Source organism: Nicotiana tabacum, chromosome 22 (genome assembly GCF_000715075.1).
Source record: "Nicotiana tabacum cultivar K326 chromosome 22, ASM71507v2, whole genome shotgun sequence".
Classification (NCBI taxonomy): domain Eukaryota; kingdom Viridiplantae; phylum Streptophyta; class Magnoliopsida; order Solanales; family Solanaceae; genus Nicotiana; species Nicotiana tabacum.
Genome location: NC_134101.1, coordinates 72,194,940 through 72,267,028, shown reverse-complemented (window position 1 = coordinate 72,267,028; position 72,089 = coordinate 72,194,940). Strand labels below are relative to the sequence as shown.

Below are 72,089 nucleotides of genomic sequence, written 5' to 3'. Positions count from 1 at the left end.
TGAATGGAAAACTATTTTTAAGACCAAATATAGGCTTTATGAGTGGTTAGTTATGCCTTTTGGCTTGACTAATGTACCTAGAACTTTCATGAGATTAATGAATCATATCTTTAAGTATTTTCATGGAAAATTTATTATTGTGTACTTTGATAATATCTTGATCTTTTCTAACACTTTAGAAGAACATGTAGAACACCTAAAACAAATTTTTGAAGTTCTTAGAAAGCAACTCTTATTTGCTAATCTTAAAAAGTATACTTTTTGTGTGAATCGTGTGATTTTCTTGGGTTTTGTGGTTAGTTATAAAGGAGTTGAGGTTGATGGAGAGAAAATTAAACCAATAAAAGAATGGCCTAAACCTAAGAGTGTAACTGAAGTTAGGAGTTTTCATAGACTTGCTAGTTTTTATAGGAGGTTTGTGAGAGACTTTAGCACCATTGCTTCTCCTTCAACTGAAGTTATTAAAAAGGATAAGATTTTTATATGGGGAAAAGAACAAGATGATGCTTTTAACTTGTTGAAAGAAAAATTATGTTCTGCACCATTATTACAATTGCCTGATTTTTCTAAATCTTTTGAAATTGAATGTGATGCTTCTGGCAAAGGAATAGATGCTGTTTTGATTAAGGCTGTCCAACGGGACGGGACGTCCCGTCCCGTCCCGCTTAATTCTAAACGGGATGGGCCCATGTTAAACGGGACACGGGATGGGACGGGATGGCTATTTCGTCACATTTGTCCCGTCCCATTTCGTCCCGTCCCGTCTCGCCTGTCCCGTCCCGCCTGTCCCTCGTCCTATTTTTTATGCATTATATACAAAAAACTTATAATCCTGCTTTTGAAGGTTTTCCTAAGACCACTGTTAGAAATGATATTTTTAAATTTCAAACCGAATATCTTCAGTATATTCGTTGTGTATTGTTTCACTTAGATTGTAAAGTGCCTATCACATTTGATATAGGTCATAGTCCTAATGGTTGTGATTATTTAACTATTACATGTCATTGGGTTGATCATCACTAGAACATACAAAAACGTATTATTGGTTATAAATTTGTTGATTCAAGATACAATGGAGCATATATTGCAACTACTGTTCTATAAATTATTTATTTTTATGGACTCATTGATAAAGTTTTAACTATCACCTTAGATAATGTTGTTGCTAAGTGCTAACACAACTACAACAACTAGCTTAATGAAATTATTGCAAAATTAATCCAACTTATGCACCGACCATTAATGAAATGATTGTAAAATTTAAAAAGTATTTTTTCCCTATTCCCCAAATTTATTTAATTTTTACTATACTTAACCCATCTTTAAAATTAAGAGGTGCAAATGGACTTGTTCGTAAATTTAACATTTCAACAAAATGAACAACCATCTCTCGAAGACTGTCAAGCTAACATATATTCTTATGTTAGATCAATGTTTGATAAATATAAATCTATGAAAACACCAAGTGGTGAAACTAGGGAAGAAGAAGAATACAATGAGATACTTAGCACCGGGAGCTATGACGGCATGGAACTCATGGAACATCAATCAACATTACCAATTCAAGAACAATGTCCGAGAGAAATTATAGATAAGTTACAACTTACAACGAAGTTATATATGAGCTTACAAATATTAGTATGATAATTTGTAATTGGCTACTAAGAGGCCTAGTTCAAATAGAACCCTTCCTAGAAGGTGTTTGCGTAGAGCCGTAGATTAGGTGCTCTTCAAAAGAATTATATTTGTATGTGAGATTTGAAAGTTCTATTAATAAAATAAAAGGCTCTAAGCATTGAATTGTTTTTATGAATTGTCTTACACTCTTACTTAGTTACTTAGTGGCTTAAAATTATATTAAATAAATTATAACTCTATTATAAATTTATAATTACTAGAATATTTCATTACAAGTCTTTTGTTTTAATATTTTATAATTCTCTACTAAGTTTCCTAATTTCCGTTTAATTTTTAAGTTTATTAGATAACTCAAAAAACTAGTTGTTGCAAACTTTAAAATCTTAGTAATTGTCAAAAGAATAACGGTTTCCAAAATCAATTCTTAAATAATTTTTTTTTTAAAACGACACTTAAGGCCCGCGAACCCGTCCCGTCCCATCCCGTCCCGTCTTGTCTCGTTTGTTAGCGGGACGGGATGGGCCTACCGTCCGTCCCGTCCTATCCCGTCCTGTCCCGTCCCGTTTGTTAGCGGGACGGGATGGGACTACCGTTTTATTCCGTTTGTCCCGTCCTGTTTCGTCCCGTTCCGCCACCGTCCCGGCTAAATGTCGTCCCGTCCCGTCCTATCCCATCCCGTTGGACAGCCATAGTTTTGATACAAGATTCTAAACCTATTGCCTACTTTAGTGAGAATATGAGTGGAGCCACATTGAACTATTCCACTTCTGACAAAGAGTTGTATGCTTTGGTAAGGGATTTAGCCACATGGCAACATTACTTGTGGCCAAGAGAGTTTGTCATTAAAACTGACCATGAATCCTTGAAATACTTGAAGAGTCAAGGTAAGCATAGTATAAGGCATGCTAAGTGGGTTGAAATCATTGAAATTTTTCCTTATGTAATTTCTTACAAACAAGGGAAAGAGAATGTTGTTGCGGATGCACTTTCAAGAAGGTATGTCTTAGTTTCTACCTGACTTCTAAATTGATAGGTTTTTGATCAAATCAAGGGACTTTATGCTAATGATGTTGATTTTGGCAAGATTTTTGCAGATTGTAAGTTGGGTCCTTTTGAGAGGTTTAACCTCCAAAATGGGTTTCTCTTTAAGGAAAATAAGTTGTGCATCCCTAATTGCTCTTTACGTGAAGTATTTGTAAGGGAAGCACATTGTGGAGGGCTTATGGGTCATTTTGGAGCCCCAAAGACACTAGACATACTTGCTGAAAATTTCTTTTGGCCTGGAATGAGAAAAGATGTTGAAAGAATGTGTGCACAGTATTTGAAATGTAAACAAGCTAAATCTAAAGTGTTAACACATGGTCATTACATGCCATTACCTGTTCCTACTTCACCTTGGATTGATATTTCTATGGATTTTATGTTAGGTTTTCCTAGAACAAGGTATGGTAAGGATAGTATATATGTTGTGGTAGATAGGTTTTTCAAAATGGCTCGTTTTATTCCTTATTTAAAGACTAATGCTTCACATGTTGATGATCCTTTTGTAAAAAAAGTTGTCAAATTGCATGGTATACCTAGAACTAGTGTTAGTGATAGTGATGCTAAGTTTTTGAGCCACTTTTGGCATGTATTTTGGGGAAAGTTAGGTACTAAATTATTGTTTTCTACTTCTTGTCACCCACATACTGATGGACAAACTGAAGTACTTAATAGAACCTTAGGAAACATGTTGAGGGTTGTTTTGAAAGGTAAACTAACTTCTTGGGAAGCTCACTTACCTATGATTGAATTTACTTACAATAGAACAATCCATTCTTCTACAGGTATGTCTCCTTTTGAGGTTGTTTATGATTTTAATCCCTTCATTCTCCTTGATTGATTACCATTACCTACTAATGATGTTGTTAATCTTGATAGTATGATAAAAGGTTGAGATGATCAAAAAAATTTATGAACAAACAAGGCTTGCAATTGAGAAGAAAAATGAGCAAACTGCCTTGAGAAAGAATAAGGGTCGAACAAAAGTTATTTTTAAACCTGGAGATTTAGTTTGGGTTCACTTTAGAAAGGAGAGATTTTCCTCCAATAGGAAGTCAAAGTTGTATCCTAGAGGAGATGGCCCATTTCAAGTCCTTGAGAGGATTGGAGACAATGCTTACAAGTTGGACCTTCTTGGTGAGTTCCAAGTAAGTGTTACATTCAATGTTGCTGACTTGTGTTTGTTTGATGCAGGATCGAATTCGGGGATGAATTCTTTTCAAGAAGAGGAGAATGATAGCATCAAGGACAAGGATAGAGTTTTGGAAGCTCCAAGGCCATTTACAAGATCTCAAGCTAAAGAGTTGCAGACTAAGGTTGTTGGACTTCAATGGCAAATAAATAAGCTTTTAATTGTAGCGGAAGAGCTCAAGCCCAAAGTAGATGAATTATCCAAGTTTTACAATTATTTGGTGATCCAAATTAAAGTTCAAGAGGAGAAAGATTGGGCCACCAAATCAGCCCTTGAAGTCCACCAAAAGGGCTCCAAATGAGCTTAAAAGAGGTCCAAAAGGGGGTGTTTCAAAAGGAGCTCAATTGGAACCCAAACCAATGGCCCAAACTAGTAGTTTTAAGGTCCAAATCTGCCCCAAAGGGATTTGGCCACGCCCCACCTAATTTTAATGACTATTCTTACTCTTTAGCAACCACCTACCTAATTGTAATGACTTTTTATGCTTTAGCAATCACCCTACCTAATTTTAAGGACTTTTTATGCCTTAGTACTCCTATAAATAAGGAGTTCTTCTCATTCATTGAGACACTTCATTATTGATCAAGTATATAGGAGGTTTAGTGTATTAGCCCTCTTTCTTTAATTAGGTATTAATCCAGTTTATATTGTAACTATTTTTTATTATCCTCTATTTGTAGATAATACCTTCTTAGTTATAAACACAAAAGGAGTTAATAATCTGTCTAATTTCTTGCAGTTAATAAAAAAAATATTGGTTAAATAATTTTCTTGTTAAATTTTAACAAAATTTTGAAAAATTAAAATTTGTTAAATTAAATAGATAAGAGTGTTTGGTTAAAAAAAGATAAATTATTCAAATAATTAGGAGGAAATAGTTTATGTACTATTAAAATGCCAAAATTTGTAAAATATAGTACACTCACTTTTAAATGACTTGATTTTAACATCATGCTATAAACAAAGGAGACCAAAAAGGAAAAGAATTAACAAAAATTCGACCAAATTTTGTTCGCCATGTTCGATGCCGCTTATACTATCGATTTGCGTCATTTTAAATTGAACCCACTTGTGTAAAATCATGGGTCCGTCACTGAGTGTTATGCTGTAGTAAAAAGAAAATAGTGCTCCACCATGAATATTTCGAGTTTGTATGATAACCTTCTTGTATATTTCGAGTTCATATGATATCCTTGTTGATTGTTTTTAAAAAAAATTATGGAGCAACAAGAAGATTAAAAATATTTGTTGAAAATGTCTCTCATAAATTTTATTAACCTAGAGGCCTTTAAATAGCCAACTTAAAAACATAATTTGCAGAAAATGTGCAGGATAAATGTTCAACAAGGATATCATATGAACACTAAGGACGGTCTATGAAATATATATGTGTAAAATAAGAGAGGGATATGGACGGTCTAGTGAGACGCATTATTAGCGCAGACAATAGGTGCCACTTTTGTTGCCCTTGTTTGTACATGTTGTTATATTTACATTATACTTTGTATCCCACGCATAATTCATATGGCTCAATTGATCCCAAAACAAGTTTAGAATGATGTAAGTATAATAAGACTTGAAATTTGATTCCATGCGATGTTTCATAATTTCTTGATGTACTTTATTTTTCTCTTATTTTAGTTACCGTATTTTCATATGTTGTTTTGTCTGCCTTACATACAAGTACTATTCCACATATACTCATGTCCCTTTTGTCGGGGGTACTGCATCTTTTAATGGATGCAAGTATACTTCTACAAGGTGATATGGATCTTTGATAGGGATCTTATTCACTACTCAGCTTATGGTGAGCCTGCTAAAGTTCTAGTAGGTGTTTGGGTCTAGTTTATTTTATGTATTTAGGTATCTATTGTCATAGAAGCTCCAAGTACAATGTGGGTCATGTACTTAAAGATTTGAGTTTTGTCATGTATTTGTGTTCACAGTTATTTATAAAGCTATATATCCATCATGAAGAGAATTTTTGGCCATTGAGCCAAATGCAACCAATTTGAAAGTCAAGATCTAATTATGTTATGGGAAATCATGCATGAGTAATAATAAGAGGTTGACGCAATGCATTCTTACTTGACCGGGTTACTCGGTTGAGCACCAATCGTGCTCCCCGATGTCGGGGCTTGACACCAATGATAGTTAACCATATTGTTAAAATCGGGATGGTTTAGCCACATTATTTCAAAGAGAAAAATGTGGGTGGATTTATTCATAGGCTTTGTTAAATTCAAGATGATGGGACAATAATCAGAGTGCGTGCGTGTCAATTGAGCCACAGTCGCATCTGGGTATGTCTCTGCCCAGTCCGAGTTGGCAAGGAAGTGGTCTAGCCGTTCCTGGATTTGATGTCCCCTTTTTTTCCTTTTATTTAACCTTGTGAACCTGTGTCCCGTGAACCCTAGGTCAATCATATTGAGATTGTCTAGGCACTGTATAAAGGTAGCAATCCTAGTATTATTTATTAGTCTTCCACCAAACTATTCGGAAGCCGATGTTACTTCATTAAAATCCCCACAGAGAATCCATGGCATAGTATGATTTTTAGCTACAGTTTCTAGGTTATTCCATAAAAGATTTCTATTAGCTAGGTTCGTACTTGCATAAAATAAGGATAAAAGTCAACGGTGTGATGTTCCTCTAACCTGGATATTGACATGGATCTCCTGATCAGTAGTGGCGATTGGGTCGGTCTCAAGCTCTTCCTACTTCCACATTAGGGCAGCACCTCCAGAGTATCCATCTGCACTAAGCTCAAATAGGTCAGTGAAGTTAACAAACTCCATGAGGTCTTAGTGACTTTGCATGCGTGTCTCTATAAGTTAGATGATGGAAGGGTTACTCCAGACCACGAGGTCTTTGAAGCTCCGCCTGAATTCAGGGTTGTTACATCCTCTGTAGTTCCAAGGAAGTATCTTCATCTGGGACTCATTAACGATCCTCGAACTCCCTCACGGAGCTAGTGACATGCGCAAGTAGGTGGTGAGTGGGTGGTCCACCCCATTGTCCATCAGCATGTCCTCATCCGTCAGTGTTGGAATTATCAGAACAACATATTTGTGGAGGATTGAAAGTGGGTAGGAGCGTATGTTCAACGCACTCACGACGTTTGTGGACAGTTATGAAGCACATTTTTTCTCTGTTTTCGTGAAGTGCCATTGATAATGATTCCTGCATGGTGATGTTCCGAAGAAGTTGATCGAGGATGTTTGGCCCCTGTTGTTCGGGCTCGAGCACCATAGCCACTACCTCCTCTATGTTCAACAGGGATAATGGCTCTAGTGGTGTTAGTTGATCCTCGATGTCTAGATTCTCCGGCAGTACCTGTTCTAGTGACAAGAGCAACCAGTTGGCATGTGGGGATGCAATCTCCTCCTGGTTCTGTAGAGAAAGCGGGAACTCATGTTGTTGGTGTGTGTTGTGGTTCCTTAGCTGTTGGATAAGATTCATGGCAGCTATCTCTTGGGTGTAGAGTGACTGTAGTGCCATTATTTCCTGTTCGTTAGTGTATAGGCCTTGATCTATCATTTGTATTAGTTCTTATGTTGTCTCCAAGATCAGGGCCGCCTATTATTTGGTGGGAGTCATTGGTTCCTGGTTTGCATGTGTGTGGTGATTGGTTGGATCTGGTGAAAGATGGTGGAGTGTAGTCCACTACTGATTCATTAGCCCGTACATGTAATTGCTCATCTGGTTGTAGTAGATTTGGTAGTTGATGACTATTGGGACCGGGATAATCATCGTTTGGAAGTAGTAGTTTGTTATTTGTGGCTGGTGTTGGTAGTCGTCTTCCCCATGGTGGCGTTCGTAATAGTGGTTCTGATAGCGGTCGTGGTGCTGATTCCGGTGATAGTTTTGGTAGTGGCTCCGCATTTCTAGTTGTGGTGGTAATTTGTGGGGGTGAGATAGTTGGTTGGGTGTAGGAGACGTTTCAGATGGGTAGTTGTTTAGAGGGGTTATAATGGGGGCGTGACGAGAGGTCTAGTTTTTGTGCCATAGGGTTGGATTAGGGGTGATAGAGGAGGAATGAGTGGTATTGGCATGTGTAAGGGTACACGGAAGGGTATTAGTGGTCAGTGAATTAAATATGATATGAGTGATTTTGTATGTATTGGGCAAAAGAGGAAACAGATCGGTCGGATGAAGTTATTGGCCCTGTTCTTTGGGGTTAATGTTGTGTGGGGTCTGTAAAAAGGTAGTTTTTGTAGTTGTTGTATGTTCAGGTATTTTTCTATTTATAGTTCTGGTCTTAGGAAGTTTTTATTCCGTGGGTACTGTGGAGTCATTTGATGTGAACTGGAATTTTGTGTGCGTAGCTGATAAATTTGATGATGTTTTGAATTGGGTTGAATTATTTTTTAAATTTTTGTTTTTGAGTTCCCATCCGTTGTCGTTTAAGATGGAAAATATGTTTTGTTGTGTAACTGTAAATATCCCTTTGGTATTTGAAGGGTTATTTCTAGTTACCTCTTTCTTGGGGCCAAAGTCAATCCCATTTCTTGTTCCCAACATAATGTTGGTATGAGTAGTAACATCACTTCCTGTTGTAATTATTGTCTCTTTTTTGTCTTTTTTATCTTCCTTTTCTTCCTCTATTCTAATTTTCCTTTTTTTTCCTTTTCTTTTTCTTTTTCTTTTTCTTTTCCTTTTCCATTTTCTTAAAAATTTTCAGCAGGTGTTTTCCCCTTTTCTCTATGTTTTTCATCTACATCTAACTTTGAGGCTTTGTTAGTAGCGTACCTCTTGCTTTTGTATGTGACTGTTTTTCACTGACCTTGGGTTGATTGCTCTTCTAATATTTTCTGCTCCGTCTGTTGGGTAGACCTACTTTGTAAATATTGATAGTGATTGTGGCCTAAGCATCCGCAGGTTGTGTAAAGTGAGTTTGTGTCCTCATAGTATACTTCCTGTAGATATTTGCCAATCATAATATTTGTAGGTAAAGTCTTGCCCAGTGGTGCTAAAATATAGAGTCTGGCATACCTTCACCGTGTTGTGTGTGTCGTACAACTCTCAATTTTGAGAACCGTACCGATTGTGCCTCCAATTTTCTAAAGTATATTTAGATCATAGTATTCTATAGGTAATTCTTGTAGGTGTCCATATGGTGGAAAAGGTAATTTGGACATTGTTTGGATTAAATTTTGGTGTCCATTTCCTAATTGAGAGAAACTGGGATCCAATGAACCATAGTCCATTATTCAGGACTGTGGTGTACAGGTTTTCCGACGAGAATCTTATAAGGTAAAAATCATTGCCAATGTCAATGAGACTTAGGGGCTCTGTTGTGTTCCAAAGTTTTTGTATTTTTGTGCGTAGAAGGGTGTAACCCATTCATTTACCTATGAGTTTGATAATTAGTGCTTTGGTCCAAGGTTTGTAGAGTCTTTATTTTTCGGCCGAGGAGATGGGTATAAAATTCGGGTGATTTATGGGGTTATCATTCTCATCTTCAAGTGACAGATTAGTAAACGTGTCATAGTCAAACTCCATGGACTCAAAAATTTAATTTTCAATTACTCTGTCTTTGAAGCTTATCTTGGGGTCAGATTTGCTTCCTTCCATTTTTAGCTTTTGTGTATTGCGGTGGAGCAGATCTGCTTCTTCAGTTGTTAGTGATGATGACTGTATCGTGTCCATCAATGTTGTCTCGTCGATCATATGGTGGTGATTGATTTGGGTTCTTGTTGTTGTTCACATCGGAAGTTTCTCTCTCTATTGGCTAGAGAGAAGACAGAGGGAAAAAAAGGCATACTTTCTCTCTATGGATGAAAGTACAATAGAGATAACCTCGTGATTAACTAAAAATGTAACTAAACTCTCGAATCAAGGTTAATTCATTGAAAGTCATTCAACTAATGCAATTTTACAAAAGCCATTTACTTATTTTTTGTCACTTAAGTCACTAAATTTTACCATTTATCATTTAAAAAAGTTATTTGGGCTCAAACCCTACAAAATTCTTCTATACAAGAAATCTGACATGGCACCAAATTTAATTAAAAATCTAAAAATACATGTCACGTCAATTTAGAATGAAGCATAGTACACTTTAGACCCATTTTCTTTTTAAACTCGATTTGACCCATAACCCAAATGGATAGTCTACTAATTTAGTTTGTGAAAATGGTGTTTACATTCGCTTATTGTTCTTGTCTGCCCAGCTCGGTAACCCATAAATGGCTAGTGATACATTATAAACTGTCAGCACAACCCAGCATAGCCCGAGTAACCCGTGGAGTTTATGTCGAACAGAGTTACTACCCAAAAAATCATGTCCCCAACCTGGCCCCGCAAGGGAAGCACGACCCGGACTAGACATGACTTTATGTGTTCTAGTCCCCTTTTCCCTTTTATTGATTTTTGTAATTTTTCCTTTTCTATTTCTATTGCTATAGAGAATGTGCAATGAGTAACCACCATTTACCTTGTAAAATTATTATTCCAATGTCTTCTACTTCTTCTTTTCTCTATTTTACTTCATATTTTTAACTTAATTCAATAGAAATCAACTTTATTATACGTCAAAAAATAATAGTGTTTGGTTAAAAAAAAGATAAATTATTCAAATAATTAGGAGGAAATAGTTTTTGTACTATTAAAATGCCAAAATTTATAAAATATAGTGCACTCACTTTTAAATAACTTGATTTTAACATCACGCTATAAACAAAGGAGACCAAAAAGGGAAATAATTAACAAAAATTTGACCAAATTTTCTTCGCCATGTTCGATGCCGCTTATACTATCGATTTGCGTCATTTTAAATTGAACCCACTTGTATAAAATTATGGGTCCGCCACTGAGTGCTATGTTGTAGTAAAAAGAAAATAGTGCTCCACCATGAATATTTTGAGTTTGTATGATATCCTTCTTGTATATTTCGAGTTCATATGATATCCTTGTTGATTGTTTTTGAAACAATTATGGAGCAACAAGAAGATTAAAAATATTTGTTGAAAATATCTTTCATAAATTTTATTAACCTAGAGGCCTTTAAATAGCCAACTTAAAAACATTATTTGCAGAAAATTTGAAGGATAAATATTCAAATTAAAAAACCTAAACTATCTCAACAAACTTATCCAATTAAATTTAAATTTAAACAAAGACTCCTCATACGACTAAACTATTTCGAGTTCTTAGAATTCTTTCCTTGAATTTTCCTATATACTTTATTTTCTACCTTTTAGTTCTAGTTATTCAATTTCTTATTGTTATTGCTTCCGCATTTACTTCTTCAAATTTTTACTCTAGTTTGGATTTCCGATCTAGTCGTTATCACAAGGTATGTTGGTTAAACTACTCTCTTAGAATCGAATTCTGTAATGTTCCTGTACGTTTCAAGTATGGTTGGCCCAAGTTCCTAATTCCCATATTTCGAGTTGTTCCTAATAAATTCGATTAACCCGAGTAAGCAAAGTGTCGAAAGATGTATGTATTCAAAATGTGTTCTAATTACTCTTATCACATTATGTTATCCTTTAGGAATATGTCCAAGAATGATATGTGTATTAAAATGCTATGGCTTTGAGTCGTGTTTCAAATCAAAGTTATGATGCCAAATTGTGTGAGAAAAACGTGATGTGCTTAAGACTCTTAATTGTTCATATTTGTACCTAAGGTCTTGATTAGAAATACCTTATTATTGATAACCCATAAAAATGATGAAAAGTGAAAGAAGTGGGTTGGAGATGTCAAGTGTGGCTACCGTACCAATAATGAAAGTGTGGTGCCAATGAAATAAAATAATGCGAGAAAGGTTATGAAATGAGCCTCGATTCAACTGCTCCAAATTGACTTCGAAAATAGATTTTCCTAAAAGCTTATGTGCTCAAGTAATGCCCAAATGTGGTTGTTTTAACTAATATTTGCTTTCTAAGTATTTTTCAATGTGGTTTGAGCTCTTACATAATCATGAGTTGAAATTGTGTATTGCCCTTTTGGGGAAAAGTATTTCAAGAATAAATGGTGTGTTACTCGTTTATGATTTTAACTTGCGATTCGATTGCCAATCGGTTTACTCCACTTTTTGGAAAGAAATCTATTGTGTTTAAAGCCTTCATTACTAATGAACCTAAAGTTGTGATTTCTGGAATATTCTATATGTTGATATTTATGATGATGATCCATGAAAGGAAAGATATAAAAGTGTGGAATATGAAATACGGTCTTTGTGCCATGAAAGAAGAATCATATGTATGGCCAAGAGAGCCAATGAAATAATAATGTTGTAAGTAGTTGAAAGTACTAATGAAATGATATATGGTGTGAAAAGTTATGAGATGAACGTATTCGTACTTATGTTTCCAATGTTCTATAAGTTCCTACGCCCTCATGAGGAGGGGCTATGGTGTTCCTAAATGTTTTAAATGTTTTTAATGTCCTGTGATCACCCATGGCAGGTAGAAGTAAGTGATAGTATGAACATGAAATGCGGCAGTTTGCCAAAATGAGAATTATGAGGCGTTGTATGTTTCAATGGTTTCAATTATTATACGTATGCTTCTAAAATAATAAATGTAAATGACTTCGATGTTAAGTCCCCAAGAATTATGAACTTAGCTAATGACCTCAAGATAACAAGTGAGTGAATAACGAGATGAAATGGAGATGTCTTATGCTGAATGATGATGAACCTTAAGAAAAGTAATTGGGTTCATGTGCCATTGAAATTGACTTATTTATTCACCATGCATGTGCTAATGTAATGAGCTGTTTTCTCCATGATGAGCATGAACATGAAGTATTCCATTGATACGGGAAATTACGACCTTAAATGTAATGTTAATCATGTCGCTTTGAGTTTATATATGGTTATGTGCATAATTATGTGTTAGGAACCCTATGGACAGTCTATGAAACTCATAGGTATATAATATGAATGAATCATATGGGCGGTCTATGAAACGCATAGGTGTATTGTATATGTGATCCTATGGACGGGATATGAAACACATAGATGTATTGTATATGTGATCCTATGGACGGGCTATGAAATGCGTAGGTGTATTGTGTATGGAATCCTATGGACGGTCTATGAAACATATAGGTGTGTTGTGTATGGAATCCTATGGACGGTCTATGAGACGCATAGGTGTATTGTATATGGAATCCTATGGATGGTCTATGAGATGCATAGGTGTATTGTGTATGGAATCCTATGGACGGTCTATGAAACGCATAGGTATATTGTGTATGGAATCCTATGGACGGTCTATGAAATGCATAGGTGTATTGTGTATGAAATGTATAGGTGTACGGTATGAATAAACACTATGGAAGGTCTATGAGATGCATAGGTGTATAATATGATATGTGAACACTATGGACGGTCTATGAGACGTATAGTTGTATAATATAATATGTGAACACTAAGGACGGTCTATGAAATATATATGTGTAAAATAAGAGAGGGATATGGAAGGTCTAGTGATACGCATTATTAATGCAGATAAAAGGTGCCACTTTCGTTGCCCTTGTTTGCACATGTTGTTATATTTACATTATATTTTGTATCCCACATATAATTCATATGGATCAATTGGTCCCAAATGAAGTTCAGAATGGTGTAAGTATAATAAGACTTGAAATTTTATTCCATCCGATGTTTCATAGTTTCTTGATGTACTTTATTTGCCTCTTATTTGAGTTACCATATTTTCATATGTTGTTTTGTCTGCCTTACATACAAGTACTATTCCACATGTTCACATCCCTTTGGTTGGGGATACTGCTTCTTTTAATGGATGCAAGTATACTTCTACATGATGATATGGATCTTTGATAGGGATCTTCTTCACTACTCAGCTTATGGTGAGCCTGCTACAGTTCTAGTCAGTGTTTGGGTCTAGTTCATTTTATGTATTTAGGTATCTATTATCATAGAAGCTTCAAGTACACTGTGGGTCATGTACTTAAAGTTTTGAGTTTTGTCATGTATTTGTGTTCACAGTTATTTATAAAGCTATATATCCATCATGAAGAGAATTTTAGGCCATTAAGCCAAATGGAACCAATTTGAAAGTCAAGATCTAATTATGTTATGAGAAATCATGCATGAGTAATGATGAGAGGTTGATGTAACGCATGCTTGCTTGAACGGGTTACTCGGTTGAGCACCAATCGCGCTCCCCGAGGTCGGGGCGCGACACCAATGATAGTTAACTATATTGTTAAAATCGGGATAATTTAGCCACATTGTTTCAAAGCGAAAAATGTGGGTGGGTTTATTCATAGGTTTTGTTAAATTCAAGATGATGAGCCATAGTCGCATCTGGGTATGTCCCTACCCAGTCCGAGTTGGCAAGGAAGCGGTCTAGCCGTTTCAAGATTTGGTGTCCCCTTTTTTCCTTTTATTTATCCATGTGAACCTGTGTCCCGTGAACCCGAGGTCAATCATATTGAGATTGTCTAGGCACTGTAGAAAGGCAGCAGTCCTAGTATTATTTATTAGTCTTCCACCAAACTATTCGGAAGCCAATGTTACTTCATTAAAATCCCTACAGAGAAGCCATGGCATAGTATGATTTTTATCTACAGTTTCTAGGTTATTCCATAAAAGATTTCTATTAGCTAGGTTCGTACTTGCATAAAATAAGGATAAAAGTCAACGGTGTGATGTTCCTCTAACCTGGATATTGACATGGATCTCCTGATCAGTAGTGGCGATTGGGTCGGCCTCAAGCTCTTCCTGCTTCCACATTAGGGCAGCACCTCCAGAGTATCCATCTGCACTAAGCTCGAATAGGTCAGTGAAGTTAACAAACTCCATGAGGTCGTAGTGACTCTGCATGCGTGTCTCTATAAGATAGATTATGGAAGGGTTGCTCTAGACCACGAGGTCTTTGAAGCTCCGCCTGAATTCAGGGTTGTTTAAGGGTGGCAAGTGGGCCGGTCCCGGGCCTAAATGGCTAAGTGGGCCGGTCCAAATGGTCCCGGTCCCGATCCCAAATTAAACGGGCAAAATGGTCCTGGGCTAAACGGTATTTTTGTAAGGACCGGGACCATTTGGTCTCGGGCTAAACGGTCCCGGCCCGCGGGCTAAATGGGCTAAGTGGGCCCAACGGATTTTTAAAAAAAATATTAAATAGAAATTAGAGACAAAAGGATGTTAAAAATAATATCTAAGGCAATGCCTTGTAAAATTTATTATAAAATTATGATCTAAATTTTTAAGTATTTTTTAATTCAAATTTAAAATCTAAAGAAGAAAATATTATAAAGAGATATTTAAAGCAATGCCTTGTAATTTTATTATAGCATTAAAAAATATGGCAATATCTTTCTTAGTCTTCATCCCCCTATGAAATGAGCACAACAAGGTGTTAATACCACCATTGAGAAGAAAAAAAAACTAATCAAGATGTGCCAAAATACAAGTTACATAATACATATTAATTTTTGTTCATACAAGTTACATGGTATCTCTTATAAACTTTATAAATCTATCAAGGTCCGAAGGAATTTCCGTTGGTGGTGGCGGAAAAGTAGCTTGGTCATCGCCACTTCTGGGCGGAGCAACATCCTCCGCTAGTTCAGCTAGCATTTCTTCGTAAGCTTCGTCTTCATCTGGATGTGATTCAGCAAGTCCAAAATTTTTTATTTCTGACCGGATCCAATCTCTAAAAGGCACTGATTTTTCCAAGCTCTCCCTCATAGACTCTCTATAATCACCGAGTTGAAGTCTTGCTTGACTGAAAGCGCTCTCTGATGCCACTTTTGAAGCTTGAAAAGTTAAAATATCTCGGGCCATCCTTGAAAGAACCAGAAAGTGTTTTTCTTTGTCCTTCCACCATTCCAAAAGATTAAAGGAACCGTTGGGATTCACTTCCTCAATTCCCTGTGACAAATAAACTTCAAGCTCATTTAGTTGTGAAAAATCACTACTACTAAAACCTTGAGAACCCCTAAACCTCGCCCAAGCACTAAGTGCTCTTACTCCCGCAGTTCTTTTAGATGATTGAGAATCAGAAGAAGAAGGAGTTGGAACATTTGGTCTAGCATGATTTAATGCAACTTGATAAGTATTAAAAATAGTTTGAGCATTTATTCTAATTGAGGCTATTGTTTCCGGAAGTTGAGACAATTCCTCATCTTTAAGTGCTAAACCATTATAAACAGTTTCATACCAAAAATGAGGACCTCCTAATTTCATACAAGGATTTAACAAAGCAGAAACACCATAAATAGGGGGAATAGGGAAAAAATATTTTTTAAACTTTTTTCTCATAGAATCAATAGCAAGTTTATAAATTTCCCCACCCTCTGAAAAATGAGCAAACAAATTTGCAAGTTCTGCAATATAAACTAAACAGTTAGAAATAGTAGGATAATATTGCCCAGAAAATTCATTTGTAGCAATATGAAATTTTTCTAAAAATTCTACAAGTATTTTAACATTAACTCAATCCCCATTTGTAAGGTGCTCATCATCATCACTTACATGTGCATTAAATGTTGAGTTTATGGGGTTTCTATATTCATATGCAACAACCAAACTTTCATACATGTAATTCCATCTAGTTGGACAAGGTTTAGGAACCTTTCTTTCTCTTAGGCCAAATTCATCGCATCTTTTAAAATATTCTCTAAGTCTACTTCTACGGTTTGAATAAAAAAGCCAGTTAAGAGCCATTTTAACCTTTTCAATTTCAATATTTAAAATTCTCATACCATCACCCACAATTAAATAGTAAATATGACAAATACATCTAACATGAAAAATATCACTAAATGCAGTATTTAGCGTAGTGGTAAGTAAGGCTATAGTATTTGTGTTACTAGTAGCATTATCCATTGAAATTAATATTATTTTATCACTAATGCAAAAATATCTACAAATATTAGTAACTATGCTAGCAATAAACTGCCCTCTGTGACGTAAATTAATTATTCTATAAGAAATAATGCACTTTTGCATTATCCAATCCTCATCAATCCAATGACTGGTAACAGTAAGGTAATCACAGTCGTTACCACTTTTACCAATATCAGTTGTAATAGCAATACGATAATTTATATGAGTAAATAAATAGCGCAAATATTGTTCATATTAATGTTTATATTTATAAATACCGCTCTTTACGATTGTGCGAGGAAAATATTTATAAGTAGGATTAAAAAAATTCTAATATAATGCACAAAGTTAGGGTCAGAAGGAAAATTATAGGGTAAACACATAACAGTTACCATTTTTGCCAATTTTTCCCGATTCTTTTTTGGATCATAATATAAAATACTACCGGTAACTGTATTAATTCCCGGTTGAAATTGATTTGAACCGGTACTAGGGTCAACCTGACTAGGAGTAGGTAGACTTTTCCCCTCGGCCAAAGCTTTCAGACGAAGATATCTCACTCTATCTTGAGGGTGTTTCATTATGTGTCTAGCCAAAGTTCCCGTCCTCCCTCCCCGAGCGATCCAAAATATTTAAAAACTAACTTCGTGCCACAAGTTTTATACTTAGCCTTATTTTCTGGAATTAGTTGAGTAAAAAATGACCAAACGGGAGATGTTTCCGTCCGTTTGCTAGGTTGTCTAGAAAAAGTAGGGGTAGTAGCAGGTGTATCAGATGGGGCATCATTTGGATTAGTAGGGTTATCACTAGTTGGGTTAACATCAGGAGCTGGACTAGCTGGTGTATCATCATCCGGTTGAGTTTTATCAAAATCTATTTCCTCGTCATCATTTTCATCAATAGTTGGATTAGAATAAAGAGCATTCATTAATTCATGGTCTAATTGTTCACCAGCTTTAATATTATGGAAAAATTGACTTTCATAAATTATAATAAACTATTATCGCTATCAAGAATAGCAGGTGTAGGACGGATATGGAGTTTGGTTCGGGGAGCCCGGGGTAGTGAAGGAGGAACAGATTGAGCACTAGATTCGTCACTCTTGGATTTTTCCTTATTTTTACCAAAAAGTTTTTTTAAGGAAGCCAACTTAATTAAAAAAGTAATAGAAAATAAATAAAACAAATAAAATTATAATATTAAAACTTAAGAGTTGGAACGAGTTTACCGAATTGACGAACAACTTGTTAAAAATTGATTATCGTTGAAAACTTCAATTCACCAACTTCACAATTGTTTCACAAATTATAACAATAAAGTAAGCAATAGTAGCAATTATAGAAGAAAATTAGAGAGAGATTGTGATAGATTAATGATTTTGTAAGAAAAAATGAAAGAATAAGGGGGTATTTATAGTTAAAAATTGGGAAAAAGTATAATTATAAAAAGTTTGGGATTAAAACAAAGTTGGGGAGTTAAATGGCTATTTTATAAATAGTCGTTGGGACCGTTTGGCCCGCTAAGGGATCGGTCCGGTCCCCGTCCCTGGCGGGCCAAATGGTCCAGGGCCTGGCGGGCCCAAAGCATAGGACCGGCCACGAGACCGGCCCAGGCCCACTAAAATCGATCCAAACGATCCTGGCCCATTTAGCCCGTTTGGCCCGCGGTCCCGGGCCGGTCCTGGGCCTGGACCGGCTTACTTGTCAGCCTTGGGGTTGTTACATCCTCTGCAGTTCCAAAGAAGTATCTTTATCTGGGACTCATTAACGATCCTCGAACTCCCTCACGGAGCTAGTGACATGCGCAAGTAGGTGGTGAGTGGGTGGTCCACCCCATTGTCCATCAGCATGTCCTCATCCGTCAGTGTTGGAATTATCAGAACAACATATTTGTGGAGGATTGAAAGTGGGTAGGAGCGTATGTTCAACGCACTCACGACGTTTGTGGACAGTTATGAAGCACCTTTTTTCTCTGTTTTCGTGAAGTGTCATTGACAATGATTCCTGCATGGTGATGTTCCGGAGAATTTGATCAAGGATGTTTGGCCCCTGTTGTTCGAGCTCAAGCACCATAGCCACTGCCTCTTCCATGTTCAACATGGATAATGACTCTAGTGGTGTTAGTTGATCCTCGATGTCCAGATTCTCCGGCAGTACCTGTTTTGGTGACAAGAGCAACCTGTTGGCTTGTAGGGATGCAATCTCCTCCTGGTTCTGTAGAGAAAGCGGGAACTCATGTTGTTGGTGTGTGTTGTGGTTGCTTAGCTGTTGAATAAGATTCATGGCAGCTATCTACTGGGTGTAGAGTGACTGTAGTGCCATTGTTTCCTGTTCGTTAGTGTATAGGCCTTGATCTATGATCACGCCCAACTCTAATCCTAAAAAGGATAAGCGATCGCTGTAAATATAATCCGGTCTAAAAGTCCGGAGTCGAATCCCACAGAGAACTAAGGCTTAGCTATAGCTATTTAATATCACTAAGAAGACAAGTTTGAACAATTTTCTAAATTATAAAGATTGAGATTTATATTTCTAACTAATTAACTTGAAAATATTAGAAAGTGGTAAAATTATCAACTAACGAGATAAAGGGGTGGAGACTAAATTAAGGAGGTCTAGAGTTATGATTTCCCTAATTGTCGGAATCCTTCCAGCTATGTTCCCAACAATTTTGCCAATGTATTCTCTACTGATCGAGAGCACTTTAGGTGCCGTAATTCTCTCTCGAGCAACTACAATAATTTACTAGACATATTCTCTCGAACTACGCTAGTTGGCTTCATCGAATCGCTCACTATGACCACGTCAAGGCTTTGTTATTTCTAAACCTACCTTTAAACCCACTGTATTGATTTCTCGCATACATTAGGAGTGACGTTGTTCAACAACAATCTAAATATGTATCCTTTCTCAAGAAACACATAATAAATAGGCACAGTCAACCGATGGTCATTCAATTAACTGAAATAAACACATAGTTGAACAAATAGATAAATTTAAAGGCTAAATTATATTAAAACATAACAAAAATTCATCCTACAAAAGGTTCCATCAAAACCCTAGATAACAAATTAGCTACTCATAATAGCATGTAAAAACTACAATACTAAAAGTCATAACCAATCATGAAAAGTAGGAAGAAGAAGGGAAAAACTCGTGGTTGAATCTTCCTCCTTGCTTCTCGCGTATTCTTGCCTCCTTAGGTCGAATCCCCAGTCTCCTTAGCCTCCTTAGGTCTAAATTACGTCAAAAGTCTTCAAAATATCATTTTTTTTCATGTATATATACCAAGTAGGGTCGGGCCCAAATAATTATACCTTCTCCTACACGAAAAAGGACACTTTTTCAGGTCAGGACGTCCGCGGCCGCGGATTCAATCGCAGATTTTACCCAGTGTTCTGCCTCACATCCGCAACCACGGATTAGACCGCATTTTTCACCCTGTTCTGTTTAGAATTTGAAAAAACATAAAACATGAAAGTTGTATCCCTTTGAATTAGCTTTCTAACCATATATTGTGGAGCTACAATGGAGTTCTGAGAGAAAGGTTATGTGCATTTTACTAGACAGTGCGCAATATACCTACTTGATTCTTCGTTCGTTCTTAACTATCATCCGTTGATCCCCGAACACGATCCCGGGTTAATTTCTTGGGCTTTTACTCAGACTTCAAAACTCCAAATAACTTTAATTCATTCCATAACATCTACATAGCTCGAAATTACTCCTACAAGGCATAAAACACATAATTAGTACAAAATACTAGCGATTAAAGCTTAAACTCAATTAAAGTACAGTAAATTAGAGTGTAATAAGAGACTAAAATATGTAATTATAGCCTATCATTTGTATTAGTTCTTATGTTGTCTCCAAGATCAGGGCCGCCTGTTGTTGGGTGGGAGTCATCGGTTCCTGGTTTGCATGTGTATGGTGATTGGTTGGATCTTGTGGAAGATGGTGGAGTGTAGCCCACTGCTGATTCATTAGCCCGTACATGTAATTGCTCATCTGGTTGTAGTAGATTTGGTGGTTGATGACTATTGGGACCGGGATAATCATCGCTTGGAAGTAGTAGTTTGTTATTTGTGGTTGGGGTTGGTAGTCGTCTTCCCCGTGGTGGCGTTCGTAATAGTGGTTTTGATAGCAGTCGTGCTGCTAATTCTGGCGGTAGTTTTTGTAGTGTCTCCGCATTTCTAGTTGTGGTGGTAATTTATGGGGAGTGAGATAGTTGGTTGGGTGTAGGAGACGTTTCAGATGGGTAGTTGTTTAGAGGGGTTATAATGGGGGCATGACGGGAGGTCTGGTTTTTGTGCCATAGGGTTGGATTAGGGGTGATAGAGGAGGAATGAGTGGTATTGGCATGTGTAGGGGTACACGGAAGGGTAGTAGTGGTCAGTGAATTAAATGTGATGTGAGTGATTTTGTATGTATTGGGCAAAAGAGGAAACAGATCGGTCGGATGAAGTTATGGGCCCTGTTCTTTGGGGTTGATGTTGTGTGGGGTCTGTAAAAAGGTAGTTTTTGTAGTTTTTGTGTGTTCAGGTATTTTCTATTTATAGTTCTGATCTTAGGAAGCTTTTATTCCGTGGGTACTATGGAGTCATTTGATGTGAACCGGAATTTTGTATGCGTAGCTGATAAATTTAGTGATGTTTTGGACTGGGTTGAATTATTTTTTGGATTTTTATTTTGAAGTTCTCATCCGTTGTCGTTTAAGATGGAAAATCAGTTTTCTTGTATAACTGTAAATGTCTCTTTGATATTTGAAGGATTATTTTCAGTTACCTCTTTCTTGGGGCCAAAGTCAATCCCATTTCTTGTTCCCAACGTAATGTTGGTATGAGTAGTAACATCACTTATGTAATTATTGTCTCTCTTTTTTCTTTTTTTTTCTTCTTTTTCTTCCTCTATTCTAATTTCCTTTTTTTTCCTTTTTTTCCTTTTCTTTTTCTTTTTCTTTTCCTTTTCCATTTTCTTAGAAATTTTCAGTAGGTGTTTTCCCCTTTTCTCTCTGTTTTCCATCTACATCTAACTTTGAGTCTTTGTTAGTAGCGTACCTCTTGCTTTTGTATGTGACTGTTTTTCACTGACCTTGAGTTGATTGCTCTTCTAATATTTTATGCTCCGTATGTTGGGCAGACCTACTTTGTAAACATTGATAGTAATTGTGGCCTAAGCATCCGCAAGTTGTGCAAAGTGAGTTTTGTCCTCATAGTGTACTTCCTGTAGATGCTTGCCAATCATAATATTTATAGGTAAAGGCTTGCCCAGTGGTGCTAAAATATAGAGTCTGGCATATCTTCCCCGTGTTGTGTGTGTCGTACAACTGTCGATTTTGAGAACCATACCGATTGTGCCTCCAATTTTCTAAAGTATATTTAGATCATAGTATTCTATAGGTAATTCTTGTAGGCGCACCCATATGGTAGAAAAGGTAATTTGGACATTGTTGGGATTAAATTTTGGTGTCCATTTACTAATTGAGAGAAACTGGGATCCAATGAACCATGGTCCATTATTCAGGACTGTGGTGTACAGGTTTTCCGATGAGAATATTATAAGGTAAAAATCACTTCCAATGTCTATGAGACTTAGGGGCTCTGTTGTGTTCCAAAGTTTTTATATTTTTGTACGTAGAAGGGTGTAACCCATTCATTTACCTATGAGTTTGATAATTAGTGCTTGGGTCCAAGGTTTGTAAAGTCTTTATTTTTCGGCCGAGGAGATGGGTATAAAATTTGGGTGATTTATTGGGTTATCATTCTCATCTTCAAGTGACAGATTAGTAAACGTGTCACAGTCAAACTCCATGGACTCAAAAATTTGATTTTCAATTACTCTGTCTTTGAAGCTTACCTTAGGGTCAAATTTTCTTCCTTCCATTTTTGGCTTTTGTGTACTACGTTGGAGCAGATCTGCTTCTTCAGTTATTAGTGATGATGATTGTGTCGTGTCCATCAATGTTGTCTCGCCGATCATATGGTGGTGATTGATTTGGGTTCTTGTTGTTGTTCACATCGGAAGTTTCTCTCTATTTGCTAGAGAGAAGGTAGAGGAAAAAAAAGGCACACTTTCTCTCTATGGATGAAAGTACAATAGAGATACCTCGTGATTAACTGAAAATGCAACTAATCACTCAAATCAAGGTTAATTCATTGAAGGTCATTCAACTAACGCAATTTTACAAAAGCCATTTACTTATTTTTTATCACTTAAGTCACTAAATTTTACCGTTTATCATTTAAAAAAGTTATTTGGGCTCAAACCCTACAAAATTCTTCTATACAAGAAATCTGACATGGCATCAAAGTTAATTAAAAATCTAAAACTACATGTCACGTCAATTTAGAATGAAGCATAGTACACTTTAGACCCATTTTCTTTTTACACTCGATTTGACCCATAACCCAAATGGATAGTTTACTAATTTAGTTTGTGAAAATGGTGTTTACATTAGCTTATTGTTCTTGTCTGCCCAGCCCGGTAACCCATAAATGGCTAGTGATACATTAAAAATTGTCAGCACAACCCAGCATAGCCCGAGTAACCCATAGAATTTATGTCGAACAGAGTTACCATCCAAAAAATCATGTCCCCAACCTGGCCCCGCAAGGGAAGCACGACCCGGACTAGACATGAGTTCATGTGTTCGAGTCCCCTTTTCCCTTTTATTGATTTTTGTAATTTTTTCTTTTCTATTTTTATTGCTACAGAGAATGTGCAATGAGTAACCACCATTTACCTTGTAAAATTATTATTCCATTGTCTTCTACTTCTTCTTTTCTCTATTTTACTTCATATTTTTAACTTAATTCAATAGAAATCAACTTTATTTTACTTCAAAAAATTAAACCTTTCTACAAAGTGATCTTTAATTCTCTATTTCATAAATTTTGCTAAATTATGCAAGTATATCTAATGAAATTATTTATAATTTGTTAGTTTATGTTGAAATTTTTTATTTTTTTATAATTTCTGGTTTAATGTATTAGCCCTCTTTCTTTAATTAGGTATTAATCCAGTTGATATTGTAATTATTTTTTATTATCCTCTATTTGTAGATAATACCTTCTTAGTTATAAACACAAAAGGATTTAATAATCTGTCTAATTTCTTGCAGTTAATAAAAAAAATTATTGGTTAAATAATTTTCTTGTTAAATTTTAACAAAATTTTGAAACATTAAAATTTGTTAAATTAAATAGATAAGAGTATTTGGTTAAAAAAAGATAAATTATTCAAATAATTAGGAGGAAATAGTTTATGTACTATTAAAATGCCAAAATTTGTAAAATATAGTGCACTCACTTTTAAATGACTTGATTTTAACATCACGCTATAAACAAAGGAGACCAAAAAGGAAAAGAATTAACAAAAATTCGACCAAATTTTGTTCGCCATGTTCGATGCTGCTTATACTATCGATTTGCGTTATTTTAAATTGAACCCGCTTGTGTAAAATTCTTGGTTCGTCACTGAGTGCTATGCTGTAGTAAAAAGAAAATAGTGCTCCACCAAGAATATTTCGAGTTTGTATGATATCCTTCTTGTATATTTCGAGTTCGTATGATATCCTTGTTAATTTATTTTTTTTTTAAATATGGAGCAACAAGAAGATTAAAAATATTTGTTGAAAGTGTCTCTCATAAATTTTATTAACCAAGAGGCCTTTAAATAGCCAACTTAAAAATATAATTTGCAGAAAATCTGCAGGATAAATATTCAAATTAAAAAACTTAAACTATCTCAACAAACTTATCCAATTAAATTTAAATTTAATCAAAAACTCCTCCTACGACTAAACTGCATGTTATGGACAAAAAGTAATCCAGAAAAGATCACATAAGCATATTAAGTACTACCTCTATTCCGATTTATGTGAACATGTTTGACTGGGCACGGAGTTTAAGAAAAAATAAAAACTTTTGGAATTTGTGATCCTAAACAAGTCAAAAATGGGCCCAGAGTATTTGTGTGGTTATAAAAGTTTCTCATTAAGAGTACAATTGTAAGTTTAAGCTAAATTATTACCAAAATTAGAAAGGGAACATTCTTTTTGGAACAAACCAAAAAGAAAATAGGTTCACATAAAGAAGTAGTACCTTTTTTCTTTCCCCCAAATTAGGAAAAGAGTTTCCAAGATTAATCAGGGGAGACAAACTAAGCAGAAAAGATTGATGAATGTGATAGAACAAAGTAGATGAAACGAAGCTAATTGGTTTTTAACAGGGAACGCAATGCAGCACATCATTCTTTGGAGCATTCTTAGATGAAATCATAATATGGATTATGAAAGTTCTACTCACTGATACCATATATTATCTCATCAACCTCTTCTCCGATCCACATGTATATAATTAAGTATATAGAAGTCTGTATCAGATATTGTGAAAAGGCCGAGATCATGAGCATATATATGTCTTACAAATTACAAGCCATTACCTTTTTTATTTTGTCTAACATTACTCCTCAGGGATTGCATAATGTGATATGGTAATCTCATCTTCAAGCCTGGAGACATGCTTAGACTTGTTTTGTTTTCTTATCTGTAGATACTCTTTGTACAAGAAGGGTCTGTATTTTGGTCTTTCTGCAATCTCCTTTGTAAACTGGGGAAGTGGTTCAATCCACTTTTCTCCTGACAAACTGTAGAAGAATGCAAATGAATTCCTTGATCTTCCATTAGGTCTTAGCACCACCCTATGACTTGGGCTTTTGAATTTGTCGTTCGAAAGGACCAGTAAAATATAAGGTAATTACAACTCTACCAACTAGCTAATAATCAACTCTCTAACTGACTGCACTTTGAGAGATTTACCTGAAGAGCATCGCCAATATTGACAACAAGGGCACCTGGTTGTGGGGGTATTAGGATCCATTCGCCATCCTTTTGAACCTCGAGGCCTTCAACTTCATCATGTAACACAATTGTGAAGCAACTGACATCTTTATGTGAATTTGTCCCTATCCTTTCTGTCTCTGTTGCTGGCAAGTAAAATAAAGCAATGAGGAAATCCCAGTTTCTGTCATCGCGGAGGGAGGAAGCCCCAGGCACTCGCTCAGGATGCTCTCAACAACTATCCCTATCTTCAAGAATTGGCAGAATAACTCTTCCATCACCTCTCTGAAATGTGAAAGGAATTCATTATCGTAATAGCTAAAGTTTTCCACTAGCAAATCTAGTCCAAGAAAGGTAACACCAAAAGTTATTTCCCAAGGCCCCAGCAGCCCCTTCTGCAGGGCAATTAAAGGGCTAACTGCATCAACTGGATATGTATTTATTAAGATCAAATGTATTGTCTTCCATCTGGGTAAAGAAGCTTTAGATATGTAGGATAAATGACATGAAATTGTATAGCCAAACTATCTGATTAGAGATGCTTAAACAATATTAAAAATTTATCCAATTTGACAAAGCTCTCAATTCTTGAACATGGAGCTGAGATTGATCGCATGCATTACCATAACAGTCTAGATCCAACTAGTAGAAAACGTAAAGAATATCATTGACTAAACATCAAGAAGAGAAGCCTGGAGTTGGAGTTGGCCTTTTTATCCACAGGTTAAACAAGAAAAGGCTAAAATAAGTAAGGAAAGAGCAATAACCATCATTGGAGACATATGGTATTTTCTGATTAACACCATTAAATTTAAACAAAAGCAAGAAAAGGTTCTTGGATCTTCTCAGATGATGGAGTTTTCTCTTTGAGGCGACCAGATAGAAGGCACTCGTTTCAATTCCAACCCCCTCCCCCAATAAAGTTATGTTCTAGGAAATATGATTCATGCCAAGTCAAATTGGGAGAGAGTGCTTTTCCCATCTAAGATTGCACCTTGAGCTACACACCCTTAAACAAAGAGACTAATTTAGTATCTAAAGTCAATGAGTATGATTTTATTATATGTACACATTTTTAAAAGAAAATTCATATGTAGAAATAGTTCGGAGTTGAAAACATTGAATCAACTCTAGGTTAAAAATGTCATACCGAAATTGAGGAGGATTGGGAGGGAAGATGTTAAAATGGGAACCAGGTGGAAGCATGATGAGGAATTCATTGAACTCATAAGAAGGATTAGGCTTCTTGTTATAGCCTGCGGGAACAGGTGCATTAGGCAGTGGACAGCATTTGAGTTTAGCTAATTCATTTGGAGACTCAAAGAAAGCTTTTGCCAGCTTCAGAGCTTCACTGGTCAGATCAAAGGGTACCCCATGATTCACAATTTGAAAGAAGCCATACTCAACACAGGCTTTAGTAATGGAGTCTACAACTTTTAACCTTTCATCTTCACTTCCTTGTCTGAAGAATGGAATCAAATCAACAGTGGGTATATTTTTCATAGCCATTCTCAGTGTCAACTTGTTTTGGTTAAACCCTTCGGGATTACCCAGTTGGTTTGGAGGGCGGTTATTCATACGGATGACCTAGGATCGATTCCCCCCTCAATGCCTTCTAGGGTTGAATCTGTCGCACAGGGCCTGCCTAGTGCGGTTTACATCATCTGTGTAGTTTGCAGGCTATTACACAAAGGGAGGTTTACCCAGGGCGCACAAAGTCAGAGGCTGTGGCAAAGATTGTAGCGGCTGCGGATTTCTCTCTTACCAAAAAAAAATTGTTTTGGTTACAACACTACTGCTTTCACTTGTAGGATTTTGGAATCTCCATACACTGTCTTTTGGTCAATTTTCTTACCTATGTTCCCAAATAAATTATTGATAAGATTTTAGATCTTTCTTTTCTATTCTGTTCTTATGCATGCCATTGGATATTAGTTAATACGATTAATTACTTCAGCCGACCCCACACTCCAATTTGTTCATTGTCAGGACTCACAGTACCTTACCAAAATAATTCCATATTATAAGAGTCTCTGGCTTATCAGGTAATCGCACTCTCATCAGCACGTGTGACTAGTACTAAAGTGAAAATATCACAGTAAATATAGTATTAATTTGCTGTATGACTAAAATCTTAGAGAGATCAACGATAATAGTAATGAGAAAATAGGTATTACTTACATTTGTAATACTAGATGCGGATAAATTATTATCATGTCTCCGATCTTACTATGGTAGATGATGTTATGTTGATATTATCAAGTGCCAAAGATCACTTCAAATTATATGCAGACACCCTAATATAAAAATTATTGCAAGGTACTACTAACAGTGTTAGGTTGTCATCTTCACAACAATACAGAGTGTTTCTACCTGCTATGGATTTGAAATATGGTGGATATCTCAATTAAATATGCTATATTGTTACCTCAATAAGTATAATCCTAAACTTTGCCCAAAATAGCTTCCCCTATCTAACCTCTTCTTTTCATTTCTTTTTTGCATGGGAAATATGAAGTAAAAAATAAGTACTTACAAAATTAAAAAGAAAAGGTTAAAGGAGAAATGAAAGAAAAAGTTCACTGAAACTAAAAATTAGAGTCACCACTATATGTCATTCAATTTTTCTGCAATATCCGAAACCTCTTTACAGAGACCAACTCTGATGATTGAAACACTGATGAGAACTCAAATCAAACACAAGGTCTACCAACAGTTCATTCGTCTTCTTCATCTTCATCATCTTCCTCTTCTTCTTCCTCTTCAGAGCCTCCGCTGTCCTTTCCCTGGCAATTCATATCAAATCAACCAATTCATTACCCAAGATATAAAAAAGAACAATCTTCAATAAGCTGCCGACACACATAAAATGGTATGTGGTTTTATGCTAAAATCACTGGCAGCTCCCAGCAACAAGATCCCCTGGCACCATATTCACAATTTGTTTTCACCAAATATAATTAATATATATATATATAACAGAAGAACTTTATGACTGTTACTAAATATCCACTAACTAATCAAGGTTTACTATCCGAATGATACATTCATCCAGACTATATGCCAAGCCAAGCTAAGTCAAAGTATCAAGTAATTTGGTATCATTAACTTTCCAAGCTGCCGGGAGAAGTCAGATCACTGATATCATCATGCGGAGTTAGAAAGATAAAAATGACTTTGTTTAACATGATGTACATGAAACTTTTGTGTATCTTTTGTAAGCTTACAGATTACTAAGCATCATGATGTAAAAGCGAGGAATCTTCTCATGCGAAATCTGAAGTTTCTTTTTTTGACACAATTCCAACTCATATTGATAATGCTGTCACCTTTTGTACAGGATTAGGCGTGTCTAGTCCCCGTAGTTGTTTTGTGAAGGTTAGGCATTATATTCCCCCCTTCTTCATGTATTTTCGTACTGAGTATTAATATATGGTCAGCGGTCATTGCCTAACCACCACCACCACCACCACCCCTAAAAAAATCAAAAATGGGTGTTTTTGACTTAAAAAGGAAGCCAATGCTCTTTTAGACCCTTGTCAAGCTTCCACCATGCAACACAATGTTTTAAGAAACTGCAGAGAAAAGGTAAGAGAGAGGGGGACTAGCACATAATTGCGTATCTTCCCCCTCATGTTCATCGGTAGAATTGGGAATCAAAGTTTAAAACAAAAGAAGTCTTTCCTCTTTCCTGGAGTGAAAATGCCAACTCTTGGAGGAATTATATATGCTCCACTTTTACCTCCTTTCGGCTAGGAAAAGGGAAAGAACATTCACAAACCTGCTCCATCTCTCATCCTAAACAAACAGTGTAAGCTTCCAACAGGTGACCTTCTCTTCCTCGGCCCAAGGGGGAAAGGAAGAGAAGGAACAAATACTTTGTCAGAATAGATACTTTCTTGTTCTGAAAAACAAAGATATATTCAGACCAGAAGACACTTTGATCTTATGAATGGAAGAGTCCCCAACCAATACCCTCCCGGCAGGTAAAACCAAAAGTTACGGTTTCACAGTTTTCTATCTGATGCATTTGTTTTTTACAAAGTTGGTATTTTCATTTAATTAATAGCACCAGGATGGGGTTGGAACAAAAATATTTACAAGTGCAGAAGAATCCTACTCTCTTTATGATGCTTCTAGATTGCATCTTTGAGACTTTGATCAAAGACTTCCTTCAACAGACCCTTCCCTTCTCTCCCTCACATGTCTTCACGTCTTAGACAAAGTTCTGATTTGACCCCACAATTTAAGCAGCAAATAGTTTCCACGAAAGCAAAGATGAAAATATAAATTTCTAAAAATCAGAAGCACCATAAAAAACTATATTGCTTGCAGAAAGTTATTTTAGAGGTTTGGCAGTAGCTCTATGTTTTAAAGGCTTTATCATAAATAGTTGCAGCCCTTATGATTTTAGTAAATCCTATTAGTCGAGCCCCACTTAGAAACTTTTGCCGTAGTCCTCCTTCAACCTCATACCATTGTGGCCAAGGAAAGAAATAAATGTAAGCCCAAAAGGAGGACATATTAGAGCCACAGATGAATAAGTACGACTTTATATGTCAATTGATGTGCACAATGTATGAGTTATGAAAACTTAGCAAGAATGTTGCTTTACCTCATCGCCTTCAATATCTTCTTCATCAGGCTCCTGTGGTAAAGCAAATTTTGTATAATGTTATCGAGTTAAAAATGCAGGACTAAATCATGACTAATAGATCAAGGAAAACAAGGGACACAGCATGGAACTAACATGGTCAAAATAATTGAGAGGGTTAGGCCACAAGTCATCCTTGATTATTTCAGCAACCTGAAAATCAGAAAACAAAAGAATAAATTTGAAAATGAAACTCTATGCACCAAATACCTGAAGCCCCCCCCCCCCCCAAAAAAAAAAAAAGTGAGAAAATCATAATGGTCTGCCGAAGATTTAGATGTTACCTCATCATCCTGAATGTCCAGAATCTCATTTTCGTCATCATCCACATCACCTTTTTGATTGACTTCACTGAACCATGTAAAGAAACTGTATGGAATAACAAGGGAAAAGCAACTGAGCAAGGATGACCATGAATATGACATTCAGTTTTTATTTACAAGACAGCTAGAATTGAGAGTACAGAAGACAGAGCAGTGAGCATGTGTCCAGTCGGTGCACCAACTTATCAAGTGATTAAGAGGATAGTCAGACTGTTGCAGCAGAAAAACTCAGTGAGTGCAAATAGTTTCGACGCAGCTACATTAACCACTATATTTGCCATATTTACACTATTACTATTTGCAAACTCATAAACAGCTTTCTCTCGAGAGAAACACTTTGCCCAAAAAAATCATTAATATAGTTAATTAGCAATACTCTTATATAGCTTATGAATATGTAACTTTTATTTCAAAAGTTAAAGAAATGGGTGTCCTAATTCAAAACGAAATAGATGATTTGACTCTGAAATTTTGAACCCATCATTTCTTTTTGGGACGAACAGAGCAATATATTTTGCGCTTCTGTTCCCAACAGAGGTGGCTGACTTCTAACTCCTTAGTGAAGTAAGCAATTGCAGGGCTACAAGAACATAAGATTAGGTCGGCATATGTTATTTGAAAGATCACACCAGTTATAGTTGAGTTTTATTAAGAAAATGTGATAATTGACAAATTCGTATTCCTAAGGTAGAGACCATAACCTGGTTTAATGTGGTGAGCAAGTCTATTTTCTCAAGTAAGACAAACCAAGTTCCCAACATTATATCAGTTTCAAGTTGACAGACTTGATACAAACAGCTAGTAGCTTTAAAAAATCAAAACCCTTAGAAATGCTATATAAAAGTAAGCAGACCTTTCTTCAGCGTGGGACCGCTTGTTTCCTTTCTTCTTGTCAGCAACTCCATTAGGAATGCCCTTCATAAGTCAAAACATAAATAGTGAGAGGAAACGGATAAGATAAAGATGTGTAACGTCTCTCAAACAGCAAAAAGAACTTACCATGCCTTCTTTCCATTTTATTGTTGTAGCTGTAATTTTTGTAGGTCCATCTTCAAGGAAGGTATACGTCTTTGAGAGCTTTGAATTTTCAAAATAAGGATTGGGCTTAAAGTTCTGTGAGAAAGAAGAGAAGGTCATCAGCATTCTGCAGTCCCAGAAAACATAAGATGTTTAATGTACTAATTAATTTCATTGTTGAGAGAGCGAGAGAGAGTGGTGAACTCACAAACGTGATTGAATGACCCGATTTCACATCCTTTGAGTCTTCCACTTCAATAGAACTTACAAATTTGAAAATCTACATGAAAAGGGGCAGTAACATTATGAGATTCAGATCAGAAGGAAAGAATCCATTCAAACTGTACTTTGACAGTTTATTTAGATGAGATTTTGCTAATTTAAGCAGATGGTTAATATTGGAGAAAAAGTAACATAACAAGTTGTAGTGGGTTATTTCGAAGTTTAAATGAAACAAATTAGGATCAAACCTTTTGGTCCTCTTCAGTGAGAAGGTTACCAAGAACAGGATGACTCAAAAACTGCAAGCAGATGAGATAAGTTATACTGTGTGAAAAATACTTTGGAAGTCAAGCGATTGCGAGGAAAAAGGATAGGATGGGATCACTAACAGCAGTCAACCAGAAGTCAGAAATAGAGCTAATGACATCATTTCGCTTATCGTAGACAGGCTTGCGGATCTCGTTGTACTTCTGTTCTACTTCCAACACTTCGTCGCTTGCTTTTTCATTGATCTGCTAGCAAAATTGATATATCATTCAACATGTAAAACCAAGAGCTACACATGTTATCTTACAGTTAAACAACAGAAGAAAAGCTTCTAGCAATTGATCCAAGTTAATTATTGAGAAACTGTCGAAGTTGATTTGCATCTCTTCTGATTAGATTGTACCCTGAATGATTAAGCTTTTAGTGTGCATTCAGAAAAAGCTTGGACACATAGTGATATCATGTATGAAAAAATCTATAGAAGCAGACACAAGTGCGTAAGCATCTTTTACTCTTCATACAAGTGAACATGAATTTCAATTTATTGTGAAGGGGGCAGAGAAAGATATGAGGGAGGAATAGACATTTATTAAAAGAAGGAAAGAGACTTGAATATTCAATTTTGCTGGATTCCATGTATTCACATTATGATCATTAAGTAAGAAAGGAACCTAGCAGTTCCTCCAGAGAGGAGGTCCTTAGAACTGAACTATGACCATATTGGGTATAACCTAATCAGACAGAAATTTTAGAGAAGTTTTTGGAGTATGCATTTATTAAAAGAAGGAAAGAGACTTGAATATGCAATTGAACAAAGAATAAGCATTAAGTCAAACAGCTAATAGTTCCAGAACAGAGGTCCTCCGAAAAGTAGCATGCTGTAAATTCTTAACTACATTTAGTTCTTTTACAAGAAAGCTAAGGTAGTACATGACCAGAGGAGATCTCTCAAATTTTTGTTTCCATCTGAAAGAAACACAGAACATGCTGAAAGTCAAAATATGTTGACGAATTTATCTGAATATATTCACAGAAATATGCTTTGATGAGGTTTGGCAGTTGGACTTCCATAGATCCTCAATGAAGACAGGTCTCTTTATACTCTTTTCATATTTTTATTTTTTGACTTTTGAATAGGTAAAATTGGAGGCTCAGATTAACTATATATTATTCTTTTAACATTTTCAACTCGACTGAAACTTCACAACTTGTGGAAGGATAAGAAATTAAGAGGAATTAACACATCTCAAAGTTCCAATTTTCATCAAAGTTTAATGCCAGACTTTGAACATTTACTAAATTTAGAAATAAACTAATGATCTTTATATTCACAAAGAACAAGGAACCATATCATGGTCTTCCAAACTTCTCATGTCACGGTCATAGATAATCTAGACAAGTTCTAAAAAATGAATAAAGATTGAATCTTTAAAATTTTGGAGTTTTAGCCACTATCTAATTCTCTATAATAAAAATTTAATCTTTTCTTTAAGTAATTCTCTACAATTATTACCCATTTTTAACGGTTTTAAAAAAAAAAAGAATTTACCTTCTCGAGCTCGTCTTGTATCTCTTGCAATTTTTCAATGGAAAAAATGAGCTTTTCATCAATAACATTGTTGTTTTCCTCATCCACTTTCTGCTTCTTCCCTTTGTCTGCCCCCATTTTATTCTTTGCCTAAGCACACAGCAGCTGAGGAAGAGAGCTGCTGCTTCTCAGTGTCTCTAACTGCTAATTTCTAGATTCTGCTTAAACCCTAAACGGCTTTAACCTGTCTGTTTGAGACAAGACATGTTAAGGTTTTAGGGTTTTAGGAGAACCAATAAGAGATTGACACGTTTTCTTCTGTACTACTACTGTGACTTTGACACGTGTATAGATTATTAAATTACTCCTCCGACCCATTTATGTATCGTTTAAAACTTTAGAACGTCCACTAATTATAAAGTAGTATTATGATTTATTAAACTAACCTTGTTTATTTTTTATTTCATCTCAAGTTATTATTGCTCATCCTATTTGAAAGTGAGTATTATTACTTACTTTTACTCCCTAATAGCAAGGATGAACAGGAAAAAATTATTAATCGTGTCTTTTTCTAAATCGATAGTTTCTTTGAAATATCTTTTTAAATAAAACGATATTTACTTAAAAGGACAGAAGATCCACCTAAACAAAATACAGAGAGGTCCGGAGTATATAAACTGAACTACATTCACTTCTATCAGGAATCTATTAAGACGGATGAAATCTATGCACCTAAACAAAAGGTTTGATAGGGAGCTAATTCCTCTTTAGTGAGTCTTACGCAACACAAAAATTGAATTAGTTAAACAAGTTTAGTTGTGGAATGCATTAAGAAAGAATAGGAATACGTCACATCAAACTCGTATTTCCTTGCTCCACTAAGTAAAAAGCTCTTTTCACCTTCTAAATCATGCACTTCCGTTAGAGAATTTACATTTCTTTAAGCACGCATATAAATAAAGAAAAGAGAAATATAAAATAGAGTAACTTGTCACTGTTGAACATTGCCTATCAACTATGTTGATTTCAGTTTCGACATCGAGACTATCATCTATCATATCATATTTGATATAAAAAGTAATATTTATCTGTAATATTATTTTAAATATAATGAGGTTATAAAGGAAACAACCAAGATCATTTCAGGTAAGCAGAAGCATTTGGACCAAATATCTTTCCAAATGGGCTTTTGTAGCTCGTTACTTGAGTGCTATCTGTAATGAAACTACGGAAATTAAGGCCCAAACCAAATGCTTTCAATTAGGGTCCCTTTTGATGACGAAGAATTTTGAGAAAGCGACACTCTATGGCCTCGTAAATATTTTATTAGCCCATATTTTTTCCGTTGATCCGAAATGGTGTTTAGGTTCAATTTATTGACAAGTTGTAGTCATTACAGATTTTCCTCGAGAAAACTATCCTCTATAGCCCTTCAAAATTTTAATAGCCCATGTTTTTCCTCATTGACCCGAAATGTCCCTCCGGCTCAAACATATTACATCTAATAGTCCGAAATGTCTATTTTATATAATTTTTATATAGTAACAGTCTATTTTATATAGTGACAGGCTATTGTATATAAATTGCATAGTGACAGTCCATTTTGTATATATTTTGTACAATAATAGTCTATTTAGTATTTTTTTTGTATAATAACAGTTTATTATATATATTTTTTGTATAGTGATAGTTTATTGTATATAAATTGTATAGCGACAGTCTATTTTGTATATTTTTTTTATAGTGATAATCTATTTTGTATAGTGACAGTCTATTGTATATAAATTGTATAGTAACAATCTATTTAGAATATTTTTTGTATGGTGACAGTCTATTGTATTTAAATTGTACAGTGACAGTCTATTTTATATATTTTTTGTATAGTGATAATTTATTTTGTATAATAACAGTCTATTGTATATAAATTATATAGTGACAATCTATTTAGAATATTTTTTGTATAGTGAAAATATATTTTGTATAGTGAAGACTATGCATGAGATAAATAATTAAAATTAAAAACAAAAAATAAAATACTCCAAAAATAATACTAAAATTAAATCCTTCCCTCAAAATACACGTAACTTCTATTTTTGGAGTATTTTGCTTTTTAAAATTTTAATTATTTATCTCACTTACAGTAGGGGCACATATTGAACTCATACAGGAAAAGGCAAAAAGTAACATTTATGACAAAAGTTTTATTTTAATATTTTTCACAAGTATCTATAAAATATTAATATCTAAATAGCATAAAAGCCAAAAAAAAAAATAATGAATAGAATAAATTAAAATTCATCTTAGAAGCCATCTCCTATTGTGTTTCCGTGGTAATTAGGTTTATCAATTTCGGTGGCTAGCCGCTAGAATTAATTTTGGACTATAAAATATATATTGTAATTTGTGGCTACCGATTGTCATTAGTTTTTTCCGGATGACTAGAAATGATAATAGCTCATTTTCCACCTCTTGGGCCGCTACAGTCCATTAGATTTGCGTTTCTATGTTGGCAAAGCATCTTTAGCATATTACATCCTTACTTTCGGGGGAGTTAGAAATAGCCAGATTTAAAACTGATAATTGAAAAATAGTCACAGGTTCAAAAGCAATCGAATTTTAGTTATTTTTTCATGTAAATATTAAATCTGAACAAAAACACAATTAAAAATCCGAAAAAAATCCAGCACAATGTACTGGAGTTTGAATTTTTTACATATGAGATTCCAGCATATGTGCCGGAATTTCATAATGTGTTGTAGTTCCAACATAATATGCTGGAAGTTTATACGCAAAAGCTCCATAATCTAGCATATTATGCTGGAACTTTCCGTCTTTCAACAAAATAATGTCTATTATTTTAATAACTTTGCAAACGTTGGCTATTTTTTAATTATCAATCCGAAAATTAGCAAGCCCGTATTATTTTCACTACTTTCATAAACTAATGATGCAATTTAATATAAACAGAATAGTATATTATTAAAAGAAGGATGTAAGAGAAAATATATACCAAGTGGCTTTTCATATGTTGTCAACTGTAAAACCTGTTATCGTATGCTTGAAATAAATCATATTTTTTTCTTCTTTTCATTAATTTATATTTCCAACTGTAAAACCTCTTATCTTAGGTGTATAGACTGTACTATGATATATAAAAATTATATATACACTAATGTATAATGTGTGTACTGCATATATACGTATACATTACCTTCTTCTTCTTTTTATATTATGTATATTTTTGCTTATGGAATATCATTTTTTTTTTCAAATTAGATCAATAAAATTTTTAGGTTTCTGTAAAAGATAAAAAGGGAATTATATTGAAAGAAAATAGTTGTACTGTTTTGCCTTATTATTTTGTGTGTTTAATTTTGTGGGTGGAATAGAAGCAAACATATAATCCTAATATTTTCGTAAAAACATGATGATATTATTACAGAAATAAAAGGAACAGAGAACAAAGTTAGAAAAGACTAATTACCATACACAATAAACGGTGTCAAGAGTTACACGATTAGAATTCAATATGGACGGTTCTTCGCCAGAAATTGATAAACATGAAGTTAGGACAAAGTTTAATCATGGCGAAGTCACCTACTATTTATGAGGTTATAGACTTTCAAATAAGAGGGAAAGCTATGAAACACGTTATCCTTGTAGCTTGGAACAAGAAATAAAAGAACAACCCAAATAAAAAATAAAACAAATAGGATATAGTAGTACAAAGAAGATGAACCCGAGTCACATAAATAGGCACATGCTTATCTAAATTTTGCAAGAGCTAATGTTTTGCCGGCATACAAAAGACCAATTTAGGTTACCCGTTATAATTTATTTGAGGCTATGAATTGTATGATTTAATTTATAGCTACCGAATGTTGTTTGTTTTCACCGGTCGGCTAAATGTGAATTTAGCTCAAGAATTATCAAAACATTAAATATATTCATGATCCAATCTTAGGACTGAAAAAGAATTTTTACCTATCTACACTACATTATAAATTTATTTATCCTTTCTAGAGGAACTATCACTTAATTATATTAACATATACAATTTATCATTTATATACAAAATAATATATTAGACTCTAATCTTACCCATTTTATGTCGCTTTTCTATTTTCCAATTCCACTCAACTGAATATAACAGTATTATTCCGTCCAAAATCAGTCATCATATGTGCCAAGAAACTTTTTTCTCCACCAAGTCCTAAAAGGTGTAAAAGCTTGTAGCACGGTTAAATAAACCCATTTATCGTCCGCCATTAAAAAGCTTTGATGTTTTGAATTTGAAATCAGGTTTTGCAAATTTGTTATTTGTTTGGACTAGGGGTGTGTTTGGTATGTAGGAAAATATTTTTCGAAAAATATTTTTTAATTTTTCTATGTTTGGTTGGCTTAAATGTTTTGAAAAATATTTTTCTTATGAACTCATTTTACTCCAATTGGAGAAAAATGTTTTCCTTATCAAGAGAAGGGAAAACATTTTCCAAAACTCCTTCTCAACCTTCCCCACCCTCACTCACCCACTCCACACCCTCACACCCACCCACCTAACCCCACCCCTCTCTCCAAAAAAGTTTTTTTTTTCTTTTTCAAATTTCAGTTTTTTTTCCGTAACCACCCCTCCACCCCGCAACTTTCTTTTTTTTTTGTAATTTTAAATTTCTGTTTTTTCGTTTTTCTGCACCACCCACCCCACTGCCCCCACCCCGCACAAAAAAAAGTTTTTTTTTTATCTTTTTTTTTATAAATAGAGTTTAAGAAAAGAGAGAAGAATTTTAAACTTGTGGTATAAAATAAGGCACATATATTTTGTGTGGCTATAAATCAATGCATAAAGGTAAATTATTTCTAAATAGGGAAATGAGTCAATCTTTTTTGCACGAACTAAAAAGAAAATAGATTCACATAAATTGAAACGGAGAGAGTAGTTATTTTTCTAAATAAAAAAATATAAATAAATTAAGTAAATAAGTTTAAAATTTTGTCGACTGAAAATTGCAGTTTTTTTAACTTTGATGGGAGAGAGACCAATTAAGATCCTTCTCTTTTTGTCCTTTCATGACAAGGAGGCTGATCATTATTCACGGAGATGAATTGAGTCTAACATTTATTGCGTGATAGTCAAGATGTCATAACTAATTTTAGAGAATTTTTTATAAACTACTGTAATTTAGAGTCTAGTGACTATAATTTATTTAATTACTATTTGTAACTATTATTTAATTGTTCACTTGTATTCAAACGTGGAACAAATATAGTTTGTGTCAAATATATTCGTTTGCGGAACAAATACAATATCAACTGTATTCATTCGCACAATTGTATTCATCTGTGCAACGAATACAATATCTATCAACTATAACCAATGTGAAATACATGGGTGTATACAATGGATATAATATATATCGATTGTATTTTTTCGCGCAACGAATACAACTAAGGCGAAATGCAGAAATACAAAAAAATAAAATATTCTTGTTGAGAGTAGAACTCAAGACCTTTGCTAACTAAACAAGCGCTCTAACCAACTAAACTCAAGAGCTTATTGTTGTTTTGTTTCAATTCAAAACAATTAATCTCTTATTTCATGGATTTGCTATAAGATTCAAATATAGCTATGAATGGTAAATTTGTTGAAAGTATAGTTACAAATAATAAATATAGTGTAAATATTTGATGTGTCGCGTAATTTTTCTTACAATATCATGACTCATGAGTTCAGATATCCGTAACTTCTTTGTTTAACTTGATATCTTTTACTCTTTTGTTTACATTAACTGATTATGACAAGTTAGTTACTTAAAGGGTCATTTGGTTACTGGAATAAGAGTTTATTATTCCGGAATAAATTATGGAACGATTATATCTCATGTTTGGTATAATTTTAATTTCCGACATTGTTTATACTATAATTGTAATATTATTTTTAAACCACATTTTATATGTGTATACTGGTAAAACCGAGCCCACTGTATGACTCGACTTCTCGGTGAGCTAAACGGAGCAGGAACGTGACCGTAATGGATTGGAGTCAGAGCGAGGAACTCCTCGTATCGGGGTTCGGTCAAAACAGGTGCCCTCACGGATATCAGGGCCATATCCTCCGGGTTCGATTTGAGGATTGAGACTTCGGAAAGCATTACCAAACAGCTGCACACGACTAACAAAGGGTCGTGATGCCCGTGCCTAACCGGATATCACGGCATGAATCTCGGCCCATATCGGCAGAAAATCAGTGATTAGCGAAACGAAAGATTTTTATCCTTTTTAGAATTGTACTTAGGGTAAAACTCCCCTACTATATAAAGAGGAAAGCTTATTATTCAGAACATATATTGTAACACGCATATCAAGGCAATTTATTTCAATTCTCTTTGTTGTTCAAAGTTCTTATTCTTGTTCTTAAGTTCTTCATAAGTATAAGCTTGGAATCGAGGGCAGGTTCTTCATCGAGCCATCAACCGAGCTCGGAATTACCGTTATCATTGGTTTGGTCATCTATTACATTTTTCATTTGTTTAATCTAACGCTATTAATCACTTGTATTGAATTAATCCACATATTCTTAAAAACACATATAAATTCAATTGTTATCCGTTTTTAAGGGTAAACAGTTTGGTGCCCACCGTGGGGCTAGGGATAATAGTGGTAATTTGATACGAATTTTCATAACGCACTCTATTTTACACTTGTTCTTTGAGATCTTAATCTCAGGTCAAATTAAAAATTCCGAACTCTAAATCTACTCATTTGAGCATTGATGCTGAGTCTGGCCACCATGGCGAGAACAACAATGTAGTGCCTAGCAACGAGGTGCCCCCTATTGACCCCAACGGAGTTCCAGTTGCGGACCCGATCGATGCTAACTCACATGTAGCTATCGAAGCAAACTTTCCTACCGACCCCAAAAACAGCGTTCGCGGGAGAGCCCAATCGATGGCCCGGAGTACACATGAAGGAGAATATGTGGTGTAAAGTTCTATAAATTTGGTTTGGAGTAGGTTTAGGAGTAATCGAGGTCCATTTGAAATTTCGAGTTTGGGAATAGTTCTGTATGGTGATTTAAGACTTGCACGCAAAGTTTGGTGTCATTCCGAGTAGTATAATTCTTTTTCGGCGAGTTAGACGCTCGAGAACCGGAGCCCCTCATAGGCTTGCGGAGCACCCGCTTCTTCATTTTCTTCATCTCAGAGCTCGGGGAGCCCGGGGGCTTTCTTTTCCTCTTCTTTTTTCCCTCCGTGGCAGAAATGGAGGGATCAATGGACAGGGGCAGATCTTCATCCCCTTTCGAAGGCCTAAGTTCAGTGGTCTTAGGCAAACCTGCAACAACAAAGAAGGAATAGGAGTTAGCAAAATGAAAGGTGTAGATATAGTGTTGGCTACTCGGAAAGAGACCTTACCATGAGAATGGGCCTCCCATCGGCCCTTCGAGAGTCCGCGCCATGTGCGCTCAAAATAGGACATCTGAGTACAGATGCATTTGATCCACTCCTTTAACCGGGGGACCATATTCGGAACCCGTGCAATAGCTGTACAACCACAAACATGTTTGAGAAGATGGAAATGAAAGAAGAGGAAATTTTGATGTTGAAAGAAGGAGTTGCACTTACGAGACGCATTCCATTTCTCAGAGAATGACATGTATTCCGGGGGGATCAAATTCTCGGTCTTCACTTGAACAAAGCATCCCTGCCAGCCCCGGTCTCGATCTTCATTGATACTGGAGAAGGGGGCCTTACTGGCCTGGCGTGTAAGCTTGATCAGTCCCTCTCGGAATATCCAGGGACTGTATAATCGAAGCAGGTGGTCGATCGTGAACCGACGAGATTCGGTCTTGTTCACGAAGTAAAGGAGAAGGGTCACGATCCTCCACAATGATGGGTGGATTTGCCCTAGGCACACCTAGTACCTCTTGCAAAAATCTAGAACGATCGAATCCATCGGGCCCAACGTGAAGGAATAAGTGTAAACACTTAATTACCCCTCCACATGGGTAGTAACGGCGTCCTCGGGCCCAGGAACTACTATGTTCTTGCCTTCCCAATTGCAGTCCTTACGAACTATGGGAATAACGTCTTCGGTCACAGAACATATATATCTCGAGACTCCTTCGCCCCGATCCTGTAAGCGTGAAGGCTTATCAACCTTGAAGTCATCTACAATAGAACATCCCTCGGGAATAAACGCCGATAAGGGGGGCTTGGCGACCGGTTCATTAGCAGCCACAACGGGGCAGGCCGTTTCGAGGGCAACCACCTCAGGTGTGACCGCTTCAGTACCAGCGGTAATGAAGAGGCAACTTGTTAAGGAACGATTTTCGATGTTTTGGCCATTGTCATCTGAGGTAGTGTTTGAAAATTTGAGAAAAAAATGCAAAGTTTCAGAAAAACAGGTCTGGAAGATGAAGAACAGAGTATGAAGATTTGAAAAAATTTAGGATAGAAACCTGGAGATTGCTATGGAGATTGAAGAACAAGGATGAAGATATGAAGATTTGAAGAAGGTTTTGATAATGGTTGGAAAGCTCGAAGATAGCGGTTTGATCGGAAAGAAGAAAAAAAACAAAGGAATGAGGCTTTTATTGGGAAACAACCGACGCTTCTCATTCGGAGGCAACCTGCCGGTGACAGTCAGAACAACGCGATTTATGGGACGTTTTGGCTCCCCGTCGTAACGTACGAAGGAAGGAACCGGAGTCATTTGTCGTATTCCATCATTTCGGCAAGCCTACTCTCTGAGAAACGAGGGGACTATCAATATACGGGTAAAACCGAGCCCACTGCATGACTCGACTTCCCGGTGAGCTAAACGGAGCAGGAACGTGACCGTAATGGATCAGAGTTAGAGCGAGGAGCCCCTCGTATCGGGGCTCGGTCAAAACACCTGCCCTCGGGGATATCAGGACCATATTCTCCGGGTCCGATTTGAGGATTGAGACTTCGAAGAGTATTACCAAATAGCTGCGCACGACTAACAAAGGGTCGTGATGTCCGTGCCTAGCCGGATATCACGACATGAATCTTAGCCCATATCGGCTGAAAATCAATGATTAACGAAACAGAAGATTTTTACCCTTTTTAGAATTGTACTTAGGGTAAAACTCTCCTACTATATAAATGGGAAAGCTTATTATTCAGAACACACATTGTAACACGCATATCAAGGCAATTTATTTCAATTCTCTTTGTTGTTCAAAATTCTTATTCTTGTTCTTAAATTCTTCATAAGTTTAAGTTTGGAATGGAGGGCAGGTTCTTCATCGAGCCATCAACCGAGCCCGGAATCACCGTTATCATTGGTTTGGTCATCTATTATATTTTTTATTTGTTTAATCTAACGCTATTAATCACTTGTATTGAATTAATCCACATATCCTTAAACCCACATATAAATTCAATTACTATCCATTTTTAAGGGTAAATAATGTGGGATAACAATTTCGAGATCACTAGTTCCCGAATAAAAATAACAAAATAACATATTTTCCCTTCTATATAGATGGCTTTTCTTTCAAAGTTTTCTAAGAAAGACAAGGTTAAAATTAAAAATGAAAGTTATCTCAATTTATCTAATTTAAATCAAATATATATTTTATATTTTACCTTGTATATTCTATTTTAGTCAATAAACCAAATATTTGCCAATAAAAGTATATCCTCTAAGTATCATGTTATTATTTCATTGCTAAATTATAACCACGCCATTATAATCCCGAGATAACTTGTTCCGGATTAAATGACCCCTAATGTTTTAAGTTACCATAGTGAACTAACTATAGACAGTTGCATGTAATTCATGTAGTCCAATTTGACCCGATTAGATGTCAATATATATAAGTCAATCTAAGTTAAAAAAGTAAAACAGTGAACTGATAAGACATTCATTTAAAGCAAGGGAACCAGGGATTAAAAGATTGTCCGAATGAACTAGTACTTGAGTCGTCCTCAAACCTTTAACTACGACATTGATATCCAACTCCTACTGGTCCTTTGTACAAAACATTCCCATAGCTAGGCCTACAACTTCATTAATGCTACCTCTACACTCAACTTCAGTGCCAGATACAATCGACACTATTTTACAGTCACAGGTGTAGTACTCTTGGCCAGATTTTCAATGCTCAACACTAATTGACACCTTGAGCAAATTCCACATACATCCGGTAGATTCATTTAGGGGTGTTCGTTGGTCGGTATAATATGGTATTTAGATATTTCGGTTCGATATTTTCGGTATTCGATTTCGTAAAATACTATACCAATACCGTACCTAATAAAATTTGGTATGGTTCGGTTTTTCTCCTTTCGGTTTCGATTTATTCGGTTCGGTAACTTTGGTTTATTCGGTTTGAATACTAACTAGTGCATAGAGTCATAAACGGTAATATACTCAAAAGTACAAAACTAAAAATGTTTGTTGACAAAAGTTTTGTCCAAACCCAGCAAATACCAACCTAGCAAGAGAAAACTTAGAGAAATATCTTGTTACTTGCTTAGGGTTAATTGATGAATCTAGAGAATAAAGGAAAGTAAAATTTTAGATTTCTTATATTTAAATTATAATTAATAAAATATGTATTGTGTAATATAATATATATTTCGGTACGGTATCGGTATTTCGGTATTTCATTTTAAAATATCAAATACCATACCTAGTACCAATTCTTTTTTAAAACTTAAACCAAATACCATACCGAATACCAAAATTTTCGGTTTCGATATGGTAATTCGGTATTTACCAAACTATGCACAGCCCTAGTCGCACTTGCACAAGAAAAATCCACTGACTCTTTTGTGATTAAATATTTAGTTTCATGTCTTCTTCCTGCAATTAAGGCCCTAGCACTTTCACTATCTTCTTTATAACTTTGTTGACAATAACCCTCATGGCTGCGACTGATATTTACTTGACCTGTAGTTTCTTTCTTTAGCGTAATTCATATTGGAAACTGAGAACGTCCAAACCTCCAGATTAGGTAAGTGTTTATAGATTATGTTACCAGGAAAGCACAAGTTGAAAGGGTAAGTCACCCAGGAATTAACCACCATAACATTTACATGATATTGGCCGTTTTTAGCCAAATTAAATTTCGCACAGTTTTCCTCCTTATCTTTACCCTCTATATGTAGCTTATTTACCTTATTAAGGTCGAATTGTTATACCTTTTTTTTTTTTTTGATAACCGTGGTGTTCGGGCCAGCTTGCGCGCACCTCGACTAATTCCACGGGATACCTGCCACCTCCCACCAGCAACATGTACCAGGTAACTCTATCCACCAAGGCTTGGATAGATGGGAAGAAATCACCTAGTATTTGCCTCCGCTGAGATTTGAACCTAAGACCTTAAGGTTCTCACCTACTTCATTGACCACTAGGTCACACCCTTGGGTGTGATACTTTTTTCATGACTCAACAATCTTCATCTCAAACTAAGTATTATATTGTCTGTCATAAAGATTTATGGACTTATCAGAAAATTCACTATGTGTCACCATTATCATATGAGTATTTATGGCCTACAACCGGCCATAGGCTTCTTCTTACGTCTACGTTTCCAAACTAAAGGCAAAGACCGTAGCATAAAAAGTTATTTTTCACCATCTCTATACTTGTTAAGTCGAATCATTAGCTTTAATATCAGTTATTAGATTCAGTCAGTCCAAAGGCACTCTTAACATTATGTGATCTGTTTTTTTTTTAGATCAAGAATACACAAGATTTTTCAAAAAGTTTCACACAATTAAAAGTATCTCTAACATGTCACATGTAACTTTTTTTTTTTTTTTTACTTACTTTTTGTTTGCACACGAAACACAAGGATCTCTTGGTTTGCTTGATTTATTGCAACCATATTTTCAGCATAGACGACTGTTTGGTGAAAACGAGAGAAGAGGACTTAGACAACCCTGTCTTAGTTGTTAGATTGCTACAAAATTGAATGTTGGTATCTAACTTATCCAAGCACATTTAGGCCGCATGACTGTCATGTGGTTTTGTCACTCGGAGGCATTACCTTTTCATCTTCCAATTATTTATAAAACCCATTTCTTCTATAATATATACAACTCTACTTAAAAGCTTCCCTTCCCACCAAGTGCGGAGCTATTAATTACATTGTGTGTATAAGATCAATTTTTTTATATATGAGATATTGAATCCCCAGTTTTATCATTTTTTATTTTTTTAATTCTCCTGGTGAAAATCCTGCCTCCGCCTCGCACCCCTTACATCAAATCTCACATGCTTCTACAGTTTGGATTCGTTAACAGACGAACACGTTCTAACTTTATTCCTTACCAACCCTGTCGAGAACCTATGGAATTTTCTATGGATGTGCTTTCAAATAGGACAATTGAAACTCTAAAACAAGTTTAATGTCTCAAGATGCTTTGTCAACTCTTACCTTATTCTCTTTGTTTTGTCTAATATGTTGGTTGAGTCAATCTTCTTTAGTAAATCCAGTATCCAAACGGTAGAACCATTGTTTAACTGAGAGCAAAATGGGAGTGCCCTGTATAAGCCTGTTTTCTTTTATACCGTTACTGTCCGAACCAATCGCTCACTCGATTTTTCTGCTGTGTATACCTACTACCTCTCACCTGCTACATATTTTACGTAGACACCTATGGGATTCTTCAAGTTGCATGACTGCACGTGCCCAACCAACTTTGTCAGTTATTTGACATTGGTCATTGAGACAAAGTACAGAATTGCAAAGTCTCAAACCTAAAAGTTGGTTATGGAAAAAAGAGAAAGCATCATCAGTTAAAAGTCCAGAGGTGTATCTCATTTTGAAGCAAGATTCTGTTTAGGTAGGGCCTATGGCCTCCTAGTGTTTGACATGGGTGCATGCCAACTAAAGGATTTGGATTTACTGACTTTTAAACAAGGCAAACCTGTCTGGAAAAAAGTAGCTTTATTTCCATTTGATGGTCAAATAGGATGAACACCAACTACAGTATCAGGTGACACAAAGGAAAGAAAAACATAAAACAACCAAAATACCTTTTCCTTTTAGACAAGGATGGCCTCAGGTCACAGTTTTTAAAATTCTATAATCTAAACTGGGGCTTTCATGTATTGTGGCTGCTGTGTCTTTTCTTGGCAAAATAGATACTTATATAAAGTATAACAAGATAAGTAGGAGCTGAGTAGCAGTTAAAATAATCAAAATAATTCCTTCACTAGAGAAAGAAGAAAATAGCAATTCATTACTAAGATATTACATAGTACAAACTTCTAAAGCTTACCATTTATTTCAATTCTCTTATTTAACATGAAAGTACTACACTGGCAAGTGAATTACCACTAACTGCTTAGCCTTAACATTTATTAGGGTGGAATTAACCATTAACCGCGCTGGTGATGCTTAGCCTTCTCACCAGTTTTGTATACAGTTTCAACCACACTAACTGCTTTGTTGCTCTTGCAACCTAAAAGCCCACCTGGACGGGTTTTTTGACCTTCTTTCCCAACTGCATACTTGGTATTGGTGTTTTTATTGGCTGCATTAATCCTTGAAGTAGTATTAGCAGCAATGCTAATCCACTTTTCACCATAATCAGAGATAACTGATGAGTAATCAGCAGCACTTGATGTGATAACACTCCACTCAATACTGGCCTCACTTGGTGCATACTGAGTTGTAATTGGTGAGATGCAGCCAGTTGGCACATAATTATCACCCCTAGTTTGTGAATTCATGTGGCCATATCCACTACTGGATATATTCTCAATCTCGAATAAATCAGAACTAGCATCGCTAGCCATGTCATCGCCAACTGTGCCGCTTCCAATGGTTGTAATAGGGATGTCTTGAACTTTAGGAATGGCATCCCAAGTTAACATGGAGAGTTTCCTTTCTAAATTCCCTGCTATCTCTCCTTTTCGCATTTTATCAGAGCCAAACACTTCAAGTGATTTTCTTTGCTCTTCGATGCTTGGATCTTGATTTTTGACTATGCTCAACTTGTCTCTCATGGAAGGGCCAGAACTTAATGCCAACTTACTTACTTTTCCATGTCCTATGGTTTCATCCACAGAGACTGCTTTTTTGTCCAAACAAGGTCCTTGGCAACCGAAGCTAGATAAAAATCTCCTTCCTGTCATCTTTTTCTGCTTTGTTTGAGATTTACTTGTCTGAAGATTTTGTAACAGTGCACTTTGGCTATTAAAACTACTTGCTTCAGAACAAATACTTTGAGTTCCTGTCCGGCAACTGGGTTTCAGGTAGGGCAGATCAACCATCCCTTTGTTCATCTGCCCCCCATACTTCACCACAGTTGTAGGGACAGCTCCATAATCCAGTTTCATGTTGAAGTACTTATCAGCTCCGAATATGTTAAGTTCCCCATCTTTGGACTTGGTCCTTTCTTGGTATTTTGGAGTACCCACAGTCACAGAAGCCTGTTGAGGAAAAACAAATGCAATAGTAGCATCTTGAACAGGGGGGCCTATGGTCTTAAACGCAAAGTTATTATCTTCTTCAGCTTTGAGATAAGAAGAAAAAGAATCAACGCGAAGATTGGCAAGGTTATCTCGAGTACTGTTATTTGAGGGTGGTTTAATAGTAGCTCTTTCTGAACTCACAGAAAAGGCGGTCTCGGGATAAGGATCTTCATAAGCGCCCCCTAGTTTGTGTATAAAGCTCTGATCTTCAGGGTTGCTGAGGTAACAAGAAAATGATTCTACACGAAGGCTGGTTGAATTATCATTGGTTTCCATGGAAACAAAATGCTTCAGGTTTCTTTTTGTCTGATGAAAATTTTAAAGAGAGTTCGAGAGCCAGACCAGAAGCAACAATTGCTCTTATAAGTGTGGAAAGAGTTTTATGACAAGCTTTGAGACAGGAAGCAACACAACAAATTTGACTCACAAAAAAAGTAGCTTACCGACAAACAAACGATGAAAGACAGCAAAGATTGGAAAGATCATAAGCTAATGTAAAATCGAAAGGAGATCATAGACTTGCATCAAATAGCAAAAGGAAAAAGGTTGTGAATGCTATAGATCAAAATCCTGATTCAGTGATTTGAGAGAAGCTTTTGTTTTTCACTTGGTTTCTTTACAAGCAGCCCTATATAACTTGGCTCTTTCTTGGAGCCTATGGGGTTGTATAGCTTTAAGATGGTGGATCCTACATGTTTGGAGAAGCATAATATTGAGAGTCTTGTCACTTCATTCGAAATTCTCACACGACATATAATATCTGATTTTACAGTACCTCTGATGTTTTTGACTAATGATAAGATCTTCCATCTATTGACATTAACAAATTGCAGTTTAAATGGTCAGTATATCAACAAGAAAGTATGGATATGGATCCAAGTAAAATATGTAATAAATGTTAATGGGGTCTAGAAATTGGCTGCAGATAAAGAAGTGGCTCCAAAGAAAACTCAGAAAAACAAAAATAAAATTCCACCACTCATTCAAGTGAGCCCCAAAGTAGGACACCAGCATTAGCATCATAATAAATTCTGATACCTTGAAATTCTATTTCCTAATACTATATCTACTACCTTCATGATTTAGGTAGTTCAATCATTTGGTTGCTCTTTGGCTGTATCAAGATTACAGGTTGATTGTACATTAATGTTTTCTTTTGTCTGTTCTGTTAGATTTATGCCAAGTTGGCTAAGAAAGTACAGCAACAAACAATGGAAGAAAATATTGGAGCAAGTGCTTGCATCTGTATTCCTTTACTGAGTTGAATTGATTTTGAACACTCAATACGCCATTAAATTATCTGCACCAATGTTTAATAAAGAGAAGCCGAGCCACTAAATTCCGTCGGAAAAGGCTAGACTACATTGAAACTATTGTACGCAGTCTTACCTTGCAATGGCTTGATCCCGTGACTTACTGGTGACATGGTAGTAAATCTTACCGTTGCGTCAAGGCTCTCCCTCTAGGCAGCGACAGTAAGGATTCGATTGACTAAATCTCATGCGCTTTTATATTTTGTTATCCCAAAGCGCGTCTTGGCATCATAGTATCCGATAAAGAAAAGATGAATTTGAGAATATCTAAAAATTTCATAACATCAAAAGAGAGAACTTGATCTTTTACCATAAAAGTTCAATTTACTTGGCTGGAATCACAGGAAAATTGCTGAAAAGATATGATACAACCCATGAATGAACTAAAGAATTAATAACAATAATGTTAATGATAATAAGCAACAATAAAAAGGAAGCCTTGTAAGAAAATAAAACTAGCCATGAGTAACCTACTCATTTTCTATTCTGCAACTGTCAAAATGGAAAATGAGAAATGGTTACCATGACAATTATCAGAGTTCTCTGCTTCATTCATCAATCTGAACTCCAGTGGTAAAAGAATAATATTAACTCTGGCAATGAACCAAATACTGCAGCATTAGCTGCTCTGCTATTATCTGCCAAAAATGCTGCTAAGCCAATGCTATTCACTCTGAGACAGTTGAGTTGTTATCCCCTGCAACCCAGTATTTTTTAACACCAAATAGCACCTTTTCAGGGATCAGAGGACCATCCTCGTGATCCACCATTTTTATGTTCCACCTCATACCGGACGCAATTCTTTTCACTTGAGTGAGGACATCTACATGGTCTCGCAATATGACTGCACCTTCTGGTCTAAGAATCCTATCCATCTCTAGTAAAATGTCTTCAGCATTACATCTGCATTGACATGTGGCATAATTAGAAAGTTTAAGAAGATCTAACTTGAAGCACTTATTGGTTGGGTGTTCTTTATTGAATTATCATCGCTGAAACTATTCGCAGTGACAGGTATGGGTGGACATTGACTAATTGTTTTCCCCCTTGCTTTCAAATTTTCAGATGAAACATAAAAATATGGCAAACATCTCCTTTCTATATAGATGTTCCTCCTCACCCCATTATCGCAGGAAGTTGGCTCCCCTGAAGACTATTTTCTCCAGAAATTAAATGAAAAAGATCTAGCTTCACGTTACGTTACACTAAGGTGATCTGCACAAATAGAATCATTTCGCACCACTGTTTAAATTTTATTCCCATTTAAGAAATTTAAGAACAAATAGCTTCGGGGCATAATGTTGGTATACTAGTCTTGCCGGATTGGCAAAACTGACCTATTCATAAGTTATACCTTGTTCATATATGAATTAGTATAAGGAACTTACTTGTCCTTGTATAAGCTGAAAACTCCATTTGCATGAATAAGGTCATATGTCCGAGGATATGTAGAGAAGGCTTCACACCTGAATCCAAGTTGGAAAGAAGGTTAACTAAGATATATAATAGATACTTCTAGGGGAAGGCAATGTCAGAAAAGAGAAAAGTAAACTCAGATACTAGAAGGGGGGAGAGAAGGTTTAGTTTATAAATTTGCAGTTTTAGCAATCACAAACTCAAGATGTGATGCAAAATCTCCATATGTTAGAAGTCAAAACTTAAGCTACTATATAGAGTTCAAGAGAAGATGTAGGCCAGTCATGTTCTAAAAGACAAAAGAGAATGCTGATACATGCAAGCTGGTGACTGGGAATACTATCTTCGATGTTTATACGAAAGGGTATTATAATTGTATCCAGCAGCATTAAAGGTCAAAAGCACACTAAAGGACCTAGTTATTGCGAGAGTCGTAAAAGCTAACTCCAAAAGTAGATGACAGAATGGTTGGTGCAAGTCTTTCCTTCGCAGGGAAATCGAAATTCCACTTCTGTATGAAGGTATACACAGAATGCTGTTATCAGTAACATGTTCAACCTTATGCTGGCTGAGGACTTTCAATAATCATTGTAGGGAAGCAGTCATATAGGACCAGGGAAGCAGCAACTCCTTAGTGACAAAATAGTGGAAATCTGATGGCATGACAATTAACTGGTGGGAAAGAATGTAATGAGAAAGATCCGAAGGCAATTTATTTATCAGTATCGGAGTGGAAGATTCGAAGAGAGAAACGGAATAGAAGATTCAAACAGCCGACCCAACTAGTTTGGTAGTGAGGAATTCTTTGACTGATTGAATTAAAAACTTTAACCTTGGGATAATCACAGATATAGATGATGATGTGGTAGCTGCTTAATTGGACAATAATTTCTAAAAGTTCCATGCTGAGTGTTCTAATGCAATCCAAGCAAAATGAAGAAGTAAAGGAAACAATCTTTCGTATGAAATATAGCTAACAGCCAGAATGAATTATCAAACTTTTCACATGTTCGCTTTCCACAATCCACCATAAAAAAGACAAATAAAAAAAAGGTGGCAATGATGCTAGAGTTCAATGAGAAAAAAGAGAGCTTCAGAAAGTTTACCAATCATGATATATTCCAATCAAGCCTTGTTCATATATAACTCCAAGAGTGTCTTGTTCAGCTATATTTGGAACAACATTCATGACCCATAACTTGGGTGATTCAAGTGCTGCAGCAAAACTTCCTAGGCCAGCATTCATATCCAGTATATTTCGATACCTCCCACTGTCGAGGATTTTATTAACTCTCTTATAAGAATTCACATGCTTTTTCCATAACTTGTTGTCCTCCTGGAATGACTCAACAGATAATCCAGGGACAGATCCACTTGCTATTCTCGGAGGAACAGTATTAAGTCTCTGTGGGAACGGCTTAAGTTCCCCACCAGCAACTTCGTCTGAATTAGTTGTCTGAGGATAAGGAGTTACACATGCCTCCATCTTCTTATACCTAAAGCCCCCGAATATTGGTTTAATATCGAGTATTTAGAAGGCAATCAACAATCAAACGATCAAATGTATCACTAAATCAACTTATTCAAACATAAACCTCAAATTGTTGGTGGATATCCAAAATGTTACGCACTTCAGTGTTATAAAAAGTTTCTGTTTTCCATAGAACAATCATTCACCGGATATCTTTGTGGTTTCAAAATCCTTCATTTAATTAATTACTCTACAATTACTGAAGCGGAACATAAAACCATTTTTTGACATGGAAAATTCAGACCAAAATTAGCAAGTCCTTGCAGGTATTCAACTTGCTTGGACATAACGATTACAAGACATAGAACATGGCAACGAGAAGCAACATTCACATACATATATTACTGAAAACTAAATCTACCACAATGTAATCACATTGCTGTACAACTCAAAGTCAATTGTGACTTAAAGAAAGTGACTAGAATCTTAAAGCAAGTACTTGAGACTTTATCTAATATGCATTGACTGAACAAGGAGGAAGAAAGAAGACAATCTCCATCACTTTGGCTATTTGAAAATCGGAGATATTTATAGAATAATATATTATAAGGTGCAAGAATTTACCAGACATTTTCTGCATTCGAGGATTCACATAGAGTTACACGAGAATCTCGTTCCCTGCAGTACTCATTGTTTACTCTTTTTCTCCATATGGCAATCTCACCTTTCTCATGCTTCTTTTCCCAGCAGAGAAGTTCAGCTATTTCTTCAATCTTTCTCTGTTCCTCCTCCAACTCCTCTTTGGGACGCTGCCACGCTTGATAATTATTCCGCCAGTTAATTGGAGGACCTGAAAGTACCCAGTAGCCCCCTGGTCTGAGCACTCGGTCGACTTCCATCATGTACTGTCCATCTGCAAAAAAGTGGAATTTTGTTAGGAAACAAAGAAACAAACTGAAGCGAAACTTTATCACTATAAGAAATCCCCAAAATACAAGCACCCAGTCATATGTCCTTGACTCCTTCCTGAGAAGATAGCTGCCCCAAGATTCCTTGCACATGTCAATTGTCCAGTTCTTGACCCATATTTTCAAAGAACTTAAAACCTTTAACCTTTTAAATTAAATCCTGAATCATAGCTTGTGTACTAACTCTTTCTTATTAATGAAGTCCTTTCTCCACCCAAAAGAACCCCAAACAAAACATCACATCGATATGAACACCGGTACAGATACTCCACGTTCAATTTGCTTGTTAGAGTTACCATTACCAAAATGAGAATTAAATATTGATTAAAAGGAAGAATATTATGGACACAAGGTAACTTTGGTTTTTCAAGATTAGCGAAACTTTTGAAAAAGATGATATTCAATACAGGATGTAATGAACAGTGAGCCGGTGATGTTATCCTGCATTTTGGTGACTAGTGCAAGAGAAGGAGCCATACATTAATACAAGCAGTACAAGGCACAATAAGGAAAGTCTGCAGAGGTACTGATCCTTACCATTTGCACCCCACGGAATCAAACAACGTGAGCAGTGAGCCATATCAAAAGCTCTAGATGGATATGGCAATTTTATGGTTCCAAGCACACCAATAACTGCTGGAACACCTCTTTCCAAAGCAAATTGAACTTGAGATTCATGTGAGTCTCTTGGTGCGAACGACATGGTTAGAACATTCTTCTTGAAAAGGTATGCACCCCAACTTGCAACCTATGATGCCATGTACCATTTACAAACATTACAAATTTCAAACTGGTATACAATCAAACACCAGCTTGATGGAAAACAGCAACAACGTTAAAAAGAAAAAGAAAAAAAAATTAAACTATACAAAGTACCACTCGTAGTCATGAACTTTAACTTGTATAAAAAAGTAAGGAATTCATGGAGTGAAACTAGATAAAGCAATGGAATATATGAAGCAAATTACTATCCGTAATGAATGATATCTGGAACTTCAAAACATTAAAGCATGATAAAAGTTAATGCAGAATATTGTGGAAAGCTTTGACTCACCCCACATCCGGTATCCAATGCAGTTCGTACTGTACCATTGTCTATTGGGATCACAGAAGCAAGTTGATCAATATATGCATCTGCTCCATTAGGGAACTGTGTACCACCACCTGGAAATCTAAATACATTGCCTTCATATTGGACCCAATTTTGCACTGCTTTCTCAATTGTTAAGCTTTTGTATGGTGCATTTGCAAAAGGTACATAGTCACGACTCTTTGGCCACGGAAAAGGAGTCACATATCCTTTTGGGGCTGGAATGAGACAATGCAGTTTCTCTTCCTCCGGAGGACAGTGTCTCTCCCTATAGTTCATATTTTCTCGAGGAAATGTCATTGCTCGCATTTGATCGTGACATGGTGTGTAATCAACATATTGCTCAGCACATGGCTCAATCTGCTTGATTTCTTGGTTAGGATCATCGAATGAGCTGCTTTGATTCCCATGATGTGTTTCATACTCCAAATTGGGGAGGATGCCGCAGTCCTCTGCCTTCTTTGTTATCTCAAGAGCTATGCTATCTCCCTTCCCGAAACCGCTTCTTTGCCACACTCCTAGAAGATAGAAAAAACAACAAAGTCCAGCTACAATAAATAATGATGATAAAGGGCTTCTACTTCTGTTATCCCCTGGATTTCCTTTTGTTGCCATGGTCCACCTGGGATTGATATTCAGATTTCAGACTAATTTGGAAGTAACACTGAAGCATATCAAATGATGCTCAATGAAGTATACTTAAATGGAAAAAAATCATTAATGATATAGAAGAAGCAAGAGGCATAAAGTTGACTATTCCCTACTATTAATGAAAATATTTTTCCATGACAAATATGATCAGGCAATTAAAAGTTTCCTGCTCACACTTATTGTGTACAATGGCACAGAGAAGCTTGCGTATACCCATCTCTATGATGGTAGGACATTATACATAATTAAATTTCTCATCTACCCTCAATAATTTTTGTAGGTCATCCTAAATGGGGATATAATGCCAAAATCTAGATGCTATGTTGTGTCGAAACAGAAAATTATCCAAGTAAGTTCATTTAAAAGTGACTTTCCAATGGATAAAAGGAGAAAAGCACATGCTTTCCATCCCCAGTAGTATATTAATTGCTACCACGTTCTTCTTCTGGCTATTTTCCTTTGGGGCAACATAGTAGATGAATCCAGACAAAATTGGAATTGTTGTTTTGACTTCTCAACTTCAAGATCTCAACAAGACAAAGAAATTGAATCACATCAAACAAAGGCATAAAATCGGAGGCTAATTGAATTAATAATACACGAATCTGAATACAGGAACCAACAAATATTCACTCAGTACATACCCATCAAACTTCACAAATAAGCACTATATCTCCTATTGTCACCAATAGATAACACACACACAAAAAAGAAAGTAATCCAAGGAGAAGAAAGTTAGTAGGAAGCACAAATCATTATAATGTTGCACCTTTAATATACTTTTAGAAAAGAAAAAAAATCTTTAAATTTCCTATGCAAATACGTAGGTGCACGTAATCCGCATATAAATGCATTTGCATAACAAAAATATCTTACGAATCTCCAAAAAGCAGCAATGTTGCAGTTCCAATTTGATTAAATCATTGTATCAACGAATATAAAAACCAAGCTCTTTGTCAAAAAATGAATAACGTTAAGATTGTTCTTTGTTTTGAATTTGGTTAAGGGCAGAGAGGGGTAGGAAGGGGAAAGATAACACTTAGTTCTTTTACGTCGGATTCTGAGGAGTCACCAATTGGAGTTTGGACAATTGGACAAAACCAAATCCGATGTTTCCAATGATGGGGAGTGATTTTTGTCGTCCATAAACTAATTGTCGTGTCGATTATTAAAGAAGGAAAAAAAAACAAATTTCCCGCGAACCAGGGAATTCATGTTTTCATCTCAACCGATTATATCTTCGACTTATTTTTTTCTTAATTAAATCTAGGTAATTTATAACCCTTGGTACTAATATAATTTCTTCGTGTCCCCAAATGAGAGGGTGAATGTTAAATAATCTAATTTTCATTCGGAATTCAAATTCTTTAAATTATTGAAAATAAAAATATTTTTAGAAACTGCATTAAAATAATCAAGATCATAATATCTTATAATAAAACTTTTTGAAAATATTTTTGAAATTGCGACAGAAAAAAACTATTTGACTTCTCAAGTAGCATCAGGTGGGGTATATTTTAATTATACCTCCTTTATAGTGAAAAATTTATGCTAACTTCTATTATTAATTACTATTATAAAATTCAAGTCCCTCTCTTCTCATTTCTTCTACCTCGTGTCACTCCCGCCTCCCCAAAGTCTTTATTTTTAGAAACACAGGTATTTCATTTTATTAGTTACACACAGGAGTAACAACATGGCGTTGTAATAGCTAGTACAACCTGCTTAAGGTGTTGATATCATGTGTTTGCAGTGATAAATGAAGTATAGATAAGAAAAACTCTCACATTGCAAATTAAACTACAAATTAGACAAGTGAGGCTTGCTCAGATGGTAAAAGCACTTTCACCCACGACCGTTAGGTCCTGGGTTCGAGTCACGCTGGAAGTGAAGTGTGAAAACACTATCGATCCTCCTAACTTGGGAGAGGTTTAAAAAAAAAAACTACAAATTAGACCATTTGGATAACAGTGCGCTGACAGTCCACATAAGTTATAAATACTTATAATAGTGGAGTAGTATTGCTTGAAAACACAAAGTTGCTCCAAAATCCTGCAAGTTTCATTGGCCTTTGATAGTTTTCCCCGTCAATAGACTATATATAATGTGTAAAACGTTTGACTAATGACTAGAGTGGCTCATTAGGCCTTCGCTATTAGAAAAGGTTAATCGCGGAATTGGTTGAAAGTATAAGTACCTATATTATATAGGGGTTCCCCTGTCACTGCCAGCATCCGAGCAACAACCGTCACAACTCAGATTAAGAGAAAATGCAAGAGGCGAACAAGCTAATTCTTCTAGGAAATGATAGCATCCCCTATTCAAAGAGAGTTGAACTTGCTCTCAAGATCAAAGGCGTACCTTTCGAGCTTGAGCAACAAGAGTCCATTGCTTCTCCAACACAACCCAGTTCTCAAAAGAGTACCCGCGATTCACAACCCAGTAGAGCTACTCTGGAATCACTTGTCATCATTGAATATATTGACCAAACTTGGAAGCAAGAACCAAAATTCTTGACAGAAGATCCCAATGAAAGAGCCAGAGTTCGTTTCCTGACTGGTTGTGGTTTTACAAGATCTTTCCCTTGTAGATTTTGTTCATTTGTGCTCTCCAGATTTTCAGTTGTTTGACAGCATATCCAAGATCATGGTTACCCAGGAGAAAGCGTGTGAGAAAGATTAGTCGTGCTGGAAGAAGGAATGGGAATTATCTTCACGAAATCCATGGGGAAGATCGAGGTGTTGTAGGTTGCAACACTATATGCTTTGCTTTCAAGGCTCAAGAAAAGGTCCTTGGCCTGAAGATTCTGCACCAGAAAAGAGTCCCTACTCATATATACCTGGGTGACAAACTATAGTGAAACAAGTTATCCCTCCCCATGATAACTTGCTTTCATTTATCAAGTTTTTTAGGGAAAGCATAGTCGAAGTGCCAAGTAATTAAGCACAGTATAGTTTTCAGATACAGCAAGCCAATTAATTAAGTTGCCGAACAAACATCAATGTCTCTAATTTCACTGCTCTAGATGGTATACTTTAGAAGAAAAGTCCAGGACCTAGATATTTGGATGGACCATTATAAATGTGTATCAGGTCAATCACAAAATCACCATATGGTTGCCACCTTTGTATTTAATCCATGGCCTCTACAAATTTACCCTTCTGAATCAGAGCATTGTACCTTAAATCCTTTAACTTAATCAGAGTATTACAACAGCATGCAATGTTTATCCTCACAATATCAATAAACCCAGTTTTGGATTCACTTGCAACTAGGATCACTAAAGCAATGCATACATACTGGCCCTAGTTGCAGCTTCATGAATAACAACAATCAAACAAGAGATAGACCGCCATCAACCGAGAAGCAAGCACAATGACCTCCCAATATTCAGACAATGCTTACACTACTACTTGCTTTTGGCACATTTCTTTCACCATCAACTGAGCTGCTCATAACAATGACTCAACTAGCAAGATGAAACCGTTGTGTGATATATTAGGTAAATTAAGACAAGATTGACAACTCAATTTATATAGAATGGGGAATGAAGTCGGATATAATCAACTAAAGCAAAATGCTCCTCAAAAGTTGCAGCAATCAGATCAATTTGTAGTGCACAATTAGTAAACACTTGAATGTCAAAATTTCACCAAAACTTAAAATAAAGTCCCTCTAAACTCTCAGCTTAGCTCTTGGCCGCCAGCTTTTCTTTGGCTTTTTGGATCTTCAAAACCTTCTTCACAATTTTCTGCTCTTCCACCAAGAAAGCTCGAATAATCCTGCAAACCAGCATTACACAGTTATAAGACAAAGGAGCATGAATTAGACAAATAATGGAAAGGGACAAGCCAACAAACACTAAGAGAACAAACCTCTCCCTTACTGCACTTCCAGACAATACTCCACCATAGGGACGGTTCACAGTCCTCCTGTTCCTAGATAATCTGGATCTCTTATACTCGGCTGGTCTCAAGTGAGGAATCTGCAGGACAGCAAGATTTGAGGTTATTAGATTGCACTAAATGCTTCAATTAATTAACTAAGATAAATCAATAAAACACTGAGACCAATGAATTACATGACAATAAGAGTTTACACACCAAATAAAAGGGAAAGAGTATTATAACCATCAGCAGGGCTAAAAAACATCTAGGTAATACCCAACATCTTTACAATTATTCATTCAAAGAAGCACCAGAAAAGCTAAAGTTGGCATTAGCAATTCTTATGATGCTTCAGTTTCTACTAAAGGGGATCTGTAAAGGAGAATATAATAAAAATTCAAATAAGAGATATATTTAAAATGTCAAAGCCTGATTCTTCTTTCCTAATTCTAGAGACTGAAGAAGCAATCTTGTCAACGGCTTAATGAAGAGCATTTTAGTCAGAGATGGGAGAATTCAAATAATACAAGCTGATTCTACTCACTCCAATAGCACAGTTTAAAGATAGCTATCTCAATATACAACATAACTATGATAATCTGACAGCAGAATCAGTATCTAGAGTTCACCTTGTATACAGGATTTACTACCAACAGTAATAAAATTATTTACTTATTTTAAAAACTTCACCTCCACTATTTTAATAATGGTAAAAATGAAAAAATGAATCAGCATATGCTTATGCAATACCAAGAGATGCTTCACTCTGAGTAAGAAACGGTAAACACAAAAAAGACCATATTGAATATGGCTAACCATAATTTTTCTCAAAAAGAAAAAAGACTAGCCATAATCAGGTATTTCAGAAACGTTTAAGATCAACATCTAGGATATCAGATAATGCAAAGTGGATCATGTACACTACAAATCAGAACCAACACTAATTTCTAACAAAATTGTAAATGAAGCTCCAATCACAGAAACATGACCAAATTGATTGCTGTGAAGCACATAATGGTAGAGCTGCAGAACAAGAAATACATGGTGAACAATATGTAGCAGAAGGCAATTCTATTCCTAGAGGTATCAACGACTTAAACAAACATGATATATGCAAAGCACAACTCTGGAAAATATATATCTTACGAATTTAGATATAAATAGCACAGATTTAGCTCTCCGGTAACGCATATAGAAATGCAGAATAAGAGTATGAGACAAAAAAAAAGATGACATTACCCCCTGAATCCTCTTTCCAGTTACAGGACACTTAGGACCACTAGCCCGCTTCTTGGTACTCTGGTAAATCAACTTCCCACCTGTACAATAAATAAATCAATCAATCAACTAAGTCTCAATCCCAAATTAGTTATAATCGACTTTTTATAAAGTCTATATCCATTCCGCTCAAATCGGCCCATTTCTTTTTTCCTGATCGGTTCAATTCATTGAAATACTAATTCATACTTAAAATTGAATGAATCAACAAGAATCAAATTAAAGACATTAATATTAATGATGGTTTTTATTGTACCAGGGGTTTTGACGACACGGTGCTGGTTGGATTTGGTGGCATAGCTGTGGCGCTTCCGGTAAGTGAGTCGCTGCACCATCTTCGGAACCCCTCTCTCTCTCTCTGTCTCTCTCTCTCTCTCTCTCTTGAGGCTCGAACAGAAGAGGAAGTGAAGAAGGTTTTGAGATAACAAGTTAAAAGGCAAAACCCTAGTCGGGAATTTGCCCTAGATCTGACGGCCACTAAGAAATATGCTTGGACGGTTAAGATTGACAGTGATTTGGGCAAACTTTGCTCTTTGGGTCTTCAATCCAAACTTTGCTTTTTTGGGCTTCAAATCCAATCCAAAACCCACTGGTTGCTTGGGCTTTTTTCATTGTTGGGTTTTCTTTTGTTTACTAGTGGGGTAAGCCCGCGCCCAAGCGCAACTGGCTGAACTCTTTTTTTTTTTAGCGATTTTTTCATTCATATATACTATTTGAAATCTTATTACGAAAAATGTTCATATTTTGGTATTTACCCGACCTAAACATATTTTAGTTACAAAATATATACAATACACCTTAAAAGGCTCCCAAATCCATTATTTGTGCCTTCAATCAAGAGATTTAGTTACACTCTTTTCCTTTTTTCTCCACCGCTGATTCCCTCGCCTTCACATGCTCAGAAGCCATACAAGAACGAGATCCGCCTAGGTTTTTTTTAGCTTTCAACCTTTAATTTTTTGAAGAAGCTTCTTCACTTTCTGCTTGCACCCATTACAATGTATGTTCACTCGAAAAGCACAGGTCTGCAAAAAGGGAATTAACGAAAGATGAACATTAAAAAGGTGGAGAAGAGACAAGGGAAGCAAACATAGAACCAAAATAATAATTTACAGAAGAAAAATCACAAGTCAACTTTATGGTACACTAGTAGAACATGGTCTTGAGATAGAGAAATATACCTGGATTTTTAGGAGCTTAAAATCTTCATCTTGAGTCATTTCTTCAAGTGTAGTTTCAACAGAATGATCTGCTTCAACAAGTAGTAGCGAATATAAACACCGCTTAAAAATTATATGTACAATGTGGAAAAGAGGTGTTGTTGTTTTATGGAAGTGTTAAAAGTTGCTCCTCTGTTTCACTTTAGATGAGGTAATTTGACTAGGCATTTGGACAATATTTGGTTGAAGTTAATGAAAAAAATAAAAGTATAATATATACATAATAATTATATATTATACAACTTATCTACAATTTTCATACATTATTTCTACCAGTTATATACAACTACAATATCATACAGCTTAAATACAATTTTTATACAAATTTTATAAAATATGTCTTTTGTATATTTTGTATCTGATTTATACATAGTAAAAATAAATTTCATACAACTAATTATATATTATACAACTTATCTGTAACTTATCTACAACTTTCATACATTATTTCTACCCATTTATATACAACTACAATATCATACCACTTAAATACAATTTTTATACATATGTCTTTTGTATATTTTGTATCTGATTTATACATAGTAAAAATAAATTTCATACAACTAATTATATATTATACAACTTATCTATAACTTATCTACAACTTTCATACATTATTTCTACCGATTTATATACAACTACAATATCATACAAATTAAATATAATTTTTAAACAAATATTGTTCAACTTTCATACAATATTTAAATAAAAATATATATATAAACAATAGAATATAATTTTTCTACAATTTTACTATAACTTTACTACAATTTCGTAAGTATAATGTATGTCATGTCTTCATTCTTCTTTGAGTTTTAATCTGAAATTCAGCCCAAATCAAGTCTAATTTTCACCAAAATACCCTCGAAATTGAGATACAAACTCCAAATAATATTCTCAAATATTTGCAACAATACCCAATCCAAACAAATAATAATTTTTGAAAACCCAAATTCGAATTCAAAGCTTCAAAACTTTTTAACGGCTGTCAATGGTGGAATTGTTGCTCTCTTTTCCTTCAATTTATCACTTAATCATAATTAAATAATATATATCTTCAATTTATTATATAAATTAATCATAATAAATTGAATTAAATTGGTATAAACATGATGGTAATTATTTACCGTTATTCTTTCTGCTTCCCCTTATAAGTATCTAACTAAAGTGCTAATACACATTTTTATATTTGCTTGTCTGTGTTCAAGAAAAGACGACAACTAGAGTTATGGTATGATCCTAATCTGCTTTTTTTGTATCATTATATGATCCTTCTTTACCTAGCAACAACATCCAACCCAAACAAATAATGATTTCTGAAAACTCAAATTCTAATTCAAAGCTTTAAAAGTTTTTATTGGTTGTCAATGGTGGAATTGCTACTCTCTTTTCCTTTGCTCTATATTACTCGAATTAGGGATTGAGAGATAGAGAGAGACGTAGAGAGAGAGAGAGAGAGAGAGAGAGAGAGAGAGAGAGAGAGAGAACGAAAGAGAGAGAGAGAGAGAGAGAGAGAGAGAGAGAGAGAGAGAGAGAGAGAGAGAGAGAGAGAGAATAAGGATGGGAAATAATTGATTCCTAATATAAAGAGATACTCATTTAATTCCTAAAGTGTATGTAATTGGTAAATTTATATATATGATGTAATTAAATTAAAACTTGAGTAGGGATGGTAATAAAGTTTCAAATAGTGTATAAGAATGTAAAAATCTCCTTGTATACCCTAAAATTCGAGTAACAATTAAACTTATTTAGTGGTTTTAAGGATATGTGATTTAATCCAATATCAATTGACAAACAAGAAATTAAATAGATAATCTGAATAGTAAAATAAATCAAACCAGTATTCTAGCAGCGCTTTCGACCTCGATTCGAGATGGTCTCGAGGTTGGGTAAGAAGAACAGTAAAGAACAGAAGATAAACAATGATGAACAGTAATGGATAGTAAGTAAAATAGAGAGCAACGTTTTTGTATATCTTTTCAGTGAATCAATACCCTTACAAATGAATGGGGTCCCTCTTTATATAGTAGAAGAATCCTAAATAAGGTACAATTCTAATAACGAAAATAATTCCCATGATTGAAGTCAATAACTACTTGATTTGATCTGTTCCGGGATTTTCGCCAAGTTTTTCGGTCGGTTGCTAATATCTCGCCATTCCGTTATTATGCCTTACTCGAAGTCGGTCATGCTCGGTCTCGATCTTCAGCGAGCACTTCGATCTTCGTGCTCCGTACTTTGCCATTGAGCTCGATCCTGGTTTATTACGAGCTTACTCTCGGGGCAGCTCCTCGTGCTTATGATATCTGACATGCCAGATTTCGACCGTATACAGATAATCCCCGCATTTCTTGGAATAAAATGATAAGAAACGGTTTGAACCTTGATTTTTCAAAACCTCGATCATGACGTCGTTCTCATGACGTAAGTGACGGATGTGATCGAAACGTCCCGTCGGTTCAGTTCCCCAAATATTTAATGCCTGTCAGTTAGCGGTCGACCACTAGCGCCACCGAACCATCGTCATGAGCCTATAAATACACGTTCCATCATTGAATCAAACTTTACTTTTGCTCTAATCAAACCTCTAAGTCTTCTCACTCTTTTCGTCTCCTCCTTTTCACCGTCTGTAGAGCCACCTCCGTTACCGCTGAAACCACCAGTTTTTCATCTTCATTCGCTCTTGTTTACTTATACAAATGTCAAAAACCTCAAAGACCATACCGCAGAAGGAGAAAGTTTCTTGCTCCTCTTCCCGGCCGTCCGGCGGCAAGACGCCGGCGGAACCGCTTCCCCACGAGTATGTTCCCGGCCCGTGTACTCTAAAATCCGACTTCAAGGTCGAAAACCCTTCATCGATCCCGAGCCGATGTGAGCATGTGTCGATGTACATATGCTCGATAACGAAGAGCCACCTCGAGGTCATGAAGATAGACTGCAACTGGGGTCCCGAGGTCGTGGTGCAAATTCCTGCTCGCGAAGAGAGCATCACCGCTTATGTGGAGGGGTTCCTAAGTGTTTACACTTACCCATTTATATTGGGTCCCCTCGACCCAGTGATTATTGATCTCTATAAAAGATAAAAGGTCACCCTCGGCCAATCCACCCCTCTCTATGGCGCATAGTAATCATGTTGCGCTTCTTCTCTAGCAAGGCTGAGGGGCTAGAGTTTACTCTAAATCACCTAATGCGATTGTACCGGCCCCGAATCTATCGAGGACTAATTAGGATCCAATGCCGGGTAATGAAAGCCTTGATCTCGAGCATCGACGAGGATAAGGATCGGGGTTGGATGAGCCGTTTTATACGGGTGAGGTCCGTGATATTATCCCGGAAGAGAAGATGTTGTTCCCTGAGGAATGGAACTTACCGTAAGTGATATCCCCTGTCGACATGCAGTTATTTCTTGGATGCCTCAAGCAGTACCTGACCTTGAAGATTGGGTTCGTAAGTTAGCCTCAGCTTCCACTTATGCTGAACGCGCATGGCATGATTTGGCAAAGGGCAGATGGGAGGCCAAGAACCACGGTAAAGATCTCCTTTTTCATATTCTGAAACACTTTTTATACTTCATTCGTCACTAATTTTCTTTCATACATGCCTGACCAAGGATGCCACTTTGAGGCCTCTAAGTGACGAGGAAGAAACCAAGTCCCCGATTCCGAAGCCAGGGGAAGACAAGAAGAGGAAAACTGCCTCGCAGTTTGAGGATCCCAAGCCCAAACTTCGAAGGGTGAGGAGGAAAGTAATCGCTCTCACGATGGACTCAGTCCAAAACTTGAGAGACGAAGAAGAGGAAAATGCCTCAGCACTAACGGTCCGAACTAAGAAAGTCGTCAAGGTCACCAAACCTTCTGAGCCGACGGCGGCTGCTAACATCAAGCCTCTTGTTGAGGAGGCTTCCAAAACGAAATCGGGTTAGGGTCCCGAATTACTAGAGGTTGAGATAGTTTCTCGGTCATCTGCAGCTACACCGGACGGGGACGATTCTGGGACCCCGAAGATCGATCAGAGCATCCCGAGCGACTTGCTTGGGACCATGACAGCAGGCCACTTGCCTTTTCTTCTGACTTTTTCTGAGGAGGCACTAAGGGAAGCTAGAGAGTTGAAAACTCCTGATATAGGTGGAGGTTATAGTGTAGGGGATCCCTTTCGGGATTGCTTTACCAGAGTCGATGATGCCTCTGATATTAGTGACGCTTCTATTCTTTTAGAAGAGGCCCAACGTCTCTTATCTCGGGTAAGAATCCGTTTACTGCACTTCTTTTCTTTACTCTTTTTTTTCTTTTCTTTTCTAAATCTGACTTGTGTTTTCCCTTTTTGTGTAGGCCTCCGCCAAATTTCGAGCTGACCTCAGGCAGTGTGAAACTGAGCTCCAAAAGGTCTCGGATGAGAGAAACGTTCTGGAGCTTCTTTGCGGCCAAAAAGATGAAACTATAAAGGATCTTCAATCGGATTTGGCCAAGGCTCGTGAGGAAGAGGCCGAGCTAGATAAGTAGGTGAGCATCCTTTTGATAAAGTATGGACTCGACCCAACTGTGGAGGCTAATACTTCACTATCTCAGTTGCAGCAAAAGGTTGAAAGGATCGAGTTACTTCGGGGAGAAGTCGATCAGGTCAAGGTCGATTGTGATCGGTGGAAGGAGAATATGGACCGCCTGGCTGCAGAAAAAGAAACTACCTTGGCCAAACTGTCATCGGCAGGGGTTCAACTTCGGGGCGTCAAAGAGAAAAGTTCGGCCCAAGCCAAGAGGATCAAGGAGCTCGAAACTGGGCTTGCTCAGGCCAAGGCAGAGATCGAGAAGACAAAAGTCATGGCAGACAAGTCCATTGCCATGTACCGGGCCGATGTTGAGGCTACTCAAATGCAGATAAGGGAGGCTTCTGACCGAGAGCAATGGATCATTGACAAGGCAAAGTGTCAATACCGGAGGGAAACCCTCGAGGAAATCCATACTCAAGGTTTTGACCTCTCCGAGGAGATAGCCCAAGCCAAGGTTCTTGAGGCTGAAGCCAGGCAGCTTGCCTCCTTTGACGACGAAGACGATGATGAAGAAGGCAGTCGAGGTGGATCCGATGAGGGGCCTGAAGGAGAAGTTGCTCCCGAAGAAGATGTCAAAACTGACCGTAGTTAGGACTTAGTTTCTTTTTTTGTAAGACCTTGATCGATCTCTTGTACATACCCTTTTTTTATCAATATATAATAGAAAAACTTCTTTTCAATGTCTTCTCAATTTTATGTTCAAACGTGTTTTGTGCTTTTGCCTTGTGAAAATTTTGTTGTTGCAGCCTCCGTAATCGAGTAAACACTAGTTCGAACTTAAAACAAAACCCTTAGGTTTTTTAGACATGCAAGGGCGAGTCCCCGAGCGCAATAATATATTCGAGATTTCAGATAGCTTGATCGATGCCATGACTACACTATTTTTATAACTAAGTTCGAGTATGTTTAGAACTTAGAATAGAATAAACCCTTAGGTTTTTTTTTATCAAATAATGGGTAATGTTCAAACTTACAATAACATACCCCTTAAGGTTTTATGGCGGATCCTTGAGCTAAGTTCAAATCAACTTTATTTGAACTCTGAATAGTGGAACCCTTAGGTCCGAGTTGAGTGAGAACAAAGTCTCGAACTCTAAATGTATTGGCCCTTAGGCTCTTTTAGGTTGGGCCCATATGGACTCTAAAAGACGGCTATTATTTCCCCCTTTCAGCTTATTACCTATTGGGTTTTTTGAGGGTCCGATGTCGGTTAAAACCCTTTTGCTTTTTGTGCCTTTGCACGTTTGTGTTAAAGATAATTTGATACCTCTTAAGGTTTTTCGAGGGCTGATTTTATCGAAGCCCTTTTGATTATTTATCGAGAGTAGCCTTTTTTAACCGATTTTTCAGATAACTTGAAGGCCTATCGTTATTGCGGAATTCGAACGTCTCCGAGCCGCGTTATTTAGGTCGTAGCCTTTAGTTTGGCCGTAGCCTTCGTGTACGCCTCTTGGGCTTATTTCCCAATAACATTTAGAACTTGTTTGAAATGTCAGTCCCCGAGAATGGTGGCCTTGGCCTATAGATTGAGGGGTGCCTCTTTGAGGTCTTATTCATTTGTGTTTAGATAACTCGAATATGCCTATCATCGATGGTAGTCCCCGAGTGTATATTTGCACTTCGGCTCTTGAGTCGTTTCTCGCAATATCATAAGCACGAGGTTTGTATAGTAGATAATTTTCTTCGAGACACAAAATGTTTAAATGAAGAGAGAATGCTTCTTTGAATAGTTTATACATGCGCATATGTTTTGCCATCGGGGCTCGACTAATTTATATGGACACGGTTCACTTGACCGTTTGGTCCATTACAAAGGTTCCCTATCAAGGCCCTTTGACATGAAGTACTATTCTCGAGAATACAACATCCAAGGGTGATGCCCTCCAGTATTCGAGGTTGATTGCAAAGAAGCCTTAGATACTATTGAATTATCCTCAGGTAGCACATAATTGTTGCCTCGTTAAAAATCTCGCCGAAAAAACCTAGTTGGGATAAAAATCGATCTAAGGGAAAAAGAGTGCAACGCGTACTTTAAAACCTGAGGTCTCGATGTCTTTGGTCGAACTCCTGCAATAAGTTAGCATCGAATATATATAAATGAAAGAAGGGAGAAAATCATACCTTAACAATAATATCGTTTGAGAAGTGATATGTTCCAGTTGTTTGGTAATGGTTCGCCGTCCATCGTTCCGAGTTTATAAGACCCTTTTCGGACTATATCGAGGACTTGATAGGGTCCTTCCTAATTTGGGCCGAGCTTCCCTTCATTAGAATCTCGAGTGTTGATGGTGACCTTCCTTAGGACTAAGTCCCCGACCCTGAAGTGGCGAAGGGTGGTTCTTCTATTGTAGTACCTTTCGATTCGTTGCTTTTGTGCAGCCATTCGAACAAGTGTCGTTTCTCATTTTTCATCTAATAATTCGAGGCTAGTATTCATAGCCTCGTGGTTCGATTCCTCTGATGCATGTCGAAATCTTGCATTGTGTTTTCCAACTTCGACTGGAATTAAGGCTTCGGATCCATACACTAAGGAAAACGGAGTTGCCCCTGTACTGGACTTCGATGTTGTTCAATATGCCCAAAGGACTTCGGGCAGAATTTCTCTTCATTTCCCTTTAGCTTCGTTCAACCATGTCTTTAGGTTTTGGATGATAGTCTTGTTCGTAGATTCGACATGTCCGTTCCCACTAGGGTGATACGGTGTTGACAATATCCTTTTTATTTTATAGTCTTCGAGAAATTTCGTCACTTTACTGCCGATAAATTGCTTAACATTATCGCATACTATTTCTGCGGGTATCTCAAATCGACACACGATGTGATCCCAGATGAAGTCTATAACCTCTTTTTCTCTCACTTTCTCGAACGAATGTGGTTCAACCCATTTAGAGAAATAGTCAGTCATAAACAAAATGAACTTAGCTTTACATGGGGTCGATGGAAAAGGGACGATGATATCCACCCCCATTTCATGAATGGACATGAGGATATGACTGAATGGAGTTATTCTCCGGGCTGGTGGATCATTGGTGCAAACCTTTGACATTTATCACATTTTCAAACAAACTCCTTAGTATCTTTTTCCATGTTATCCTAGTAGTATCCTGCTCTAATAATTTTGTGAATCAGTGATTCAATGCCGGAGTGGTTCTCACAAGTGCCTTCATGGACCTCTCGTAAAACATAATCGGTGCCTCATGGTCCTAAGCACACTGCCAATGGTCCATCGAATTTTCTTCTGTATAATGTTCCATCTTCAGCCAATGTGAATCGATCATCTTTGGTTCGTAAGGTCCTCGACTCTTTAGGGTTCGATAGGAGCTTTTCATTCTTCAAGTATTCAATATATTTATTCCTCCAATCCCAGGTTAATCTTGTAGAGTTTATCTCCGCATGACCTTCTTCGATCACGGATCTCGAGATTTGAATGAGAGTTCCCGAGCTTTTTGCAAGTGCATCAGCCTCACTGTTTTTTTCTCAAGGTACATGCTGTAAAGTTCATTCCTTGAAACGGTGCAAAGTTACCTGCAGCTTGTCCAAATACCTTTGCATTCTATCCTCTCGAACTTCGAAGGTTTTATTTACTTGGTTCACCACTAGTAAAGAGTCACACTTGGCTTCAATGACTTCTGCCCCAGGCTTTTAGCTAGCTCGAGACCTGCAATCATGGCCTCGTACTCGGCCTCATTGTTAGTCAACCTAGAAATTTTGATAGATTGCCTCATAGTGCTACCCGTGGGTGGCTTCAAAACGATGCCTAGTCGGACCCCTTCACATTTGAAGCACTGTTTATGAAAAAGGGTCCATACCCCCGATGACGTGCCCGATTTTAACAAGAGTTCCTTTTCAACTTCGAGTACGAGGGTTGGCATGAAATCGGCCACAAAGTCCACTAAAATTTGAGACTTGATGGCCGTCCGGGGTTGATATTCGATGTCGTACCCACTGAGTTTGATAGGTCATTTGGCCAATCGGCACGATAATTCGGGTTTGTGCAAAATATTACGAAGTGGGTAAGTGGTTAATACGCATACGGGGTGACATTGAAAGTATGGTCTTAACTTTCTAGAGGCGCTTATCAGTGCAAGTGCCAATTTTTCTAAGTGTGGATATCTAGTTTCTGCTTCTCCTAAGGTTTGACTTACATAATAAATGGGAAATTACGTACCTTGCTCTTCTCGAACTAGGACACCACTTATCGCGATTTCTGATACTGCCAAGTACAAGTAAAGTTTCTCATCTGCCTTTGGAGTGTGAAGCAGTGGTGGGCTCGATAGGTATCGTTTCAACTCTTACAATGCCTGTTGGCATTCCTGGGTCCGGGCGAAATCATTCTTCTTTTTGAGTATAGAGAAAAATATGTGGCTTCGATCTGATGACCTCGAGATGAATCGGCCTAAGATAACTATCCGTCCTATTAACCTCTGTACGGCTTTTACACTATCCATGACGACGATATCTTCGATGGCCTTGATTTTATCGGGGTTGATCTCGATCCCCCGATTTGATACCATGAAGCCAAGGAACTTGCCCGAACCAACCCCAAAAGCACATTTCTCAGTTTTTGAGCTTCATGTTGTATTTCCTTAAAATCTAGAACGTTTTCTGCAAATGAGTCAAATGGTCCTCTGCGCGCAGGGACTTAACTAGCATGTCATCAATATAAACCTCCAATGATTTACCTATTTGTTCTTCGAACATTTTATTCACTAGGCATTGGTAAGTAGCTCCTATATTTTTTAGCCCGAATGGCATTATATTATAACAATATGTTCCATACTTGGTGATAAATGAAGTCTTTTCTTGGTCTTCCGGGTTCATTTGGATTTGATTGTACCCAGAATAGGCATCGAGAAAAGTAAGGATATCGTGGCCGGCCGTGGCATCGATCATGCGATCGATGTTAGGCAGTGGAAAAAAATCTTTAGGGCACATCTTATTTAAATCCTTATAATCTACACACATTCTAAGTTTGTCCCCCTTTTTAGGGACTACAACTACATTGGCTAACCATTCGGGATATTTCACTTTCCGAATAGATCCTATTTTGAGAAGTTTAGTTACCTCGTCCTTTATGAATGCGTGTTTTACTTCAGACTAGGGTCTTCTCTTTTGCTTCACCAGTTTGAATCTAGGGTCTAGGCTTAGCCGATGTGTCGTTACCTCCGGTGGAATCCCTGTCATGTCTAAATGGTACCAAGCAAAACAATCTATGTTATCGACAAGAAATTGAATAAGTTTTTTTCTGAGTTAGGGGGTTAATCCCGTTCCCAAGTATACCTTTCACTCGGGCAGGTACTTGATCAATATAACCTGTTCCAGCTCTTCGACCGTTGATTTGGTGGCGTCAGTATCTTCGGGAACAACAAAATTTCTAGGGGTCAAAAAATCCTCCTCTTCTTCTTCTATCTCCCGCTTCCCTGATTCGGTCGAGGCTGGTGGCTGTGATTGCTATTTGACTTCCTGTGTATCTTCGATGCTCGACCTTTCCGAGGTTGATAGTGTCGATATCGGGGTCACTTCATCGACCGCAAACATTTCCTTCGCAGCATGCTGTTCCCCGTACACTATTTTTACACCGTTCGACATCAAAAATTTCATCATTTGGTAGAGAGTCGAAGGGTCTGCCCTCATATTGAGGATCCAAGGCCTTCCGAGCAGAGCGTTGTACCTCATGTCGCCCTTGATTACATAGAACTTGGTATCTTGAATGGTTCCAGCCACATTCACTGGTAGAACAATCTCCCCTTTAATTGTTTCACTGGCCATATTGAAGCCGTTTAAGACTCGAGTTGCGGGTACGATTTGACTTTGTAGGCTGAGCTGCTCCACGACCCTCAATCGGATGATATTTGCCGAGCTACCTGGATCCACTAAAACACGCTTAACTTGAACTTTATTTAATAAGATAGAATTTACTAGATCATCGTTGTGGGGCTGAGAAATGCCTTCTGTTTCTTCATTGTTGAATGATAAAGTGCCTTCAAGCACATAATCTCGGGTTCGTTTTTCCCTAGTGATTGATACCTTAGTGCGTTTGAATATGGGTCCCTGTGGGATGTCGACCCCACTGACGATCATATGAATGACATATTGGGGTTCCTCATGTTCATTTTTCCTGTTGGCGTCCTTTCTCTGAAATGATTCTTGGCTCGATCGCTGAGGAACTCTCGAAGGTGACCCTCATTGAATAGATGGGGCTACCTCCTCCCTTAATTGCCTGCAATCCTCGGTTTTGTGACCATGCGTGCCATGATACTT

The 72,089-nt window shown here is 36.5% G+C and overlaps 5 protein-coding genes and 1 pseudogene across 5 annotated transcripts; 1 reads left to right on the top strand and 5 right to left on the bottom strand.

Moving 5' to 3' along the window:
* Positions 1–25,064: 25,064 nt before the first annotated feature.
* Positions 25,065–27,236, bottom strand: LOC107823729 (protein DOWNY MILDEW RESISTANCE 6-like; annotated as a pseudogene).
* Positions 27,237–28,103: 867 nt separating this feature from the next.
* On the bottom strand, positions 28,104–33,784 carry LOC107823690 (NAP1-related protein 2). The gene is made up of 10 exons (XM_075244399.1): positions 33,553–33,784; positions 32,126–32,248; positions 31,985–32,035; positions 31,723–31,794; positions 31,497–31,610; positions 31,351–31,412; positions 30,459–30,543; positions 30,271–30,327; positions 30,136–30,168; positions 28,104–28,306 (listed from the first exon to the last, which is right to left on the bottom strand). Exons 1-10 carry the CDS (start codon positions 33,667–33,669, stop codon positions 28,238–28,240), a joined length of 783 nt encoding a protein of 260 aa, XP_075100500.1. The 5' UTR covers positions 33,670–33,784; the 3' UTR covers positions 28,104–28,237.
* Positions 33,785–46,725: 12,941 nt separating this feature from the next.
* LOC107823719 (protein PHYTOCHROME KINASE SUBSTRATE 3-like) lies at positions 46,726–48,829 on the bottom strand. The gene has a single exon (XM_016650412.2). It carries the CDS (start codon positions 48,262–48,264, stop codon positions 46,891–46,893), a length of 1,374 nt encoding a protein of 457 aa, XP_016505898.1. The 5' UTR covers positions 48,265–48,829; the 3' UTR covers positions 46,726–46,890.
* A 754-nt stretch (positions 48,830–49,583) lies between these two features.
* LOC107823700 (putative methyltransferase PMT2) lies at positions 49,584–55,912 on the bottom strand. The gene is made up of 7 exons (XM_016650395.2): positions 55,774–55,912; positions 54,211–54,868; positions 53,694–53,904; positions 52,813–53,101; positions 51,824–52,213; positions 50,690–50,767; positions 49,584–50,204 (listed from the first exon to the last, which is right to left on the bottom strand). Exons 2-7 carry the CDS (start codon positions 54,859–54,861, stop codon positions 49,970–49,972), a joined length of 1,854 nt encoding a protein of 617 aa, XP_016505881.2. The 5' UTR covers positions 54,862–54,868; positions 55,774–55,912; the 3' UTR covers positions 49,584–49,969.
* Positions 55,913–57,167: 1,255 nt separating this feature from the next.
* LOC107823680 (glutathione S-transferase U9-like) lies at positions 57,168–57,754 on the top strand. The gene is made up of 2 exons (XM_075242936.1): positions 57,168–57,440; positions 57,512–57,754. Exons 1-2 carry the CDS (start codon positions 57,168–57,170, stop codon positions 57,752–57,754), a joined length of 516 nt encoding a protein of 171 aa, XP_075099037.1.
* Positions 57,755–58,427: 673 nt separating this feature from the next.
* Positions 58,428–60,574, bottom strand: LOC107762102 (large ribosomal subunit protein eL34-like). Its single transcript, XM_016580427.2, has 4 exons — positions 60,319–60,574; positions 60,024–60,103; positions 58,773–58,882; positions 58,428–58,679 (listed from the first exon to the last, which is right to left on the bottom strand). Exons 1-4 carry the CDS (start codon positions 60,395–60,397, stop codon positions 58,586–58,588), a joined length of 363 nt encoding a protein of 120 aa, XP_016435913.2. The 5' UTR covers positions 60,398–60,574; the 3' UTR covers positions 58,428–58,585.
* Positions 60,575–72,089: the final 11,515 nt, after the last annotated feature.

Coding starts and splice junctions, on each gene's coding strand:
- LOC107823690 (XM_075244399.1), bottom strand. CDS start 33,669: ATGGGGGCAGACAAAGGGAAGAAGCAGAAAGTGGATGAGGAAAACAAC. Junction 31,413..31,496: donor TAAAATGGAAAGAAGGCATG/GTAAGTTCTTTT, acceptor TGACTTATGAAG/GGCATTCCTAATGGAGTTGC. Junction 30,169..30,270: donor CTCTCAATTATTTTGACCAT/GTTAGTTCCATG, acceptor GCTTTACCACAG/GAGCCTGATGAAGAAGATAT.
- LOC107823719 (XM_016650412.2), bottom strand. CDS start 48,264: ATGGAAACCAATGATAATTCAACCAGCCTTCGTGTAGAATCATTTTCT.
- LOC107823700 (XM_016650395.2), bottom strand. CDS start 54,861: ATGGCAACAAAAGGAAATCCAGGGGATAACAGAAGTAGAAGCCCTTTA. Junction 53,905..54,210: donor CATTGGATACCGGATGTGGG/GTGAGTCAAAGC, acceptor ATGGCATCATAG/GTTGCAAGTTGGGGTGCATA. Junction 52,214..52,812: donor TCGAATGCAGAAAATGTCTG/GTAAATTCTTGC, acceptor CGGGGGCTTTAG/GTATAAGAAGATGGAGGCAT.
- LOC107823680 (XM_075242936.1), top strand. CDS start 57,168: ATGCAAGAGGCGAACAAGCTAATTCTTCTAGGAAATGATAGCATCCCC. Junction 57,441..57,511: donor ATCCCAATGAAAGAGCCAGA/GTTCGTTTCCTG, acceptor TGTGCTCTCCAG/ATTTTCAGTTGTTTGACAGC.
- LOC107762102 (XM_016580427.2), bottom strand. CDS start 60,397: ATGGTGCAGCGACTCACTTACCGGAAGCGCCACAGCTATGCCACCAAA. Junction 58,883..60,023: donor CTGGAAAGAGGATTCAGGGG/GTAATGTCATCT, acceptor GCTGTCCTGCAG/ATTCCTCACTTGAGACCAGC. Junction 58,680..58,772: donor GGAAGTGCAGTAAGGGAGAG/GTTTGTTCTCTT, acceptor GCTGGTTTGCAG/GATTATTCGAGCTTTCTTGG.